Source organism: Rattus norvegicus, chromosome 1, assembly GCF_021556685.1.
Source record: "Rattus norvegicus strain SHRSP/BbbUtx chromosome 1, alternate assembly SHRSP_T2T, whole genome shotgun sequence".
NCBI lineage: Eukaryota > Metazoa > Chordata > Mammalia > Rodentia > Muridae > Rattus > Rattus norvegicus.
Window position 1 is genome coordinate 60,307,429 of NC_141534.1, and position 72,089 is coordinate 60,379,517.

The 72,089-nt window shown below is 43.5% G+C and overlaps 2 long non-coding RNA genes across 3 annotated transcripts; both read right to left on the reverse strand.

Moving 5' to 3' along the window:
- Positions 1–11,916: 11,916 nt before the first annotated feature.
- On the reverse strand, positions 11,917–29,341 carry LOC148007056 (uncharacterized). Its single transcript, XR_015646147.1, has 3 exons — positions 29,238–29,341; positions 27,220–27,342; positions 11,917–16,933 (listed from the first exon to the last, which is right to left on the reverse strand). It is a non-coding gene; the product is annotated as an uncharacterized LOC148007056 (long non-coding RNA).
- Positions 29,342–59,887: 30,546 nt separating this feature from the next.
- Positions 59,888–69,281, reverse strand: LOC148007057 (uncharacterized). 2 transcript variants are annotated; one of them, XR_015646149.1, is made up of 4 exons: positions 69,169–69,245; positions 68,642–68,791; positions 67,123–67,245; positions 59,888–62,556 (listed from the first exon to the last, which is right to left on the reverse strand). It is a non-coding gene; the product is annotated as an uncharacterized LOC148007057 (long non-coding RNA). The 2 variants fall into 2 exon arrangements; XR_015646148.1 differs by lacking the exon at positions 68,642–68,791 and having other exon boundaries at positions 69,169–69,281.
- Positions 69,282–72,089: the final 2,808 nt, after the last annotated feature.

Consider the following 72,089-nt stretch of genomic DNA (forward strand, 5'->3'; position numbering starts at 1 on the left):
GGGGAAGCCCTGGGTCCTGCTAAGACTGAACCCCCAGTGAACTAGATTGTTGGGGGGAGGGTGGCAATGTGGAGAAGATGGGGAGGGGAACACCAATAAAGAAGGGGAGGAGGGAGGGGGATGTTTGCCGGGAAACCGGGAAAGGGAATAACACTCGAAATGTAAATAAGAAATACTCAAGTTAATAAAAAAAAAAAAAAAACAGTGGGGAAAAAAGGCAGCATCAATGCACAGCAGCATTCTTCACACCACACAGTCAGTGCACATCAGCATCCCTCACACCACACAGTCAGTACACAGCAGCATTCCTCACACCACACAGTCAGTGCACAGCCGCATTCCTCACACCACACAGTCAGTGCACAGCCGCATTCCTCACACCACACAGTCAGTGCACAGCAGCATTCCTCACACCACACAGTCAGTGCACAGCCGCATTCCTCACACCACACAGTCAGTGCACAGCAGCATTCCTCACACCATATTCAATGAACTGCAGTGTTCTTCACACCACACAGCATCCACAGCCATGAGCATCTGCACACTTTTTCACAAAGCTCGAGTGCAGAATGCCCTTCACTGATTCCTTTAAAACAAATACTGGCCACATCTGCAACACTGCCTTGGACAACGACTTAACATACATTTCCAGTTTATACCGGCCAGCACCCTATGCAAAAACAAGGTCAGAACAGCACAATGAAATCACACAGCAGGAAATGAGCAAAATCCTACCCACATATACCCTGGAATCTTCACAAGTTAGGAAAATTTCTATTTTATGGTTCCAAACTTGTAAGAAAAATACTCCTGTAAAATGGACAATTGGGTCAGAAAATGCCTATGGACTTGAAATACTCAAAATGATTATTTATAAAGTCTAAAACAGCTACAAATCTAAAGGAATGAGAAACATAACAAGTGACCAGCCCTTACCCACATCAGGACAGAAAACCAGCTTGGTACTAAATAATCCAGCATCTGCCTTCTCTATCTTCCATTTAAACATAATTTATAAATTTTAAAACAAGAAATTAACTTCTTGGAGGAAGCAGTTAACAGCATTTAGTAAGGAAATATTATCCAGAAAGTACTCTACTGGAATTCATACCCTGGAACTGAACAGTCAAATGCACTTACAATAGCATTCTATGGAAAGCTAATGAAATGTTTGAGAAAAATCTTAGGTATGGTATACAATTTCAGGATCATCAATATTCTGCTTAGAGATCATAATATAACAACAAAAGAGTTTTTGGATCACATAGGGAAATATTATACAATGCAGTCATGTGCATGAAGCCTTACCCGGACATTACTGGAAGTAGCAAACATTATGTGTATACTTTTGTACTAACAATAAAAATAACTTACCTTAATAACTGTGAGATAGTATATCATATAATGATGTATCATAAAAAGTGACTTCAAGAAATGAAGAAAAATTTCTAAAGAAGGAATCAAGAAGATGTTATTTTATATGCACACCATCTGTATTTCCACCCAGTAGTTAACATTTTAGTTTACCTTTTTCATTGGTGAGACTGGTCCATTTTCTCCCCTGCAGTAGGGAGTAGGGACAAGGCAGCAGTCATCAAGTATGCAGTGTGTTACTGTTTCATAGGCATACAACCTTTGTTTTATTTACATATAAATATATGGATGTATGTAATAAAATTATGAATAAAATAATAAATTACATTGTACATTAATATATAAATAGAAATTATATATTATAAAAGAGAATTGTCTTATATAGGGTTCTTTAGAGTCACAGAACTTATGGGTAATCTCTGTACAGAGAGACAATTTGTTGATGACTTGCAGTCTGTAGTCCAACTCCCCAACCATGATCAGCAGCAGGTATGAATGGGAGTCCAAGGATCTAGCAGTGGCTCAGTCCCACAAGGCAGACAGGCAGGTGAAAAAGAGAGACTCTTCCTTCTTCCAATGTCCTCATGTAAATCCCCAGCAGAAGGTGCGTCCCAGGTTAAAGGTGCGTACCACAACAGCTGGATCTGGGACTTGCTTTGTCCGAGGTGACCTTGAACTCAGAGACCTCCTTGCCTTAAGCTCCTGAGATTCCTAGCCACTTTGCCTCATGATCTCCATGCCAAGATGCAGTTCAGAAACTTGTATCTCCCAGCCTCAACATCAGGATCAAAGGTGAGCTTTACAATTCTGGGTTGTAGTTCATTCCACTTATAGTCAAGTTCACAACCAGGAATAGCCACTACGAGTATATACGATGTGTCATTATACATGCACAATATATATACATATATATATATATATATATATACATATAAATTTGAAAACACCACAACATTTTATTAGTATATGTTAACCGAGTAAAGTGACAGATGTGGCATTTGTCTGCACATCATGCATGGGTGGGAGAAGAAATTATAAGCCCTTGCATCAAATGAGGAGCTGCAGTTAAGAGCAGCTGACAGAAATTCATTCTTCCTTGGGGGAAGGCCATTGGTACGACTCCCAGTGAACAGCTGTACACACAGTATGCAAGCCTGACCAGGTCTAACAGGGCTTAATGAGATACAAAAAAATGTGTTTATGTGTATTTCTGTACACACACACACACACACACACACACACACACACACACACACACAGAGGGGTAGTTTAGTGGTGCTGACTTTTAACCCAGGATCTGATTCAGGTGGACCTCTGTGAGTTCTAGACTAATCTGATTTACACAGCCAGTCCCAGACTAACCAGGGCTATAGAGTCAAAAGGGGGATTCTGAGAGGAATCTTTTAGAATTTGGAGGAGAGAAGTTAGGGTTGATAAGACCATATTTTACTGTATAGATGTATGGAAATTTAAATAAGTGAGAAAATACATGAAGTAACTGAGAGGAAAAAAGTACACTCAATAATGGCAACTTTTTGAACTGACTTTTGTCCAGTTACTTGGCAAAGCAGAAATAAATATGCCTTTAACTGATTTCATCTATGGCAATGACACTTTCCTTGAGTCAAAACACTTAACATAGATGATTAGAAATGACCTTGAAATCACAGTTACCCTCAGCATCCATGGGCTACATTGAAAATTTATAGTTCTGATTAAGAAGCTGGAAGATATTTCATAACTTTGTATTATCCACTGCGGATTATTTTATAGATCTATAGAATTCCACAACTCAGCTGTTAATTCATTCAATTCTCCTAGTAAACATCCATGATACAGGAATGATGCCCTAATCTCTTTGAACAGGTGCTCTGGTGCAGAGTTTGCCTGAGATAGCCCAACTGCTGCATCCTCTCTTGTCTCCTTCTAGAGAGCTTCATGACTCTGCTGAACAGATTATAAAGTTGGTTATTTGTTTGGATTTTACTTGGAATTTTTGTTTTTAGCCTTTTCCCTGATATCTTTCCATGATATATATTCTATTTTTCTAACTTTGATTTTAGTTCATTTCAAGCACATTATGCTACATGCAATTTTAAAATAACCCAGCACTAAGTCTGGCTAAACAGAGGCATCAGAGTTTCACGCAGCCTCCATGGCTACTTCTATGCACTCGTTACTCTGCATCCTAAGGCTCGATTGCTAAGCCGATTCTGAACCAGTTTAACATAAAATACCTTGACTACTCAAGATGAAATTGCTCTTTGTTTGAACATGTGAAAAGATAGTCTTTTTATGAACCAAATTTAATAATAACCAATCATAAATCTTTGCTCATGCCTTGTGAAGGATGGCATAAGGAATCTTTACCTTTCTTGTTTGGTTCTCTAGAATTTTCTACTTCTTCAGGGTGGCTCCCTCTGCCCTTTCTGATCCAGAGAACTCTGGAAGGAGTCCAGGGCCTAATTACTTTTCCTATAAGCAGAAACATAAGGTCTTTCTCCCAAATTAGCATGTCCTTTAGCCAGTAACCAGAAAGATTTTTAGCTTGACATCTTTCCCAGAAAAATAGTAAAATAACCAGAAAATTCAAAATCACACACATTTTGAAAATTAACTTCTCAACAAAGTAACTAAACCAAACAAGCACAGTAGAAACCTTTCTTTCCGGCCTTTTCTAATCTGCCAGGCCAGGATATTGAACCCACTTTTGAGAGAACAGGAGCATCCTGTGAGACACTGAGACTTTCCTAGAGGATTTTATCCTCATCAAATCTCTGTTGTCTGCTTTGCAGGTTGTAGTTTTTCTGTTAGCTCAGCTTCTCCCTGCACAGCAGGAGCTCCCAGATAATCTGGGCCCATTTTCCCTGAGTTAGCTCTGAACCTCAGGAGGAATTCCCCAGGTGACTGAGGCCAAAATTGTGTCCTCTTCTATCCAATTAAACCTAATTAGCAACAACTAAACCAAACTTTATTAAAAGCAGGCACCCTTTACTTTCCCTCTCTGCCTGGAGCCATTCATTATACTGATTCTTTTTACAGGAGGAGAACTCAGAGCCTGATTTGGGTCTGTCTATCCCTGTGTTTAAGATTCCCATGTGCTGGAGTCCCTTGACTCATCTCTGCTCATTCAGGAATCTAATTCTCTCATCCCTAGGACAAGAATCCTAACTCCCTAGTGTATTGTTGACTACCACACTCGACGTCATCTATTGCATGTAGTTTTAAATTAAACCCATGCTAATTCATTCTATGCTCTGGTATCAGTGGTTAGGTTCACCCTACATGGCTAGTTCTATGCAGCCATCTTGTCTTTGTTCCTGCTGTTAGTTTGCTACTTTAACCAAACAAATTTTAACTGAAGTGCCTGGAGTGCTGTTGCATTTCTCATCCCACCCACACCCTCTGGCTGGCCTGCAGAAGGCTGGGTAAAGTTCCTCTCACAGGACTTGCCTTCGTCATTTGAAATGAAAATACCAGAGGTTTATACTAACCAGATTTACATGGGTAAATCTCCAAACCAAAAACGCCAATGGAAGGAAGAGAAAACTCAATAATATAACGACAAAGTGTGCGATTAGATTGGACAAATACACCTCTGCACTACTCTGTTGCCCATTTATGAAATCTCTAGCTATTTGTGGCTCCTCCAGGCCACAGGGGTCTGCTCCATTTTCAACCTCTTCCTCCTCCATCTACTTCTTGCCCACATCCTCCATCTCTATTTTTCTTTCTCTCCCTTTTCCAATGCATTCTGCTCTACCTTTTCCTTCCATTGTCCAATCAGAGGAAGTAACCTTTATTTGGCTAATTACTATTTCACCTGACATCATCTGAATATGTGATCTATTGCACTACAGGTCCACCCTGTTGGGAAAGCAAAATACAAAGAGCAATCCACAAGACATTTTGCTCATTTTGCGTTAACACATATAGTAATTTCACTACATCTTTTCATCATTTTTATTCTATTCTTATTAAGTTATTTCTAGGGAATATTTGTAGTTTTTAACTACAATGCTTACACATAGTAAGGAGGAGTTACAACACCCTAGACCTGAGCAGAATCTCTGAGGAGGTATACTTCCACTGTCAATACAAAGACTTAAGGACCATGGGACACAGGAGCAACACCAAGGTCCCAATACCACACCATCAGCTCCCTGGCAGCCCCATGACCATCAAACTGCTTCTCAAGAAGCAATGGTGCCAGCCACTCATGACCAAGGCAGAGACAATGATGATGGTCGACCACCTGAACAGCATCTTATTTCCCCAATAAGAGCTAATTGAAGGACAACAGTTTTATGAAAACACCAGAAAATGGGGGTAAGGTAGAGGAGGATAAAGTCAGGCAAATATTTAAGCAAATTAGAGCAACTGTGAGCTAATGCCATGAGCATGGTATAGTACACAGGGAACTCAAACCATATAAGATTATGTTGGACATAAATGGATAAGTTAAAATCGTAGAATTTCTTTCGCCTTAGAACACAAGTTGAACCAGGGCAATGCTGAACTGGCACTGTGGTGCTTTGTCTTTTGGAACTCCTGAACTGTTGCCCAGCAAACTTTATGATAGTCCACAAAATGACATTTGGACCTTAGTTTTACATGGTACTTAAAAAGTTAAGATCTTTACTCTGTATTCATACTAGATTTGAAAAGACTTGTTGTGGCAATTGTATTCTGCCACCTGTTGGGTGTTAGAAGAGATGGATAACCTGCTTAGCCTCTTAATGATACTCAACATGAAATATAGGATGACAGTCACTGATGTGATGATGTACTGCTGGTTAAAGGACGACCGGAAGGCTTTTTAAATCCCTATGAGGACTGCGCTCCATCACACAAGACCCTGTAATTGTGGACAACATGGAACATACTGAGTCCAGAGCCTAAGATATTACAATGTATAATCAACCCATGGGATCATGTTGCTTACTGTCCTGGCAAGTTCTCCAGGTGCAAGGCTGAACAACAGAGGCTCACACATTGAGTTCAGTTATTCCCTACCCTTGATGATAATGATTCATTCCCTTTGGGCTCAAGAGGAGTGGAAGCTACCCCACCCTAAGCACACTGGTCTCATCATCCTCCAATGGCTTTCTGTTTCCCTGCGGCCATAAACTGGTCCATCATTAGGCATAAGAGCACCTGGTGCTGCCCTTCTCTCTTCAGGCCACCCCAGATGACACCCACACTGGAGAAACATGCATCCATGCCTCCAGTGTCGCCTGAATACACTAAATAATCAGCCTCACTGAGAAGAACAATGGCAATAAGAACACAGAAGCCAATCTACTCTCCTGGTATGCCTCAGTAGGGAGAAAGTCTGTCCTCAGCTAGTGCCAGCCCAGAGGCTTTAGGGACAGACCAAGCAAAAGTGGTGTTCCTGACACAATGAGGTCCATTGTCAATGGAGGTCCTGGGACAGTGGATGTGCTTCAACAGTTGAGGTCCTCAGAATATAGAGTAGAAGCTATGGAGGTCCCCGTGCCATATCAATGGTGCTTCGACAACTGTGGAGGTGCTGCAACATTCGAGTTCCTTCAAATTGGAAGACTTGTGACAGTGGAGTGGCTGAGTTTTTGGAGGTACTGCAAGAGTGGAGGTACTGTGACAGTTGAGGTGCTTCATCAGTTGAGGTCCTGTAACAGTGGAGTTCCTAAGACATTTCAGGTTCTTTGACAGTGGAGTAGCAGCTGGGACAGTGGATATGCTGCTACAGTGGAGGTCTTGAAAAACTTCAATTGATGCACGAGTCAGGATCTTTGACCTAGGAGGTGATGGGACAGTACAGGTGTAGGAGAGCCAGTAGAGGTGTGGCGACAACAGAAATGCTATAATAGTGAAAGCCTTGCAGCACTAGAGGTCCTGTGATAGTGGAAGTGCTTCGACAGTAGACGTACTGTGACAGAGGAGGTCCTGCCAATTCTAGTTTCAGAGGAAATAGATGTCCTGAAAAGTGGAGGTCATTCAATAGTGGGCTTCATGTGATAGATGAGGTGCTACCACAGTGAAAGTCCAACATCAGTGGGTGGACACGCTGTGCCAGTTGAGGTAATGGAACTTGGATTTCCTGAGTTATTGGAGGTCCTGTGACTGTGGGGTCCTGGGAGAGTAGAGGTGCTGAGACACTGCTCTGTGACATTGGATGACCTTGTGACAGTTTAGGTGCAGTGACAATGAAAGTCCAGCAACAGTACACATACTGTGACAGTAGATGTCCTGAAAATTGAGGGTCCTGACAATGCAGCCGCTGTTAGTGAGAAGGTCCTATGACACTGGAGGTCCAGTGATAGTGGAGGTACTGGGACAGAAGCCACACTGGAACAGTGGATGTCCTGCTACAGTGCACATCAAAGTGCTTGTAACTATGATGATTTTTGACCACTCTAACTTCATTTCACTACGCAAGTAATTGAGTCTGAGACAAGATAATACCTTGTCATGGTGCTACTTGAATGCCACTAGTTTTACAGTTAAGTCTGAAGGTCTAGGCTGTGACAGAGGAGGTCCTTTGACAGTGATAGCCCTGCAAAATTGGACATCCTACAACACTGGAGCTCCTGCAACAGTGGAGGTCTTGAGACTCTAGATTTACATTGACATTGCAGGTCCTGCGGCAGTGGAATTTCTCTGCGAGCTGAGGTCCTGCAACATAATAGTTGCTGAGAGAATCAATTTTCTGCAACAGTGAAGGTCCTACAATAGTTCAGGTCCTGAAAAGTTGAGACTCTGTGAGAGTAGAAGTACAGGGAAAGTGTATGTCCTGTGCCAGGAGAGGCCCTGCAATTTGGAGGCCCTGAGAATGTGGAGTTGATTTGACAACAGAGTTTCTACCACACTGGTGTTCCTGTGACAGTGTCCAACAAATTCCTTGTATTAGAGAAGAAATAATGCCAGCCAGCAATGACCATGGAAGTGATGATGATGGTTGATCACCCCAACATCATCACGATTCTTCAAGTAATTTAGACCAAAACAATACATCTAATCATGGAGCTGGTTGAAGGGCAACAGCTTTACAAATACACCCAAAAGTATGGCTACCTAGAGCAAGGCAAGGCCAGCAAAATATTGTGTAAATAATAGCTGTGATGAGCTACTGCTATGGGCACACAATATTTCACAGGCACCTAAAGCCAAAGAATATTGTGTTGTACATCAATGGGAAAGTCAAAATGACCAACTTTGGCCTTAGTATCCCATTCCAATCAGGGTAAATGATGAACCCCCACTGCAGTACTTATACTTTTTGTGTTCCTGAACTCTTCTTTGGCAAATTTTATGACGTTCCAAAGAACTAAATTTGACGCTTAGGTGGAGTTTTATATTTCATGGCAGTCAGAAAGTTTCCATTTGACTCTCTCTTCATTCTAGAGTTGAGAATACAGGTTGTAGCAGGTGTGTGTGGTGCCTCTGGTGTGGTGTCAGAAGGACCTACTTAGCCTCCTAATGACAGTCAACCCTAGATATAGGCCAAAAGTCACTGTGGTCATGATGCAACCCTAGTTCAACTAAGGCTAGACGCAGTTCCCAAATCCCTATGAGCAACTGATCCCCCTCAGGCCAGACCCTGTAAGTATAAGAGCAATGGAATATATAGGATTCCAAGTGCCGGAAACTAAGGACACTTCAACTGAACAAAATTATAACCAGACCATGGCATCCTACTTCCTTCTGCAAAGGCAGGAAGTTCACAGGCAAGACAGCACAAAATAGGCTTGGACAGTCAGCACAGTGGAGGTGTGGGGAAAAAGCAGGTGCTAAGACAGTTGATGTCCTGCTACAGTGGCCTCCAAGTCCTTGTGAGGAAGAAGCACTTATGCCATCCAATAATGACCATGGCAATGATGACAATTGTGGTTAACCACTCCAACATCATCTTCAATAATTGAGACGAAAACAAGTAGATACCTTGTCATGGAGCTGTGTGAGGCTCAATGTCTTCATAAATGTATCTGAAAGTATGGCTACATAGTGAAAGACAAGGCATGGGAAATACTTATGCAGATATTAGCAGCCTGGATCTACTGTCAGGGGCACAGAATAAATACAGGACTTCAAAACAAATAAAATGGTGGATAAGAACAATAAAGTCAAAATCATCGACATTGGCCTTAGTACCCAAGACAAACCAGAGCAAATGCTGAACCTGTACTACAGTGCTAACACTTTTGATGCCCCTGAACTCTTCCTGGGTTATACTTATGATGGTCCAAAGAACCACATATGAATGTTAGTCTTACATTTTATGGTAGCTGAAAAAGTTACCTCTGTTTTAATATAAGAGCTGAAAAGACTGGTTGTGGCAGGTGTGCATCTTGACCACTGTGGGGTTTCAAGAGAGCTAGATGTCCTGCTTAGCATTTAATAACAGTCAAACCCAGAAATATCAGTCACAGACATGATAATGCACCCCTGTTTCAAAGAAGATTGGGAGCGTTTCCCAAATCCCTATGAAGAAATGATACCTCTCAGGCCACACCCTGGAATTTTGGATATAGTGCAACATGTTCCATTCAAAACACAAGACAAAGATTCTTTACATCAAAGAAAGTCTAAGCGGTTCATGGCATCCAACTGCTTACTGGAAGGACAGGCTATGCTGATGCCTGGCTTCATACCCAGGCTCAGACAGTGAGTCTAGTAATGGCTCCATTCCCTACCCTTAATGATTATGCTGCTGTCCCTCTAGGACTGGACTGCAGAGAGTGGAAACCAACCCACCATTGACACATTGGTCTTGTCAACCCCATGGCCTCATTTATGCCTTTGTCCATATTCTAGTCATAGAGCTTTCAGAAGAACCACTGGGACTGGCTTTCTTCTCAGGCCACTACAGATGACCTGGACAAAACATACATGTCAGAGTGTCTTCTTCTTTCATTCAACAAGCAGCCTCAGGCCGAACAGAAGCATCAATGAGAACACAGAAGACAACCTATTATCTCTCTGTGCATGAGGAGAGGGCGAGTCTGTCCCCATCAGTGGCTGGCTAAAAGGATTCAAGGGATGGTCCAAGAAATTAGGAATATCCAAATCAAGCAGTGTTCCTGTGCTCAATCAAGCAAGAAAACTCTCCTGGGACAGGACAGTATCTCTCCTGAGAAATGAGGGCTGGAGACAGCATCCAAAAAATAAGCGGCAGGCAGGCAAGGACAGGTACCTTTGTGCTTTGTTCTATCCAGTTTGCTCTGTGTTGCTTAGCTCTGTCTCTGGTATCCATTTCTGCAAAATCGTTTCTGTCTTAACTTTTTAAGTACTGTATGATTCTTCTGCCAATTCTTCTCCCTCTTCTAGATTTCTCCTCTTCCGAACAAGGACTCAATATGACTGATGTGTACCCCAGACTTCAGAGTTGTCCTGTTACCCCATGCCTTTACCAGGACGGTATCACCACCAAAAGGAAACGGTTCCCACAAGGTGAGGTCTAGAGGCCTATGGATTCATGCAATCTTCTAGGGGCAACTGATCCTTGCACATATGGCAATTAATCACAAGCGGTTTGGAACAAATTCTTATTTTGTCAAAAGTAACATCATTCTCCATTAAACTTCAAAATAAATAACCAGCAAAGCCTTGTAATAAGTGATAGTGGAGTTGATAAAACAGTGCAGCACCCGTGACATTGTAGGTCCTACAACAGTGGAGGCACTGAGAGACATTGTAGTTCGTGCAACAGTGGAGGCACTGAGATAGCGAAGGTCCTTTTACATTCAAGATCATGCAACAGTGGAGGTCCTGAAAGAGTGGGCGTCCTGAGACATTGGAGATGGGATTGGTACAGTGGAGGTCCTGAGACAATGCAGGTGTTGCAAGAATGGATGTCCTGCAACAGTGGAGTTCCTTGCACAGTAAAGGTCCTGCAATAGGGGTTGTCATTAGACAGAGGAGGTCCTGCTACAGTGGAATTCCTGTGATAGCTGAAGTTTTGAGACAATGTCAGACCAGGCACAATGGAGATGCTGTGCCAGGAGAGGTTCTACACAAGTCAAGTTGGTGATAGAGTGGATGTTCTAAGACAGTGGAGATCTGGTGACAGTGGAGGTCCTGCACCATTGGAGGTTCTGGAACAATCGAGGTCCTGAGACAGTGCAGTTCCTCGGACATTGGAGTTTACGCACCATTGTAGGTCATGTGAGAGTGGAGGTGCTGGGACAGTAAAGGTGATGGGACAATGGAGGTCCTGTGACTGTTTTGGTGCTGCGATATTGGAGATCCTTCATCAGTTGAGGTCCTGGCACATTTGAGGTCTTGAAATATTGGATGTCCTGCATTATTGGAGGTCCTCAGTCAGTGGAGATGGGCCTGGGACAGCTGAGATCTGGTAAAAATGGGGGTGTTTCCACTCTACAGGTCATGCAACAGTAAATGTCCTGATACAATGCAGTTGTTCCAACACTGTAGGTTCTGCAATAGTTGGTTTGCTAGAACAGTGAAAGTGGAGATCCTGCATCAACAGAGGTCCTTTGACAGGGAATGCCCTGCAACAGTGAACATCCTTCAACATTGGAGGTCCTGCAACAGTGGATGTCATGAGTCAGTGCCATTGAACTGACGGTGGAGGTCCAACAACAGAGGAAATATTGTGCCAGTAGAGGTCCTGCAAAAGTCTGGGTGCTAAAAGAGTGCATGTTCTAAATTGGAGGTCCTGCAACAGTTAAGGTACTGCAACAGTCTAAGTATAGATACTGTGCATATCCTGTGCTAGTAGAGGTCTTGCACATTGGTGTTGCTCACCGTGAAGTTGATAAGACACTGAAGGTCCTGCCACAGTGGAGGTCCTTATAACAGTTGAGGTCCTGCAACAGTGGAAAAGCAGTGTCAATGGATAACCTGTGCCAGTAGAGTTCCTGCAGCTTGGAGGTCCTGAGAAAGTGGAAGGGCTGAGACAATGGAGGTCTTTTGACAATGCAGGTCCTTATAACCGTGATATAGGAGGTATTGCGACAATAGAGGTCCTTGAAACAGTTGAAGTGCTGTGACAGTGGATGTTCAGGGACAGTAGAATTCCTGTGCCAGTAGAGATCTTGCAATTTGGAGGTACTGAGTCTGTGGAGTTTCCTGACAGCCGAAGTACTACCACAGTGGATGTCCTGTGACAAGGGAGTTCTTAGGGTAGTGCAGGTTCTGGGACAGTGGAAGTACTGCTACAATGGTTATCAAAATGCATGGATAGAAGCAGCAAGGATGCCACCCAGACCAGACCATGGCAAATATAATGAAGATATTAATCCACCCCAAATTCATATTGCTTCACCAAGGAATTGAGTCTGAGACATGTCTATACCTTCTCATGGAGCTCTTTGAAGTTCTACAGCTTTACAAATTCATCTGAAAGTCTGTGATAGTGGAGGCTTTAGACAATGTAAGACCAGCCACAATGGAGATCCTGTTCCAGTAGAAGTTCTGCAAAAGTCTAGTTGGTGATAGAGTGGATGTCCTGAGACAGTGGAAGTCTGGTGACAGTGGAGGTCCTGCACCATTAGGGGTTCTGGATCATTCGAGGTCCTGAGACATGCAGGTGCTCAGACAATGGAGTTCCTGCAACAGTGTAGGTCCTGTGAGAGTGGAGGTGCTAGGAAAGTGAAGGTGATGGACAGTGTAGGTCCAGTGTAGGAATATTGTGTTCCTACAACATTGGAGGTCCTACAACAGTTGAGGCTCTCATACCGTGCAGTTCTTCCAACTTTGGAGGTCATGCAACTGAATAGGTCATGGGAAAATTGAGGTTCTGGGACAGTAAGGGTGTTGGGACAATGGAGGTGCTATGTCACCTGAGGTCCTGGGACATTTGAGGTCCTGCAATATTGGAGGTCCTAAGACATTGTAGATGACCTTGGAATAGTTGAAGTCTGGAATAAAGGGAGGCTCTGCACCAGTAAATGTCCTGAGACACTGGAGATCCTGCAGTTTGCCTGGACAGTGAAGGTCCTACAAAAGTGGAGGTCATGTGACAATGGAGGTCATGAATCGATGCATTGGCACTGACTGTAGAGAGCCAGCAGCAGTGGACTGTCTTTGCCAGTAGAGGTCCTGCAAGATTCTAGCTGTTGTGAAAGTGGATATCCTACAACATTGGAGAGCTGGCATTAGTGAATGCCCTGAGACAATGGAGATCCTGCAGGAGTTGGTTTGCTTGGACAGTGAAGGTGCTACAAAAGTGGAAGTCTTGCGTCAGTGGAGGGGCTTGGCAAAAATCGATGTGCTGCCACACTACTGGTCCAGCAACAGTGAATATCATGAGACAGTGCATTTGCAGTGACAGTGGATCTCCAGCAACTGTGGAATTTTTGTGCCAGTAGAGGTCCTGCAAATTCTAGCTGCTGAGGGGGTCTATGTCCTGCAACCTTGTTGGTCCTGCAACAGTTGAGGTACTGCAACAGTGTAAGTCCAGCTACAGTGGATATCCTGTTATAGTAGAGGTCCTTTAAATTGGCCTTGGTGAGACAGTGGACGTCCTGTGATAGTGGAGGTCCTATGACACTGGAGGGGCTGGAACACTGGAGGTCATGCCAAAATTGCAGTTCTTGTAATGGTTGCGGTGTTGTGACAGTGGAAATCTAGCGACAGTGGACATTCTGTAGGACAGTAGAGGTCCTACAATATAAAAGTCCTTGGACAGTGGAGGTACTGACGCACTGGAGGTCCTGTGAGAACGGAGATTCTTATAACAGCTGTGACACTGGAAGTACAGAAAATGTAAATGTCCTCTGATAGGAGAGCTCCAACAAACTGAAGTTGATGAGAGACAGGAGGTCCTCCAACAGCAGTGGTCCTAAGACAGTAGAGATCCTGTAACAGTGGAGAGATTGAGACCCTGGAGGTCCTTTGACAGTGGACTACTTTGTAACAATACACGTGCTATGACAAGGGGGTTGTACAATAGTAGAGGTCTTTGTTATACTTGAGGTACTCCAACAGTGGAAGTTTAGGCACAGTGACTTCCAGTGCCCGTAAAGGTCTTGCAATTTGGAGGGTCTGAGACAGAGGAGTTGCCTGACCACAGACACCCTACCACAATATTGGTCCTTTGACTGTGGAGGTCTTGGGATAGTTCAGGTGCTGGGACAGTGGAAGTTCTGATACAGGGGTTATCAAAGTGCATGCAAAGAAGAAGCAATGGTGCCAGCCAAACATGACCATGGCAAATATAATGAAGTTTTTCATCCACCCCAACATCATCTTGCTTCTCCAATTGAGTCTGAGACAATTCTAATAACTTATCGTGAAACTGGTTGAAATTTTAGAGCTTTACAAATACATCTGAAAATCTTTCCACCGAGAGGAGGAAGGAGCCAAGGAAATATTTAGGCAAATGTTAGCAGGCTTTATCTATGGCTATGGGCACTGTATAAGTTCACAGTGACCTGAAACCAGATTATATTTTGTTAGAGAAGAACGGAAAAGTCAAAAGCATCGACTTTGGCCTTCAACTCAAGACAAACCTGGGCAAATGCTGAACTGGCAGCATGGTGCTTACCCTATTGGTGCACCTGATCTCTTCCTAGGACAACTTTATGATGGTGCAAAAAAAAAAAAACAACAATATATGGATCTTAGGAGTAGGCTTATATTTCACTCTTGTATTTGACTCTGTTGTCATACAACAGTTCAGAAGACAGGTTGTAGCAGGTGTGTACCCTGCTCACTGTGGGGTGTCAGAAGAGGCAGCTTAGCCTCTTAATAAAAGTCAATCCAAACTATGGGCTGACAGTCTCAGAGGTGATGATGTACCCCTGGTCAATAAAACCAGAAGAGGTTCACAAATCCTTATGAAGAAGTGATCCCTCCCATGCCAGATACTCCAAAAGAGGAAGAAACGTAATATATTGAGGTTTGAGGTAAAATATTATAGATTCATTGCATCAAAAAGGTATAAACAGAACATGGCATCCTATTGCTTAATGTAACAGCAAGTTATACACAGGAATTGCTTCACAACACAGGCTCAGCAGCTTTGTCCAGTTACGGTCCCATTCTCTACCCTTGCTGATTTCCCTCTAGGACTAAATAGGAATAGAAGTGAACACAACATAGACACATTGTTCTCCTCATCTTCCAATGGCCTAGTGTATCTCTATGATCATAAGGCTAGTCAAAGAGGAAGCAAAGAGCCATTGGGCATGCCCTTCTTCTTTTCAGGACACTCCCGACAACACCCATAGTGAACAAAGCATACATACACACCAGAAGTGTCCTGTGTCTTCACTCAACAATCATCCACACTTAGAAGAGCTGTAGCAACGAGAAAACAGAGGACAACCTACTTTCCTGCTGTCTCTCAGCAGAGAGCAGGACATTCCCCTGCTGGGGATTTCCCAGAGGCATTAAAGGATGAACCAATTCCAATGGGGAAATTCACTGATGAAGTTGTGTTGCTGCTTTCCTTCAAGAATGAAACATTACAAGGGGGTGGAGGAAGAGTTTTCTCCCAGAAATGAGGCCAAGGGAGATTGTCCAGAGAACACGCAGATGGCAAAACCCATGTGCCTTTGTACTTTGTCCTTCCCAGTTTGCTCTGTGCTCATTCTTCCTCTGGCTCTGTTTTCCAGTTCCCCATAATTCTTACCTTCTTATATCCTCTAAGTATTTTATGATTCTTCCCCCAACCCAAGCCTTCTCCCTCTTCTGGATTTCTTCTCTTCCCAGCAAGGACTCAATATGACTGCTGTGTAGCACACTATAGAGCGTGGTGCAGCTGAATGAATCCATTCACCTGAAGTTTATCACACTCTAAAAACACCAGCTTCCACAAAGTGAGGTGGAGAGTGGTATGAGCTCATGAAGTCTTCCATAGGTTACTGGTCCTAGCACACACGGCATTTATCACAAGAGCTATAGAACAAATTCTTATGCTGTCAAAAGTAGCATCACATTTCATTCAGCCTCAAATCTAATAACCAGCAATGACTTTGAAAAATTGAAATTACAGTTGCTGCAACAGTGCAGATCCTGTGAAGAGGTAGGTCCTGCGACAGTGGAGGCACTGAAATAGCGCCGGTTCTGTGACAGTGAAGGTCCTTTGAAAGTGGAGGCACTGAGATCGTGGTGGTCAATCTACTTACAGGGGAGCTGCTGCACAATTGAAGGTTCTGCTACAGTGGAGGTCCTGCAAAATTGGAATTGCTGATACAGGGGTATTCCTGTCACTGTAGAGATCCTGTGGCAGTGAAGTTGCAGCATCATGGGAGATCTTGCTTCAGTTGATGTCCTGAAACACTTTAGTTGCTACGGGTGGTGCTACGACAGTGGAATTCCTGGGATAGTGGAGGTTATAGGACAGTGGGTGTCCTGAGACAGTTGTAGTGCTCCTACAGTGGAAGTCCTGCAATAGTAGTGTTGCTTGGACAGTCCAGTTCTTGGACAAAGGAGGTCCTGTGACACTTGAGATGCTGAGACTCTTGAGATCCTGAACAGTAGAAGTGCTGTGATAGTTGAAGTGCTGAGACACTTGTGGTCCTGTAACAGTGGAGTTGACACACAGACAGTGGACTTCCTGAGGTAGTGGTGGTGCTTAAACAGTGGATTTCCTGTGACAGAGGAGGTCCTGCAATAGAGGAAGAACAATATATGCTGGCTGATGACCCAGAGCTTCCAGAAAATAGACCACCAACCAATATATATCAGAGGATGGCATTATTTGAAACCAATGGGATGGAAGGCCCTTGGTCCTGTGGAGATGTGATGCTCGAACATAGGAGGAGGCTGGAGTGGTGGGTTTCGAAACGTTGGGTGAGTTTAGGAGCAGCATCATAGTGGCAAAATGGAGGGAGGAGGGAGAAGATGTAGGAGTGGGCATTTGTGGATTGGCACCTAGAATGTTGGACATCATTTGAGATGTTAAAAACAGTGGAAATGATAAGGTTTACATTGTCTGACCCAAACCTAAGGGATACTACAGAAGGAACACAAAAACCTACAGGTGCTCACCAACAATCAGATAAAATTTGGCCTTTGGCGGTCTACTCCAAAGAAACTCTTCCAAGAACACTGTTTTTTGTTTTTTCAAACAAAGTTTAAAACTCTTAAGTGTACTCTCAAATCTGCCCTAATTTGCATAAATCGGTCAAAACTGTTGGCTTTGTAAATACTTCTATCTTGTCCCAATAGTCACATGCTGGTCATCCCAACCACAAGATACTTGTCAAGGTGGGAGTCAATCAACATGGGATCCTTTTTCCAACTCGGCATGCAGACCCTCAGCTCACCTTCGCACACACACACACACACACAAACACACACACACACACACACAGAGAGAGAGAGAGAGAGAAAGAGAGAGAGAGAGACAGACAGACAGACACACAGACACAGCTTCACAAACACATGCACACACACACACACAGACACACACACACACCCATGAGAGAGTGATAGATCGAAAGTGAGGTAGAGAGAGAGAGAGAGAGAGAGAGAGAGAGAGAGAGAGAGAGAGAAAGAAAGAGAGTTCTTATCATCTACTTTCTAATGCATATTGTGTGCTCTTGGAGTTGAGCACAGAGACTTGCACATGTAAACCAGTCCTGTACACCTAGGAACATTTTCTGATCAGTATTTTCTCTTCTTTATGCAGTTCTTAAATTATCTTTAAGAGAGTGTAGGGCATTGACCTACCATGAAATCTTGGACCTAAAGGTACACTTTAATACAAATCTTACATATCACTTACAGATGATTCTAGTAGGAAGTACATTAAGTTCAGAATCATTCAATCAGAAACCCTTAATGTATATACCCCATTCTAACTGCCTTCACTTAACCTCATGTTTGGACCACTGTTCCTAGCTGGAGATTCCTGTTTATCTCCCAGAATAAAAGGAGGCTCCATGCTCAAGTGGAACAGCAGATTCAAGGTGGGACTGTTGGGTGACATTACCGTGAACACCAGGGACTGCCCCACAGAGGCAGGTAGTGGCCCTTTCTTTCCTCCTGGGGAATCATTAGCTACATTGTCCTGAGCAGAGAAGGATCCTCTCATTCTAGCAGATGTTCTGGATGACACAAGGAATGTGAATAGATTATGGAATCACTTTACCACATTTCTTTCTGAGGCAGAGACCCTTGAGAACCTTGGCTCAAGAGTAACAGTTCCAGATAGCAAGGTGAGGTCAGTGTGGGCCCTGTGTTGACCTATGAATAGTTATTTATGTTAATCACCAAATCTTTAAAACTTACAGCATGTGAGAGAAAAGTCTCCCAGGAGTCTCAGCTAAAAGTAATCAGTGAGTTTTTAAGAACAAGAACAAGTAGGAAATTTAAATTCATGTGATTGGTACAAATTAAGCAAGACACTGTCACTAGATCACCTTTGTGCAAGGGCCCTGACGACATACACAACTTAAGATGTGAAGTGCTCAGCTAGCACGCTTCGTGGCATGAACCCAAGACACAGTTTCTTGTGTCTCATCACCTCTGAAGCATGGTCCACAAACAATGGCAACAAACCTTCTCCTCCTCAGAGTTCAAAGTTACCTTTACTGTTAGTGATAGTTTCACAGTTAACTAACCTCTACTGGATAGACAGGTTTGACTAACCTTCTGTGAGCTTCTCCCAACCATGTACAGATGGTACATTCCTCTGCACATGAGGCCTGTTCCTCTCAGGCCTGCTGTTCTCCTTCCCAGATTAGAAACTGGATACCTTTCAAGCCTACATTTTTAAGTCATCTATCAACTTTGGGTACATGATAAGCACAACATGACATTGGGTGCCAAATAACAATTTCCTACCTGACAATGAATATGATCCAGGGGTACCAAACATGGAAACTGGTCAGGTAAGGTCAGGTAACCCCCATGCCATCTCGATGTGGAGATGAAGATTGACACAACTTCCCAAGCAGACTTTCTCAGTTTTCTCAGCCCACACAGCAGTCCTTTGCTGAGCTTCCTTACTCCCAGTGACTGATGAGAGTACATGAGAAGATGCCTGATTTCTGGAAAGCCCTGGGCCCTATGACCCACAGTAGCAGCAGCTTCTGATCACAGGTGATTTCAGGAACTGAAAATGCCTAATGTGCCTGTTTTGATTTGAATATGCTGAGCCCACAGTGTGGGACTATTTGCAGATGAGCCCTCATTGGATAGGTGTAGCCTTGATTGAGGAAGTGTGTCACTGTAGATGTGACCCTTATGTTTCTTGTCCTAGCTGCATGAAAATCAGTTTTCTAGTAGCGGCCTTCAGATGATGATGTAGAACACCCAGCTCCTCCTGTACCATGTCTGCCTAGATGCTGCCATGCTCCCACCTTGATGATAATGAACCAAACTGCTGAACTTGTAAGCCAAACCCAAAGCAGTGTTCTTCTTATAAGATTTGCATTGGTCATGGTGTCTGTTAATAGCAGGAAAACCCTAAGTAAGTCACTTTCTACCACAGATTACGAGGTTAATTGAGTGATGTCATCACCTGAGGAGACATGGCCTCTTATTAAGGTTCTAATCTCCTAAGTAATTGCAGGCTCTCTTCTGGCCTAGGCATTGGCTAAAATATTAATCTTCCCAGTGTCCTTTTCTCTGTAAACTCTACATTTTGCATTTCTATTTGCCCCATTTGCTCTTTTTCATTGAAGTCCTATACCTCAGTATAACAGAGGCCATACTGGGCTCTCTTCAAATTTTCATCGAAGAAATTTGTTTATTACTTTTTAATTTAGCCTCAGGTAGGTTTTTAGGATGTGGGCTGAAGGAAGCCACATTTTAGTAAAAGCATCATACAAACTATCCCAGACCAGTTACAAATATTGTTGCCTTCTGAATCCCCTTGTCCTGGGCTTCCACATTCTGGATAGGTCTTGGCACTCCTGACTCCCAAGCTCCTGCCAGTATACCCCATTAAACTCTTCTTAGAGCACTGGGCCACTTCTAGTTCAAAGTTCTGAATTCTTGCATATTTTCCAAAACAAGTAACAAGCACAAACTGGCATGGTCAGGTATCACAGAGCAAGAGTCTGCTCTATTACATCCCCTTCTGCATTAGTTACCTTTGTATTTCTGTGACAGAAATGCCATGAGCACAGCAAACTATAAAACATGTAGGCGATTAGTGATCCTATTTCACAGACCACCTGTTACCATAGGTTAAGTTCCATGACTACAGGGCACAGTGGAAGGAGCAGGAAGCAGAGGACTCACATCTGGAATCACAAGTACAAAGCAGAGAGTGCACAGGGAGTGGTGCAGAGCACTAAAACCTCAAAGCCCAGCCCCACTGGCATTCTTTCTCCAGCAAGGGCACACCTCCTAAGTTTTCCCAAACAGAGTCAGCAACTGGGAAAGGAGTACTCAACTGCCCGAGACAGTGGAGGATAGCTCATGCAAAATGTCATGGTGATTCAGGAATTTGAATAAGTAACAGAGAGACCCTTCACCCTGGGTCAATGTGTGTTGCTGCAAAGCTGCTCTCCCTCCTCTTGAACATAAGATGTGGATTAAGTAAAAATGTAAACAAGCATCTCCATGGAAAATCAACAGCCCTGTTAATCTGGTCATACTTATAGGATAAGTCCAGAGGTGCTGGATACTGAAATCACAGAAGAAGCCAACACAAACTCAAACCGTTTAGTCTATAGGAATAAAAATACCACAGAAGCCAAAATGGGTAACGATATGGAGCAAACACTCACTCACTCAGCAGATAAAATTACACCTAGCCCTTACTCACAGACCTACTTCATAAACAGTGTACATTCTTCTGGTACCTACTCAACACACAATCCTAAATGCTGCAATCAAACCTAATGGTTCCTTTTTTGTTGAGTATGACTTAAAAACACTGAAGTACTCTGAAGGAGGTTAATGGAATCTTCTCAGGGCCTGGGGAAGTTGGCTAAGGGAGTACAGATTAACAAAGCAACACAACCCAATTTCCCTACCAGCAAGCAGAAACCGGCCTGATGTCAGTTGCCAATTCCTGAGGGTTTAAGAGAAGCCTACAGACTGGAAGGACTGAGGTAGGTGAGATTAAAGTACAGTTACACTGAATGCTCACTTGAGGAATGGGAAGGGTAGAAACTGGAAAGTGCTCGTGTGTGTGTGTGTGTGTGTGTGTGTGTGTGTGAGTGTGTGTGTGTGTGAGTGTGTGTGTGTGTGTGTGTGTGTGTGTGTTCCATGAATGTGTTTCTGTGAGAGTGTGGTTGGGTTGTTGCTGTTGTGTGCTTAATTTGAGACAGAGTGTTACCACAAACTGAAGCTGTCCTAAAACTCACCCTGTACACAAGTGTGATTTGGACAGTAAAGAGACCTCTCTCCTGAAAGGGGGATTAATGATGTGTAGCACAAGCTATGTGTGAATGTAAATTTCAAAATCTGAAGATTTTATAAATCTCCTTTGGCTTGCTTTAACAATGCTGGTGATTATAGCAATACATGGTACACTGAGGACAGAACAGAATATATAGTGTGAGCTTTTGAGATGGTTCAGAGGTGAAAGGAATAGCTGATGATCTGAGTTTATTTCCAGAGGCACTGTTAATAATCAAACACAAATGTAGTCGACTTTTATCCTGTGGAAAAATCAGTCAGGGCATCCAGTCAGAGATTTAAGTATTTTTGGTGTTGTGATGCTACACAATCATAAGACTGATTCCTGTGGAACAGGCTAGTAGAGAAGACAGTAATCAACAGGACACGAGAAACCTACAGAGCAGGAACTAGAGAGAAAGCTCAGGATTTCAGAGCACTGGCTGCCTTTGCAGAGGACCTTCACTTGTTTTTCAACACTTCCAAGTCAGCTCACAGTCATGTGCAACTCAAGATCTAGAATATCTTACCCTCTTCGTGTTTTGTTGTCACTGCATAATACACACAGTGCACATATACTCATGTACACCCTTGTTGGATGACCATAATGCAACCACAGCAGGGACAGACCTCGCCACCCTCAAGCTTGCCAATTTGAAGGAGGGAGCCTTCTTGTTAAAAGCACTGGAGAACAGCAGGCACAAGGACACCTGACTCACACATTCGACCCGAGGTCTTGAGATGGAAGCCACACATAACTCTGGCCTTCTCACTGAAGAGAGGTCATCCTTGGGTAAGGAACTTTCATCTGATACTGTTTTCCTCTTGGATCCCATTACAGAAAAGCATTTGTGTTTGTCCAAGTCTGCACAGGTTCCCAGCACCCTTCCTAGTCATGTCTGACAAATCCATATGGAAACCACTGTGTAACTGGAGTCCTAGTCTATAGCATCTCTCTACTTCATGCTACCCTCCTTTTATAATGCAGATTTCATAGGAAATCATATTCTTTGTGTACTTACAAATCCCATGTTGTTTACATGTGGCTAATGTTTCGTCCTCAGCATGCTTGCCTGGAGACAGGGCTGGATGCCAGTATTCTGTAGACAAGGCAAGATGCAGGTACTCTGGTAGCCATAGGACACCAGCATCACAGCTGTAGTGCAGTGCATGCATGGCATGCATTCACAAAGAAGACTGTAGCCACAAGGGCAGGTACATCCACAGGGTACTAAGGAGAGGGACCTGATTGCTACTGTTGATGCTGCATTTCCTCTTTGTTCTGACGGTTTTAACTGGAATTGCCCCCACACGCAAAACTCCTAAGATATCTGACAGCCACACACAGATGCACATGCAGGTAAAACACAAATGCATGTGAAATAAAAATAAATAATTTTAACTGGAGAGAGAGAGAGGGAGAGAGAGAGAAAGAGAGAGAGAGAGAGAGAGAGAGAGAGAGAGAGAGAGAGAGAGAGAGAGAGAATGGTGTTTATAAAAGAGAAACTTACCCTCAAAACCTATTTACTGTCCTGAAACTTCTTTCTCATGTGCAGAGGAACATAGACATGAAAGTCTTTCTCTCTACACTTCTCAGTGTGTGCTGGGGTACTCTAGATTACCGGTTATTTGGTGAAATGTTGAGGGGTTTAGAAAGATGAACATCATGTTGCAAGTCAGTGGTCTTTAGTCCCTCCTGAGTTCTGTGATTTCAGCTGAGGATCTCTTGCAATAGGTTATGTATCCTGAGTTATAATCATGACCTGTGGAACTTCATTTGCTAAATGGATAAAAGGGCCCCAGTGTAGTCATCTGTTACTTCCCCAACCCATGAGCATGACCCAGGCCCAGTCACAAGTCAGAATTGGGTCCTCAGAGACGCCACTAGGAATGTATGTAGACAAAAGTAAGAAGTCTGGGGAGGATAAGGAGGAAGAGTGTCAGGTTAAAGCCTGTTTCAAATTCAGAATAGCAGAGTATGTATTTCAGTTAACTGCTTTCATAATTCCCTCATCTGTGAAATCTTAGGACTTGTTAGATTAGATCTTTTAGCCAGAGAGCTAACACCACTGAAGCCAAAACTTTATACAGACAGGCTATCAGGAGTGTCACCCATGTTTACTATCTCTGCTTCCAGAAGAGGTGCAGACAAATATTTCCTCACTCATGGTGAGTACACCACAAAGGAAACCAGTGCATGCTCCTTACACCCCTGAGGACTTCCCATGGTAGGGGTCCCCAACACACTGGGATCTGACAGTGAAAGTGTCTGTGATTTGGCTAGGGCACGAGGGACTACTTATATCACTTTTCCAGGGATGGCACTGCAGAGATCAGACAGTAGTTAAACTTGAAAGCTCATCACATTCAACTTCTCCCTGTGCTCCTAACACACCTGGTCCCCACACCCTAAGAACTGGCAGCCCCTTTAAGCTGCTGCTGTACTTTCACACCCTGCCTCCCTGGACTCTGGACTCTTCCTCCTGATGCTCTGCTCCCAACTGCCTTGCACCCAGCATTTTACTCCTTTATTTTTATTTCTTGTTCCCACCTCCTGCATGTGTTCTGAGTGGGTCAGCTATGGGTAGGATCACGAAATATGTGGCTGTACACACACACACACACACACACACACACACACACACACACGTAACAATTTAAGACAAGGCAGACTGTTTATCTGCAGGGGATCCAATGCCTTCAAGAATTGGGACCCTGTAAAAAGAGCACTACACTTCAAACAAAAATACAAGGAAAATAAACAACTGGAGTGTCAGTGGAGGTTGTGTAAGAAGAGTGTCAGAAGAGCCTGTGAGAAGATGAAGGGTATACTGAACACCCAGCCAAACTGGAAACGTCTGCACCTGAACTGTGCAGCATCCACCCTGCAGTGTGGCGTGCTGTGGGGGTGTCTGAGAAACCATATCTCATCACCTGAGTTTGCAGATATTTAGACCAAGTCTTTGGGTGTTGGAGGTGACTACTATATCTATAGATTAATTAAAATTAATATGGATGAGTTCATCATGCATAAACAGTACAACAAAGTTGTCCAGACCCAACTGTTGGATGTATCATTAATGGATTATTCCTTAAATACTTCTGATCACGAGGATGAAAAATTTAGTATTAATCTCTGTTCCACTAGTGGATGACTCACTAAGTGTGCACCACACTGGCGGGGACCAACCATCAAAGGAAAGCTACCTTTCTTTTAATCTTTTGCAACTGCAGTTGCCTATGCAAAGCAAACACTCACATGTGTCTCATCAGTCAATCAGTCTACAGGACAGAGATTACCTATGCCAATCTCAGGGACAGAACAGCATTTTCTGTTTCCAATTCAACTACCTTTTTTTCTTTAACCTGCAGCCAGGATCCAAAAAATTGCCTCAAAACAGCATTTACCTGCCCACACTGAAACACCATTAATGAACAGAGAACAAGAACTGGTAGAAACAGTCTCAGCAAGGAGAAAGTCCACAGTCAGGTTGTGAAGACTCCTTCACATACTGCAGAGCCAAGACAAGTCAGCCTCAGCAAGGCATGGCCGGCTACCCACACACACCCCATGGCTCTGAGCCCATCAGCACCAGACCTGAGAACTACCAGGGATGCAAGCTTGACACTCGAGACTCTTTTATCTTTCAGTCAGTAAGGTGCCGTGGAAAGTACCTGGGAAGGAGGGTTTACAGAGAAAGTCATAGAAACATTTCAGCCTTAAAAATAAAAATCTGATCCCTTCAAAGCCGTGTGTGTGTGTGTGTGTGTGTGTGTGTGTGTGTGTGTGTGTGTGTAGGTGCTCATAAGACGTAGGTAGTCTTGGAAAATCAAGGAGAGGAAGGATTTATTGAGAAGCTGAGATGGTGGTCAGTGAAGGGTGGATGTTGGAAGGAAGCTAGAGCATGGTGGGATTTTATAAGCCAAAGAAGTGAAATTCGTATTTAATTCCCTTTGACAACTGGTCCAGGTGCAGTGTTCCTAGTGGTGGCTCAGTGCTCCAGCTGTGGATTCAGGGAACTCAGAACATCATACTGAAAATAATCTCACAGACTACAGAGTCAAATTCCTGCTGATGCTCCAGTCCCATCAGAGAAGAAATTAAGTCCCTCCTCCTATGGATCCTCTCATTTTTGTCATTCTCTCCTGCAGGAGATTCAGTCCTTCCTCTGAGGGGGCTACTCATACCTGCAGGTGATTTAGACCCTCTTGAAGGGAATTCTGTCTCCAGATTGGGATGCGGACCCTCCTGTTAGAGAATTAACTCTCTAAATCTTCTCACAGAGTATGTGTGACTACATGGAGACAGCATTATCTGCACTTCTAAACTCTGATTGGTAAAGAGAACCTACGATATGAGTTTGAAAACCTCTGAGTTATATACTGAGTAATGAAAACCTACAAGTTATATACTGTTGATTTCTAAATGTATTCAGTTGATTATGAATTATTCTGCAATATTTTGATGAAATTTACTTACTTCCTAGATTTCAAACAAAAATAGAAGCTATAGTTAAAAGTTTAGTGTGTGTTTGGCCAAATTATTTACAAAATATTTTTGGTTTTTATAAAAGTTGGTGTACGACATAAAAATTTTCCCCTATTTTGTTTTGTTTACTGCTAGGATATAAAAATGCTTTATTTCTGCTGACAGAGCTTATATTCATTGGTCTTGTATAACTCACTGTTCAGTGCTAAACTTTAGCAGATTCCTTAGGGTCTCTGCCATTTATAACAGGATTCCATCTACAAGTCTACTGCCTTGTTCTTCCTTTCTGATGAGATGCCTTTTGTTCAGTTTCCCCCCGTAAATGACAGAGCTATACTGTGAGAACAATGATGGACAGCAGTGCCAGAAAGACCTGGGACACATTTACAAAGTCTGGTCCAATTAGAATGGGGCATGGTGAGATAGTTCTGTTATGTTTGCTCTGACCCTATGAGTCTCTCTTCACTACCTTCACTTGGACAAGTTGTAACCCAATTAATATGGTGAAGGATGAAGTCCCTGACACTTAGTAGGTGACAATGCCTTCCATGTGATCCATTCAAGGAAACCTGAAAGGTGGGCTCAATTGTAATGACATTGCTGTCTTTATGAAAGGGACCCTAAAGTCACAGACACTTGAAGGGTGCAGAGAGAGACCACAGGGCACCAAGAGGAACCAGCTACCTACAAACGGAGGAGAACTGGAGCCAACTCTTGGACCCCAGTCCTCCAAACGGAAGCCAACAGAAACCTCTGCTCAGTTCTGCCTGCAGCCCACAAACACTAGAGTGTGCATTCTTGGTGTGCTCCAGAGCCTGAAATTGGCTGCTCTAACCCCAGCTCTGTCGTGGGGTGGATGGAAGTCTTGTCTATCTTGGGGTGGATGGAAGTCTATCTCTCAAGGTGAGGTAAAGTGGTCCTGAGTTAGGTGCCAAGGTCCAGTCCCAGGGGGAAGCTTCCCGATAGCTAAGCTTGAGCTTGAAGCAGGCAGAGCTGTGCTCTCCTTAAGGAATGTAGCACTAGTTGCCAGAATAGAGGTTTCTTCTTTCAATGTACACTTAGGCAAATTTGCAAAGATCCAAAATGCTGGCTGTGGTTCTCACCAGTTTCCTTGGAGTATGCCCACAGAGTTCCTTGTCTGCTCCTGGGAATCCAAGCCTTGTCCTCAAAGGGGCTGCTCATGCACTCATCTGACTTCTTTGGCCAGGAAGCACACCTGATAAAAACTGAATTTTAAGAGGCAGATAAGATCAGAGAAAGGACTAAAAGAGCTCGAAGGGGCTCGAGACCCCATATGAACAACAATGCCAAGCAACCAGAGCTTCCAGGGACTAAGCCACTTCCCAAAGACTATAAATGGACTGACCCTGGGCTCCAACCTCATAGGTAGAAATGAATAGCCTAGTAAGAGCACCAGTGGAAAGGGAAGCCCTTGGTCCTACCAAGACTAAACCCCCCAGTGAATGTGATTGTTGTGGGGAGGGTGGTAATGGTGGAGGATGGGGAGGGGAACACCCATAGATAAGGGGAGTGGGAGGGCTTGGGGGGATGTTGGCTTGGAAACCAGGAAAGGGAATAACAATCGAAATGTAAATAAGAAATACTCAAGTTAATAAAAAAAGACATAGAGACAGGAGGAACTGCATCCTGACCTTTTGTGTAGGAAGTTTGGCTTGGACTGATCAAGTATCAGAAGGACCATGAATTCCCTATGGCCAAATTAGCTGGGGCTAAGTTTATACCACGAGAGCTCCTTGAAATACCTGATCTGCAGTTTGCGCTCCCTTCTACAAGCAACTACTCAATTGAATATAAGTGACTACATCCAGTTTACTTAGTTGGCTGCTAAGTGTAAATCTACTTTTACCTGTATTTATACATACAGTTCATATCCCCATTAAATGGAAAAGCCCCAGTGGTATTAGTTTTAAAGGTGCTCACATAATAAGTTTTTGCCAAGAAATTTTCAGTAATTTATGTATAAATCTATATGGAGAATGCAGTATAGTACAGTCAAATCACAGGCTTTATAATCCTATATTTAAAGTTTGATATGATTACAAATATTAAAGCAGGACTATTTTAAATAGTCTAATATATTTAATTTAGAATTAATCTGTTTTTCCATGCACCAATCAGCCATAATGTAGGTTAGCTTGTTTCCTAAGTCATGTGTTTTAAGAGGCTTATCAGTCTACCAGCTAAATTTGAAACACCTTTGACAGGATTGTATTATTTAGGTACCAGGAATATTAAGAAGATGAAAAGAATAGGAAAGTTAAAATGATTTAGTAAGCATTAAGATTTATGGATGCATAACAGCTTAAATCTTGATGAGATATGTGTAAGAAAACTAGTAGGGGGAGCATAAGTAAAGGAATGATCCTATCAGTGCCTCTAAACCATAAAATGCATTCCTACAGTTATCTGAACTCCATTGACTACGGAAGTCAAGGTAAAACACACACACACACACACAAACAAAAGAGGCAGATCAGATCATCTTTCTGATTATGTTCACAGCATAGACTTCTTTGTTTATTTGTCTGTTTTTGTTTTTTTTAATTTTTTATTAGATACATTTCTTTACTTACACTTCAAATGTCATTCCCCTTCCCGGTTTCCTGTTCATAAATCTTAGGTGGGGCTGCTGTAAGGTTCAGATTCTCTGCTTGGGAGCCATTACCACATATGATGTTTATATTTTTGTTCACTTTTATCAATCTATTTTTCTGCGGTGTGCTCTAAGAGGGCAACGAGTACGGTTACATAATTATTGGTATTAACAGCTGTACTCCCAAATCCTGCTCAGTATGGAGTCTGCTGATGTTCAGCATAAGGAGGTGCCAAGTCAGGGAACCTTCATTTGTTGATGCAGCAAATGAGAGTCCAGAGAAGCCCCAAGCGGGAGATGGAGGAAGGAGCCATAAGGACAGTTGGGAGAAAACGTGTCAACTTCCCTAAGATTCGGAAAAGAAGCAGTTGGTCTCCATCCCGAGGGAACTCAAGCTAAGACTCACAAAATAGTGCTACTAAGCCAACCCAAATTCTCTTATTTTCCCCACATCCCTGAGAGCAGAAAGGAGTGGTTTCAAACTCCATGGGCTCCCCTCATACTCACTGGAATTGGATGGTGAAACTGCCATAACCTCTGTTCTGAAAAATCCCCTCAGGAACTAATGAAGGGCGTGGCTAAGTCCGAGAGAGGAGTGCCGGGTATCGTTCATTGGCCACTCATGCGCGCGCATGAGTCTATGCCCATACACTGAATTTTTCCAGGCTACCTTTCAATATCCTTCGCATTTACAGTGCTTGTAAAATACAAATCAATTTACTGTGGCATTGAATACCAATCTCACCTAGAGGCATCACTTTCCCAGCCCACTGGCGATCCTCCCCCCTGAGACTTGTAATGGAGGAGGCCCTTCCCCTTCCACTCTACCATCTCAGGAGAGTCTACCACACAGACATGTCTTATAGGGTCCTTCCATCAGGCCCCGCAGGTTCTGTGTTCATTTCTCACACTTTAACATTTATCCACACCTGTGGTCTGCTGATGTCTCCTGATCCCCCATCCTGTTCTGTATGTGACTGCCTGGGATCACAGGGCGAGTAGGGGCAGTACTATCTACATACTGTTTAAAACGTTTAGGCAATCTCAAGACTGGCACTTACCTCCCAGCGCTGTGAGTGAACAGGTTGAAAAAAATTCTTATACAAACAAATCACTTGACATTTTAGGAGATGAAAATTTCTTCTGCCAAGTCAATCAACCACCCTATTCTGCTTAATTGTATAATAAATTCATGAGTATAACTGTTTCTGAAATCACTTTATTACCTGGGAATGGGCAAAGGAAGACTCATGTAGGATTTGGCAGAAAATGAAGTGGTACAGAGACCAGGGGCCACAGTAGGCCTGAGCCACAAATCCCACACAGGACAGGGAGCACAAGAAGACATGGTCCTGGGTCAGCACCAAATCTAGTTTCTAAGGGATGTCTCTACAGAATTAAAAAAAATAAATTAAAATATAGAAATACAAACACTAATTCCAACATATAAGTTCTGTTCTTCCAAAAAAGTTCCCCACAAGCTTTTTAAACCCTCAAACATGCTTCCCATTTCTTAAAGTTCCTTTGCTTTATTTATCGGACACTGCTGAGTGTCATAGGCTACAGGTAACGGTACTCAAAGTCATTCCCTGTTCATCTGAACTTTACATCCTTTGACCAGCAACTTCCCAACTCCATCATTACATTTCACCCAAACCCTGAGATTTGGACACTGTCCTGCTCCCCGTGCTAAAGCACAGTAGTCATGAGGGTGAGGGGACACAACATCCCACTGACCCTTCAGCCTGCTGGAACGGATCAGTGTATCCTGTGCCATGATAATGAAACATACCTTCCTTCCATCAGTACTGAGTGGCCACTTACATTTGAAACGTGAATGACCAGAAGACCTTTAAGGCAATGGGCTTATCAGTGAGTAGTTTGGGGAGTCCAGGCCTTAGGAAAACATTTCCCAACAGTAGTGTACGCTATTCAATGTGCTCTTGCAACACTTATTCACATCTGACCTCACTGCCCAGGGATGGCCAAGTCTACTTCACTACAGGTCTCACAAACACACATGCAGTGTTTTCAGATGCTTGCAGGTTCTTGAGTGCATCTGTCTTCCCATGCACTAGGGACAGCAGGTACCTGCTCTTCTTTGGGAGGTATTTTTATGCTATGAAAGGCTGCCCATGTGCTGCAGACACAAGGAGAATGCACTTCCTGGGCAAGACAAGTGTGCAAATCCTTCATCAGCTCTCTGGGACATTCTAATCTCTTACAGAGGAAAAAACAAAGACACGCTTTCAAATAGGAAACTTGATAAACGTAAAAAATACTAATGGTTGTATTTCAACAATTGATCGTACAGCTCTTATTAAAAATAATTTTTGGGTTTCAAATGCTTCCGTTTTATTTAAAATTGTGATTATTTCCCTGATGCACAGATTTCTATGGAACAGAAAGTTCTTCTGAAACCATAATAGAGATTCTGAAAAAGAAAATGTGTTGAAATCATAAAGTCACCTTTCACACAAAATAAGCAAACAGGCCTTTCTCCCATAGCTCAACTGAGGAGTGAGGATGCAAAATTCAGGAATTAAAATTAAATAAATCTGTTATGCTGAGAAAGAGATGCAGACTCAACTGACACAAGTTTTCTTATAGCACTTAAGTCACAGGGGGCACAGCAACACGCTTCTTCCTTTCCTGACAGTGTTTATAAATCTCTTTACTAAATTTACAACTTCTGAGATAGCTGTGCTTGACCGCCACACATGAGCTCCCATTTATCTCGGACGTCTTTGCTCCTGCTTGCAAGAATGCTGTGTAATGCTGTGAGAGCTCTACAGCCTTTGGAACCTCTGAAGTATTAGTTAACTCTAACAGAACTGTCACCTTTGCTTTCCACCAATGATTAGTGTTCTGGTGATTTGAATTGATAAAAATAAAATCCCTAGCATCAAATCTGAAACCTTTCTCTAGAATTTTGGAAATTAAATTATGAATTAGATATTCAATCTCAAACATTTACATTGGATCAGGAGGCTCACATTTTAGACGAATGATGTGTTGTGCGCCTTACATTAACAACTCCTTGCAGCCAACTCATGCAAATTAAAGAACATACACGCAACATTTCACCTGCCCTAAGAGACCTGTCTCCTGCATACAGGGTGCCCAATGACACAGGTATTCCCTAGGCTGAGAGGCCTGTCTCCTGCAGAAAAGAGCAATTCTCAAATTCATCTAGAATGACAAAAAACACAGGATAGGGAAAATATTCTCAACAAAAAAAGAAATTCTGGGAGAATCAGCATTCCAGAGACACAGTAGTGCTCTGAAATTTTCGGCGATCACTGTCTGGTAGGAAAATGGAGGTTTTAGAAAGAACAGAAAGATAATATCTAGGCCTACTGCCCTTGGAATGACAATGGAAAAGGTAGGGTAGAGGAAACACCCTGTCATCTTTAAAGCCCTTCATTCTGCCTTCTGGGTCCAAGAGTGCCAATGCTAACAAGAACGGGTAACTTCACCTTTGTCAGATCTCTAAGAACTAGGCAGGATTTTTCTTGGTAAAGTAAGACAAAATTTCTTGGATGTGGAACATCTCTCAATTGCAACCATTTCAGAAAAAGAAATTAAACATCACTTAGAAGGACATTTGTTCCTTCCTCTTCAGGCCCACCCCACAAATCGACTGCCAAGGTCAGACCTGCTTGAGTACAGGTGACCTCTCTCTTCTCACTTAGTGTTCAATTCATTCTCAAGCTCTGTTACTTTACGAGAAGCTTCCACTTTGTCAGACATATCATGACTTTTTGAGAAGTTGTGTGGACGCTCTTTAAACATCAGGTTTTCATGATCTCCAGAACTGCCAGATAAGTGTGCATCTTGGCTGGACAAGAGGAGAACACAAAAGATTATGCATAAAAATACAACTAACTATCCTAACTAAATTTTCATCTAAATTTTAATGTTTCAGTGAGAGCTGTTCATTTTTGCACATTATTTCAGTTATTTTATGTATTCTGGCTGAAACAAACTATACCTACTCTACGGTCTGAGCAGAACTTTAAAATCCAATCTTTGCTCATCAACTAAATGTCAGTTCAAAGAAAAGGGCAGGATTTGTGGCATAACCCTATAAGCAACCTGGCCAAAAAGGTATGAGTACAACTTAAAATATATCAAAAGAGTAATAAACCAATAAAGAATTCCATGCAGAAAAGGGGCAAAATAAACTCTTGACTGTGACTTTCAAAAATAAATATGTGCAGTACTGATGGCTCAGTGATCAACTGAAGATTACATAAATGCTAGGAAGAACAGGGAGCCAGCTTAGCCATTGAGAGACTCTCTTTCATTGAGCAAGGGAGAGTAATTAGAGGATAATTTCTGTCAACATCAGGGCAAGCCTCCACACGCACCTATATACACAGATGTATATGGTGGTACAACATACCCACACTTATAAGGAAGAAAGAAAATAACAAACCAAGGGTGCTCAATTTCATTAAGCATCATAATTTAAATGTTTTGGCCATGTAAACAAGCTTAACTATGGGGGTAGTTTAAAAGTACACCATTTCCACAAACTTTCCCCCATATAATATTGAGAACCAGAACAACCCTGATTACTGTAATTCAGTGTTACAAGGGCAGAGGACATATAAACTGAATATATATATATATATATATATATATATATATATATATATATGTTTATATATATTTGTTCATACACATTTATACTTACGTAAATATGTAACCATATACAACCAACAGACAATACCAAACAAAATGTAGAGAAACTTGAAGCAATCCCAATAAAATCAGGAACAAGGCAAGCCTGCCCACTCTGCCCCTATCTATACAATATATTATGAGAATTTATAGACAGAGCAATTAGATAACAAAAAGAGAGCAAAGGGATAGAAATTGGGAAGGAGGAAGTTAAGATATCACTATTTGTGGATGAAATGATAGTATAAACATGTGACCAGAAAAAACTGTACCAGAACCCCTCAGCTGATAAACAACTTAAGCAAAGTAGATGGATAGAAAATTCACTCTACCAAATCAGCAGTATTCCCCTACTCAAAGAAATAATGGGCTGAGAAAAATTAGGGAAACAGCACCCTTCACATTAGACAGATATACTATAAAATACGTCAGCGTGACTCTAACCAAGCAAGTGAAAGATCTGTACAACAGGGACAAGTCTCTGATGAAAGAAATTGGAGAAGACCGCAGAAGATGGAAAGATCTCCCATGCTCTTGGATCAGCAGGATAAACATAGTAAAATGGCCATCTTACCAAAGGCAGTCTATAGATTCAATGCAATCCCCACCAAAATTCCAACTCAATTCATCATAGAATTAGAGCAATTCTCAAATTCATCTACAATGACAAAAAACACAGGATAGGGAAAATATTCTCAACCATAAAAGAAATCTGGGAGAATCAGCATGCCTGACTTCAACCTGTACTACAGAGAAATAATTTTAAAAAACGCAGTTATTTATACAGGGACAGGAAGGTAGATCAAGGTAATACAATGTACAACCCAGAAAATAACCCTACACACAGATGGGCAATTAATCTGTGACAAAGAAGCCAAATCCATCCAGCATAACAAAACAGCATTTTCAACCAAAGGTGTTGGTTGAACTGTCGGTGAGCATGAAAAGAGTGCAAATTTCCCTATTCTCCACTCCTTGTACAATGTTCAATTCCAAGTTGATGAAGAAACTCCATACAAAACCAGATACGCTGAATATACCATGGGGAAGAGACTCAAACACATTGGCACAGGGGAAATTTCTTGATTAGAATGCCAATGGCTTATGTTCTAAAATCACCATTCGACAAATGGGACCTCATAAAATTGAAAAGTATCTGTAAGGCAAAGGTCTTAGACATTAGGAGAAAATGGCAATCCCGAGATTGGAAAAAGGTCTCTATTGATCCTACATTTGATAGAGAGCTAATATAAAAAATAGACAAAAATTCAGAAGTTAGTCTCCAAAAATCCAAAAACAATATTTTTCAAATGGTGTACAGAGCTAAACAAAGAATTCTCAACTAAGGAGCCTTGAAAGGATGAGAGGCACTTAAAGAAGTGTTCAACATCCTTCCTCATCAGGGATGTGTAAGTCAAAATGACCCTCACAATCCACAGCACACCAATGACTAAGATCAAAACCACAGGCGACAGGAAATGCTGGCAAAGATGTGGAGAAAGAGCAACACTCCTCTACTGCTGGTAGAACTGCAAGCTGGTAAAATCACTTTAGAAATCAATGCAGTGCTTCCTCGGAAAATTAAAAAGAGTTCTACATGAACAACTAGCTATAACACTACTAGACATAAATCCTCAAAGATGCTCCAACATATAACAAGGCCCCATGCTCCCTTATGTTTATATAAATCTTATTTATAATATCCACACGTTGTAACTAAGCCACATGTACCTCAATGGAAGAATGGATATAGAAATTGAGATGCATTTGCACATTAGAGTATACCAAGTTATTATAAACAATGACTTCACAAAATTTCAGGGAAATGAATAGATCTAGAATCTATCAACTTGAGAGAGGTAACCCAGACACAAAAGAACACACAAGCTGTGTACAAACTGATAAGTTGTTATTACCCCCAAAAGCTCAATATACCACAATAAAGCTCACAAACCATATGGAGCTTAAGAAGAAGGAAGACCAAAGTGTGGATGTTCATTCCCACATAGTACAGGGAACAAAATGATCACAGGAGGTAGAGAAAGGCAGGGACCTGGGAGCAAGAGAGAAGGGGAAGATAAATAAATATGCAGAGTTGTGGGGAGGACAGGATCAGGTGATAGAAAAGACATGAGAGAATTAGAGTTTCAGGAAATTGATTAAAAGTATGTAGCAGTGGGGAATGATGAACAGGGTGTAGCCACTACAAAGTCCCAGATGTTAAGGAAGTGAGAGTCCCCCAGGATGGAAACGGTTGACTTTATCTGAAGTATGCAACAAGGGGGACCTACAACCTGTATAGACACCTCCACTAGATAGACACAGCCCCAAATCGGCGATGGGGCCACAGAATCATCTCAAAATGTTTACCTAGATATGTTCAAGTCCAAAGTAAAGACAGCAATAAAAAAATGGAACAGACACTAAAGGAAAGGCCATACAGAAACTACTCCACCTAGGATTCCATCCCATGAGCAGATACCAAACTGAGACACTGTTACTGATGTCAAGATGTGCTTACTGACAGAAGCCTGCTATTGCTATTCCCTGAGAGGTTGTACCAGCACTTGACCCATACAGCTGCAGATACAGCCAACAATCAGACTGTGCCTGGGGACCCCACTGGAAGAGCTAGGTGAAGGACTGAAGGACCTGAGGGAATTCAGCACCATAAGAAAAACATTATCAGTTTACTGGACACCCAGAGCTCCGAAGAACAAAGCAAAAACTAAAGAATACACATGGAGGGAAACATGGCTCCAGATACATGGCTTTCACTGACATCAATGGGAGAGGAGGCCCCTGGTCCTGTGGAGGTTTGATGTGCCAGCATAGGGGGATGTTAGAGTGGTCAGGTGGGAGTAGGGGAGAGAGTGGAGGAGCTCCCTCATAGACGCCAAGCTGAGGGGCATGGGGAGGATGGAATGGGTGATTGCGGAGGGGCAACAAGGAAGGGGGATATCATTTGAAATTAAATGAATAAATTGATTAATTTAAAAAAAACTCATGATCATCTCAGTAGATTCTGAAAAGGCCTTTGGCAAAACGTGACAGACCATCATGTGAAACTTACAGAGAGAGAAGGATACAGAAGAATACATGAACACAAAGTAATATACAGCAGTCCACTAGCCAACGTCAAACTAAATAGAGAGAAACTTAAAATAATTCCCATAAACTCTGGGGCAGGGCAGGGCTGGCCACCCTCCCCCTAACATTTCAATATAGTTCTTGAAGTTCAGGCTAGAGTAATAAGACAACTAAATGTGAAAAACGAGATATGCATTGGAAGGGAAGAAGATATCGTATTGGCATTTGTGATGATATCATAGTATGTACAAGAGCCCCCAAAAATTCTATCACAGAACTCCTACATTTGATAAATACCTTCAGTAAAGTGGGTGGATACAACATTAACTAAAAAAAATCAGTACCATTCTTTTAAACAAACAATGAAGGGGCTGGCAAATAAATTAGGGAAACATTGCTCTTTACAATAGCAACAAATAATATAAATGTCTTAGTGTAACTCTAAGAAAGTGAAAGATCTGTATGACAAAAATTTTAAATCTCTGAAAATAGCAATTGAAAGATATCAGAAAGTGAATGCAATACCCATTAAAATACCAAAACAAGTCTTTACAGACCTTAACGTGAAATTCTCAACTTCAAGTGAAAGATTTAATAAACCCAGGATAGCTAAAACATTCTTGAACAAGAACAGAATTTCGGGAGGAAGCACCATCTCTCATTTACTGCTGTCCTACAGAGCTATAGCAATAAAACTACAGTATTGGTATAGGAACAGGCAGGCTGATCAATAAAATGAAATCCAAGACCCTGAAATAAACCCACACAAGTATGGATGCTTATTGTCAATAAAGTGGGCAAAAACATATGACAAAAATAAGAAAGAATCTTGAACAGGTGGTGCTGGTCTAATTGGATATAGGCATAGGGAAGAATGCAATGAGCCTTATCTATAAACCTGTGCAAAACACATGTCCAAGTGGATCAAAGACCTCAAAATAAAACCTGACACATCAAATCTGATACAAGAAAAAGTGAGAAATAGGCTTGAGCACATTGGTGCAGGAGACAACTTCCTGAGCAGAACACCAATGGTGCTCAGATATTGAGATCAACAATTAATAAATGAAACTTGATGCAACTGAAAAGCTTCTGTAAGTAAAACAAAACACTTAATAGAAATGTCTGCATACAGGTTGGAAGAGGATCTTCACCAACCCTATAGTGCACAAAAGGCTAATATTAAAATTACATAAATAACAAGTGAAACTACAAGAGACCAAATATCCTAACCTAATAATGTGGTGCAGAGATAAATTCATCAGCAGAACTTTGAAGGGCCAAGAGCCACTTAAAGAACTTGTCACCATCCTTGGTCACCAGGTATATCCAAATCAAAAGCACCCTGGGATTCCAACTTATGTGCATCAGTATGGATAAAATAAAAATCTAAAGTGACATCCAGCACATGCTGATGAGGATGTGGAATAGTGGGAACACTCCTCCATTGCTGCTTGGATTGAAAACTTGTACATCCATTTTTGAAATCATATTGGCAGTTTCTTAGAAAACTGGGAATCAGTTTTCATCTACCCAATGGAATACTCGTCAGCTATTAAGAATAAATACATTATGAATTTTGTAGGCAAATGGATGAACTTGAGAATGTTATCCTGAGTGAGGTAACCCAGAACCACAGAAAAATGTATGTAATTTATAAGTGGACATTAACCATAAAGTGCAGGATAACAGGTTGATAGGCATGAAGGAAGAAGGAGGGCCTGAGTGAGGAGGTGTGAATCTCATAAGAAGGAGAAACAAAATAGTCTAAGAAGGATGATGGAACAGGGTAAGAGAAGAGGCAGGAAAGGAGATGGAAATGCTGGTCAGGTCTAGGGAGAGGGGTTTGGAAGAGGGCTAGGAGTGAGATTACAAATTGTCTGGGCAGGAGTGTCCAGGGATCTCTGGTGACTTGCTGGATGCCTGGTAAGGGAGAGGATGGGGGAGTCTATGGGGGTGACTCTAGCTTAGATTCCTACTGGAGAAGAAGATGGAAATGGCCACCTCCTGTAGCAAGAAAGAACTTCTAGAAGAGGAAGAGGACATCAATGCACTCACAACAGCTTCAACTCAAAATCTGTTTTGCCAATAAGTGTGCAGGGATAAAGATATAGCAGATATTGAGGGAACAACCAAACAATGACTGCCCCAAAGTGAGATCCATCTCATGTGACAGAGACAACCTCTGACAGTACTTATGTTACTCTGATTTACTTGCAGACAGAAAAGTAGCACACCTGTCTCTGGACAGGCTTCACTCAGCAGCTGAAAGCCACAGCCAGTCCTCAGATGGAGCTTGGGAAGTCTTGTGGAAGAGTGGGGGAGAGTGGTGAGCAGACTAGAGGGGTTAAAAACACTACAAGAAGTCCCCTATAGTCAGATACCTTGGAACATGGAGTATGCTAGAGCCTGGGCAACCAACCCCAGGGCCAGGTGTAGCTATCTGCAGTTGGTTTCCATGTGGGTCATTTGACAAGTAGATCCAGGACTGTCTCAGTCTCTCTTGCCTGCCATGGGAACCCTTCCCCATACCTGGGCAGCCTGATTGTAAATCTGTGGGACAGGGGGTGCCTCATACTGTTGGGAGTAGATGCCCCAGGGCGGGGTGGTACCTAGGGAGTCTGCCCTTCTACAAAGAGAAGGGAGAGCATTATGGTGAGAAGGATTTGTAAGGTGGCACTGGGAAAGGAGGAGGGAGAGTGGCTGGGATCAGGATGTAACCTAAATAAAGAATACAGTACTGGAATTAAGAAAGTTAGACTGGAAATTGGAAAGATTGCTCAGTGTTAAGAGAACTGATTGCTCTTCCAGAAGTCCTGAGTTCAAATGCCAGCAACCACATTTTGGCTCACAAATATCTCTGATGAGATTTGATGCACTCTCTGGTATTTCTAAAGACAGCGACATTGTATATATGTATACAGACACACACACACACACACACACACACACACACACACACACACACACATATATATATATATCAAATGAATGAATAAATAAATAAATAAATAAACAAACAAACAAACGTAGGAATTACCTGGTCTTAGATTCAGAGCAGGGAATAAAGTGCAATGAGATTATATTCAAACTCATGTCATGTACTGCCTGGATCTTTCAGATCTGAAGGAACCATCACAAGGAAGAACAAGAGAGGATGGAAAAGGGGTCTGATCCCTGCAGCTCCTCAGTGTCCACTAGCATAGCACTTGCCCTTGGGAGATGATGTCATTCATTCTTCCCGATGTTGCATCAATCAAAATTACATGCTCTGTGGATGAACCTGTAAAAGAGGACAGTTGCTTTTGGGCCAATATGGAGGCTCCTTGCCTCTCAGCAAACTCACTGCTGCCTTTTGAGGTCTCTGGAGGGTGAGCAAAATGAAGACACACAGAGTAGCCTCAGGTTGAGTCAGCCAGGCCCAGGGGGCTCAGTGGTGTCTCTCAGATTCCCAGGCCCTCCCTGAGATTGAACACTCTACACAGTGTAAGAGGATTAGGGGATAACCAGGAAATGCAGTTGCTCAGGTGTCTGGCTCTGTACGAGGGAAATAAATCACAGTGGGAAGCTTCAGGACAGTCAGGTGACCTGAGCCCTCCACAGAGTCTAAGTCCAGACTCACAGACATTCATTCTATCCGCAAGTCTCCTAAACACAGGCATTGACTGATCTGCAGTACAGAGTATTGTACGATACAGTGTCCCTTAGAGATAGGACAAACTTTCCAGTTAGTCCTCTTCTGTGTCACACTGAGACTGGGTCTGTAGCACAGTGGATGCTGATGGGGACAGGCCACAACTGGCATTCTATCCCAGCTCATGCAATAAACAAACAAAGAAATAAACAAACAAACAAACAATCCATCTCACTACTTGCAATCCTCATTGTCATCACAAGGGAGCGCCGCTGTGACCTTCTTCTTACACATAAAAGAGACTTGTATCAGGGAAATGGATGGATGGATGGATGGATGGATGGATGGATGGATGGATGGATGGATGGATAGATGGGTGAATAGATAGATAGATAGATAGATAGATAGATAGATAGATAGATAGATGGATGGATGGATGGATGGATGGATAGATGGGTGAATAGATAGATAGATAGATAGATAGATAGATAGATAGATAGATAGATAGATAGATAGATAGATAGATAGATAGATGGATGGATGGATGGATGGATGGATGGATGGATGGATGGGCGGGCGGGCGGGCGGGCGGGTGGATGGATGGATGGATAGATAGGTGGGTGGGTGGGTGGGTGGGTGGATGGATGGATGGATGGTTGGATAGATGGGTGAATAGATAGATAGATAGATAGATAGATAGATAGATAGATAGATAGATAGATAGATAGATAGATAGATAGATAGATGTGTGGGTGGGTGGGTGGGTGGATGGATGGATGGATAGATAGATAGATAGATAGATAGATAGATAGATAGATAGATAGATAGATAGATAGATAGATAGATAGATAGATAATTTGACTTAATCAGTTTCTTCCAGTCCTATTTTTCTGAGCAAAACATCATGGACGTGGCTGGTGCAATTCCTTGTTGTTCATTTCTGCTTTCTTTGGCTGTTCATTCAAGGCAGCCCTCTTAGAATCTGCTCATCTCAATAAAGGCCCCTCTGTGGAATGTACAGCTTCTCAGTTAGGAGCTAAGGGATTCTTGGAAGGAGCCCCCAAAATCCCCTTTGGGGCAGTTTCCAGTTTTCTCTACTTCAGACAGCAGCTGCATGAAGCAAACATACACCTGTCTGAACATTCCAGCTTGGGTGCACATCACAGTGCACCTGCCCCAGGGTCCCTGTCAGTCGCACATGCCACAGGGCCACTACCATGAGTTCCCCTCCCTAGGGCTCCTGTCCCATTGCATCTCCCCCAGGGTCCCTGCTCCACTGCACCTGCAACAGGTTCACTGCACTGTTGCACCTGGCCCAGAGTTCCCACTCAGTTTTACTGTCCCAAAATCCCTGGCCAACTGCACCAGCCTCAGGGATCCAGTCCCATTGTTCCCACCCTGGAGCAGCTTCCTGAAAGTGCCAACTAACTGTCCCGAGGTGGCCTATTTGAAAATCTAACTCAAAGATCTCGCCAGTCAGAACCCATTTTCTTTGCTGGCACCAAGTAGATATTAGCAGGGCTTCATCACTTTCCCTTTCTCAATCCCTTCTCACAGTTGGCCATGTGGAAGCAAAGAAACTGGCAGCAGAACATGGGATAGTCGCCCAGGGTATCAGCACTCCTAGAATTCTCATGAGATGGACTGCTCTGACATGTGATACAGGGGTGGCAGGTAGGCTTTGACATTGAAGAAGCCCAGGCTGCTGCCTCTGCTCACATGGGTGCCAGCACCTTAGCCTGACTCTAGATGTCCTATACTCTGAGAGGAGGAAGGAGATCTTCCTACATAGAGGCTGTCCTCTGAATCTGTGCTGGCCAAGGTCAAGCCAGAGTGTTTGAACATGCCAGTTCCAGCCCCTGAGGGTTCTCTGCCTGCCTGGTGTTTTGCTGTGCTTTACGTCTGGCAAGGTGAAGATGTGGTCCATACTAGGAATATCTTTGAAGGTAGCTGCCCTGGGTTTCCATGCTAACATATAACTATGGACTGGCATGGACCTAAATACCAACAACAGTGCCAGGAATGTGAATTCCATAAAGAAGAGCAAATGGGCCCTTGATACCATCTTGTGCCGATCTGACAGGAGTCAGTACACACAATTCCCAGTACATCAAACGTCCCGTGGGAAAATCCTCTGTCAAGGGCAGGTGATGCCTCATGAGAGTGAACTGTCAGGGTAGGACAAGACACTTGGGACTACTTCCTGAACTCACCAGTCTCAGATGAATGGGCTTTGAAAAGTTTTCAGAACTCAGAATAGGGGTGTGTAAGCAAGTGCAGGTAATCCTTGGGAAACACATAGTTCCTGAGGAGGTTCTGAGAGCTGTTGGATCCACTCCTGGAGAAGACAGTATTGTTTCAGGGAGTACAAAGCAGAAGCCTGCTGATGCTATTCACAGTATTGCAATGGAGCAGTAACAATTCCTTTAGGAGCAGGATATCCTAGCACTCTCAGATCAAGCAGACAGCCTACAGCCTTTTAGCCTCATAGTTCCAAGAGAATGCCGCTCATGTGTGAAGCTTCTAAAGTCTGGAAGCTGGGGAAGGGAAGATGGACATTGTCTCAGTTAGTGGTTTACGGCTGTAAAGAGACATAACACAACCAATGCAGCTCTTATGAGGACAACATTAATGAACACAGGATAGCAGGTTCAGAGACTCAGTCCAGTATCATCAAGCTGGGAGCATGGCAGCAATCAGGCAGGCATGGTGCCAGAGAGAGTGAGAGTTCAACATCTTTATCTGAAGGCTGCTTGGAGGAGATTGGCTTGCATGTGGATAGGAACAGGTTCTTAAAGCCCATGACCAATGTGACACACCTACTTAACAAGAACATGCCTCCTAATAGTGCCAAGCCCTGAGCTAAGCTTATACAAACCATCACAGACATCTTCAAGGAGGGTGGTACTGTTTTATCAGAGAGAAGTCTCAGCTCCCATTAATATGCTGAGGTCAACCCTAGATAGGGCATAGAGCAATCCACACATCATGGGATTCAACGGGGCGTTTTATGAAAGAGCTTTTCCCCAGGAGCACACCTGTGTGTCAAGGCCTCCCTTCCAGCTAGGCCTTTGGAATCTCCAGTGTCTCTTCCTTTGCAGAAGTAAAACATAATAAAAATTCACACTTCACAGTACAGTGAATAGCAGTAATCGCGAAAGGTGTAAATAGAACCGATTAGTACCAGAGTATGTGGATTGATGTTATATGAAATGTGTGTGGATGCCGTGCAGTATCCTCTTCCATGTACCTACATACTGAGAAACTACCCTGTACAATTTCTCTCTAGACAGAACCATCTGCAATTCACTCACTGAGGGATTTATGCCCTGGAGTGGCAGCTACAGGTAGGACTTGTGCAACCATGTCACGAAGCGCAGAGACAGAGATGCATGGGTTAAATGGAGAGAAGCAGATTGGAATGGTGGAGAGGTTAACCTGCCAACAACTCCAAACCCCCAGCAGGATGACAATTGGGAACAGCGAGCAGTTTCCCAGCCAGCCTCACTCTCCATAGACAGACTTCTTCCAGTCCTTCCATTTTTCCCAAGGAAGAAAAGTTCAAAAAGCAGGGACAGGGAAAGAAAAACTGCTCTACTCCCAGGAGCCAAGAACAAACCCCGTGGCACCTCCCTGTCTGAGCCCATAACCAGCCACAGCCCAGTCCTGGGATCATCTCTAGAGGCACAGGACCCAGGCAGATGAGTCCTTGAATCACAAAGGGCTCCTCTACAGCATTCTATGCGTGTCAGTCCAGAGTCCCTGAGCCTGAGGTGCTCTGCACAGCTATTCAGAGAAGCCTTCTCTTGATCTCTGTACAAAGATCTCTGTGTTGGATGTCAGAGGAGAGTGTCCACCCAGCATGGGTTGGGGCTCTGGCCCTCTAATCTGTTGGTCCATGTTAACTTCTCCACAGAGAAAGCTTATGAGCTTTGCTGATGCATCCAATAGGCGTTTTGGGGATTCAAACTCAAGTCTCTGCCTAGTCCTGCAGCTTTGTCTCAGGTGTTTGATGATAACCTAGAGCCTTTCTGAGGACTTATGAGAACAGTGTCCTCTTGATGGGTCAGTTTAGAAACAGCTTTGTCTTTAAAAAAAGAAAACTATACCATCAGTTTGAGGCTAATCCTTCAGAATTCAAAGAAAACGTGACACCCTGAGTGTAGACATGAGGACTTTAAAGCAGGATGCAGAGTAAACATTCAAAACAGAGAACTATGGACAGCTAAGCATCTTACAGGGTTTTATTTCTAACAGCCTAAAGTCTTTCCATAGCCCATAGAAGCCACAGTCTCAGAGTCCTTCCCAACATGTCATGACAGGTCCTACTGTGACCTCATGAGGAGCGATTGTGAGGCGGCCCAGCAAACAGATATTAAGGTGTTGCCAGGCCTGGAATTCTTTGAGTTCTTTGAGAGGAGGTGTGGAGTGGAGCCCTCTGCGACTTGGTTGTATCTAGTGAGCTGTGTGTGGTTGTATCGGATTTTACTGTACTGTGTATATGTTTATGTATCAGTGTGTGTAAGAGAGTGTGTGTTGACAGATTTGCCTGTGTGTGAGTGTGTGTACACTTTTGCCTGTGTGTTTGTCAGTATATGTAGGAGTGGGTGAGTTTACAGGTTTGTATGTGTGTATGTGTTTGTATGTGTGTACTTCTTCTTGTGCGTGAGTGTGTGTCCCTGTGTGTGTGTGTGTGTGTGTCTGATGTGTGTTTTTCCACGTTTGCTTGTGTGTAAGTATGTGTGTTTTGTGTGAATCTGGGTGTTTGTAAGAGTTTGTGTGAGTATAAGTTTACTTCTGCGTATTTCTGGGTGAGTGCCTCTGTGTGTGCCTGTGGTGTGTGTGTGTGTGTGTGTGTGTGTGTGTGTGTGTGTGTGTGTGTGTGTGTTTGTGTGTGTGTGTGTCTGTGTGCCTGTGTGTGTTTGTGTGTGTCTGTGTGTGCACGTGCCCATCTCCTTTTGCCCCTTTTATCTATATTACCTGCACCTCAGTGCAAGAGAATGTAGAGGCAGGCCAGAAGTCACCCCGGCTGCTGTTCCTGAGGTAGGTCCTCAACCTTATTTTCAAGACAGGCTCTCTCACTGAACTGCAGCTGCCCAAGTATCTGGGCTGGCTGAACAGTCGCTCCCAGGCATTTGGTATGCCAACCCCATAATATCAGTTTAAAGGCCTATGTAGATGACTGGCTGCCTATTTCTTGATTGATTGATTTTTGGATGACTTCAAGAGAAAGAATTAGGTCACATATTGGCAAAGGCACTGGCTGTTTCCTTATTATGGTTTTGATTTTTATTTATTCTTTCTTTCTTTCTTTCTTTCTTTCTTTCTTTCTTCCTTTCTCTCTTTCTTTCTTTCTTCCTTCCTTCCTTCCTTTCTTTCTTTCCTTTTTTCTTTCTTTCTTTCTTTCTTTTTTTTCTTTCTTTCTTTATTATGCATTGCTGGATTCATTTTGTTCGTGGATTTTATGTTTTCACATGGTATATTATTGCTTTGATTATATACATTTCTACAGTCGGATTATTCACTCTATCTCCATTTTCTTTTTTTTTTTTTTTCGGAGCTGGGGACCGAACCCAGGGCCTTGCGCTCGCTAGGCAAGCGCTCTACCGCTGAGCTAAATCCCCAACCCTATATCTCCATTTTCAATGTCCTGCGGTTACCTTCCTGAGAGTACCTTCTAACTTTTCCTAGGTGGCATTTTTCAAAATCTAATTCAAAGATCTTGCCAGTCAGAACCCATTGTCTTTGGTAACACCAAGTAGATATTTGCAGGGCTTCCTCAACTACACTTAATCAATCCCTTCTCTCAGTTGTCCATGTGGAAGCAAAGAAACTAGCAGCAGAACATGGATAATTCATCCAGGATATCAGCACCCCTAGAATTCTCATGAGATGGGCTGCTGTGACTGTGACACAGGGGTGGCAGGGAGGCTTTGACACTGAACAAGCCCATAGTGCTGCCCCTGCTCACATTGTGCCAGCACCTTAGCCTAACTCTAGATGTCCTAAACTCTGAGAGGAGGAAGGAGATCTTCCTACAGAGAAGCTGTTCTCTGAATCTGTGCTAAGGCCAAGGTCAATTCAGAGTGTTTGAACATGCCAGTTCCAGCCCCTGAGGGTTCTCTGCCTGCCTGGTGTTTTGTTGTGCTTTATGTCTGGCACGGTGAAGATGTGGTCCATACTAGGAATATCTTTGTAGACAACTGCCCTGGGTTCCCATGCTAAAATTCAATTAGGGACTGACAGGGACCTAAATACCAACAAGACAGTGCCAGGACCATGAGTTCCAAAATCAAGAGCAAATGGGGTCTTGATGCCATCTAGTACAGATCTGACAAGAGTCAGCACACACAATGCTCCTTCACATCCAATGCCCCTTGGGAAAATCCTGTGTCAAGGGCAGGTGATGCCTCATGAAAATGAACTGTCAGCGTAGGACAAGACACTTGGGACTACTGTCCTGAACTCACCAGTCTCAGATGAATGGGCTTTGAAAAGTTTTCAGAACACAGGATAGGGGTGTGTAAGCAAGTGCAGGTAATCCTTGGGAAACACATAGTTCCTGAGGAGGTTCTGAGAGCTGTTGGATCCACTCCTGGAGAAGGCAGCATTGTGTTCAGGGGGGTAACAAAGCAGGAGCCTGCTGATGCTATTCACACTATTGCATGGGAACAGTAACAATGCCCTTAGGAGCAGGATATCCTAGCACTCTCAGATCAAGCAGACAGCCTAGAGCCTATTAGGCCCATATCCCAAGAGAATGCCACTCATGTGTGAAGCTTCTATAGCCAGGAAGCTGAAGCAGGGAACATCGACATTGTCTCAGTTAGGGGTTTACTGCTGAGAAGAGACACACCATGACCAATGCAGTTCTTATGAGGACAACATTAATGAACACAGGATTTCAGGTTCAGAGACTCAGTCCAGTATCATCAAGCTGGGAGCATGGCAGCATCCAGGCAGTCATGGTGCCAGACTAAGTGAGATGTCTACATGTTCATGTGAAGGCTGCTTAGGGAAGATTGGCTTGCATGTGGATAGGAAAAGGGTCTTAAAGCCCATGACCAATGTGACACACCTACTTTAACAAGACTACGCCTCCTAATATTGCCACTCCCTGAGCTAAGCATATACAAACCATCGTAGCCATCTTGTAGGAGGGTGGTACTGTTCTATCAGAGAGAAGCCTCAGCTCCAGTTAATATATTGAGGTCAAGCCTGGATAGGGCACAGAGCCCTCCATACATCCTGGGACTCAGGGAGGCATCCTATGAAAGAGCTTTTTCCTAGAAGGACACATGGGTGTTAAGGCCTCCCTTCCAGCCATGCCGTAGGGAGTCTCCAATGCTAAACTCTGTCTCTTTGCAGAAGTGAAACAATAAAAATTCACCCTTCACAGTACAGTGAATAGCAAAAATGGTGAAAGGTGTAAATAGAACCAATTAGTACCTGAGCATGAGGATTGGTTTTATATGAAATGTGGGTAGGTGCAGTGCAGTATCCTCCTCCACGTCCATACATGTTCAGTAACTACCCTGTTCGATGCTGCTTTCCACAGAACCATCTGGAATCCATTCACTGAGGGACTCCATCCCTGGACTGGAAGCTACAGGTGGGACTTATGTATCGAGGTCTCCCAGCCCAGGGACAGGGATGCATTGATAAAGTGGAGAGAAGCAGACTGGAATGGTGCAGAGGTTATCCTGCCAACAACCCCAAGCCCCCAGCAGCATGACAATGTACAACAGCAAGCAGTTTCCCAGCCAGCCTCACTCCCCATAGACAGACTTCTTCCAGTCCCTCCTTATGCCAAGGGAAAGAAAAGCAAAAAAAAAAAAAAAAAAAAAAAAAAAAAAAAAAAAAAAAGCAGGAGCAGGGAAAGAAAAATTGCTCTACTCCCAGTAGCCAAGGACCAGTCCCTCCCACCCTCCTATCTGAGCCCATAACCAGCTACAGCCAAGTCCTGGGCTCATATCTAGAGGCACATGGACCCAGGCAGATGAGCCCTTGAATACAATCGGCTCCTCTACAGCATTCTTTGTGTGTCAGTCCTGAGTCTGTGATCTGAGGTGCTCTGCACAGCTATTCAGAGAAGCCTTCTATTGATCTCTGTCAAAGATCTCTCTGTTGGATGTCAGAGGAGAGTGTCCACCCAGTATCAGTCCTGGGACTGTGGTCCTCTAATGTGTTAGCCCATGTGAACCTCCCCACAGAGCCCCACCTGTCCTTGTGCAACTCCTCCTTGATCGCCTTTTATAGGAAGATATTTAGAGTCCCTTGCACGAGGCAGGGAAAATGGCACACAGCTGAGGGTGGTAGACAAAGCTGGGAACACATCAAATATTGAGTTGGTGTGAGGCTCCCTAAGCCATGCTTGGGCAGGTCTGTGCCAGCGATCCCATAAGACACTTTGATTCTCACCATGTACACAGCAGGAACCAATTGCCAGGTCTACCCTCTGCCCAGAGCAAAGGGAGAATCGAACTTGGATTCCAACCCTAGCCCATTCCTTTAATACCTGACCTTGTAACCCTTGCTCCCTTTGGGGCTCAACAGTCCCCCTCAAATGTAGACAACAATGTCTAGATGGTTTTCACAGCTTTTCTTGCCTGAAACTGTGCTGTGTTTGATACTACAAACCAGGAAGTAGGGACTTGAACTTGAGATCACTGACTCAGGCTAGGGAGGACTCCAGAGCACCTGAGCTCAGCTGCAAAGGCAGAAGCTGAACCAGAGTGAGCAGAGGTGGCACATTTTGCTGTTTCTTTCCTTTTCTGCAATCAGGCCTTTCAATGAACACTACAGATGAGGATCTTTCCTCCCAGGCTTAGTGTCTGCAGTCATGAGGGTCCTCTCCAGGGGATTCAAAGCCCCAGAAGAGTCTTCAGAAGAAAAGGGCTACACACTGCACTGCCCCCCAGCACTCTGAAAAACAGAGACAATTTCTGGGCTTGGGCCAGTCAGTGCTCAATAGTTAGCTTCTGGCTGCACTGGCTGCTCACAAATAACACAGCTGCCTGGGTCCTGTGGCCTGGCTGTCACAGACTGTGATTGAGAATTTATTTCAACGGTGTCAGCATAGCCACTCTGTTCCTTCTGGTCCCAGGTTGCACAGAGCTCCTTGTCCTCATACACGCCTGTTCCATCATTGGACCTTAATATTTGAAGTGAGCCCTACACTCAGGATGGACTTGGTTTTCTAAACATCATGCCAACCGCTGTGTGAGAGGAAGTGTCTGCATGTATATCCATACCCCCTTATGTGCCTAGGTGTCCATGTATACCACTACCCCATGTCCTGTCAGAGGCCATCCTCTGGACAGGTCCTCATGCCTGCATGTCAGACCACCTGTCTTCAAGCTCCAACCCCTCCCCACTCCATGGATGCAGAGCTTGTGGGCTTTGCGGATGCATCCAACATTGATGGGGGTTTTGGGGATTCAAACTCAAGTCCTCACCCGTGGGAGGCAAGTGCTCTGCCTATCCCTGCAGCTTTGTCTCAGGTGTTTGATTATAACCTAGAGCCTTTCTGAGGGCTTATGAGAACAGTGTCCTCTTGATGGGTCAGTTTAGAAACACAGCTTTGTCGTTTTTTATTTTTATAACACTGTACCATCAGTTTGAGGCTAATCATTCAGAATTCAAAGAAAAAGTGACACAGCGAGAATAGACATGAGGACTTTAAAGCAGGAGGCACAGCAAACATTCAAAACAGAGAACTAAGGAGAGTAAACATCTTACAGGCTTTGATTTCTAAATGCCTAAAATCTCTCCATAGCCCACAGAAGCCAGAGCCTTGAAGCCCTTCCCAACCATGTCATGACAGGTCCTATTGTGACCTCATGAGGAGTGACTGTGAGGAGGTCCAGCCAACAGACGTTAAGCTGTTGCCAGGCCTGGACCTCTTTGAGTGCTTTGAGAGGAGGTGTGGAGTGGAGCCCTCTGCGACTTGGTTGTATCTAGTGAGCTGTGTGTGGTTGTATCGGATTTTACTGTACTGTGCATATGTGTATGTATCAGTGTGTGTAGGATGATGTGTGTTGACAGATTTGCTTGTGTGTGAGTGTGTGTACACTTTCGCCTGTGTGTTTTTCAGTATATGAAGGAGTGTGAGTTTACAGGTTTGTGTGTATGTGTTTGTATGTGTGTACCTCTTCGTGTGTGTGTGTGTGTGTCCCTGTGTGTGTGTGTGTGTGTGTGTCTGTGATGTGCGTTTTTCCAGGTTTGCTTGTGTGTAAGTATGTGTGTACCTGTTCATATGTGATTGGGTTTTGTGTGAATCTGGGTGTTTGTAAGAGTTTGTCTGTGTGAGTGTAAGTACACTTTTGTGTATTTCTGTGTGTGCCTGTGTGTGCCTGTGTGTGTGCCTGTGTGCCTGTGTGTGTGTGTGTGTGTGTGTGTTGTGTGTGCACACGTCTTCATCCCGTTTTACCTGCAACTCTATGCAAGAGAGTGTAGAGGCCAGAAGTCAGCCCGGGCTCCTGTTCATGAGGTAGGTCATCAACCTCATTTTCAAGACAGGCTCTCTCACTGGCCTACAGCTGCCCAAGTACCTGTGTTGGCCGAGCAGTGGCTCCCAGGATTTTGACATGCCAACCCCATAATATCAGATTAAAGGCCTATGTAGACGGCTGGCTGCTTATTTATGGATTGATTCTTTTTTCTATTTGTTTAAGAGATAGAATTAGGCCATATATTCGCAACACCACTGGCTATTTCCTTATTGTGGTTTTGATTTTTAGTTATGCTTTATTTATTTATTTATTTATTTATTTATTTATTTATTTATTTATTATGGATTTCTGGATTCTGTTTGGTGGTGGGTTTTATGTTCTCACATGGTATATTATTGCTTTGATTATATACATTTCTGCAGTCAGATGATTCACTCTATCTCCATTTTCAATGTCCTGCGGTTTCATCCTTTTACATTATTTCTGTTTCTCTATTTATTGAGTACAAGCAATCATTGGCTTAGACTTGATACAAATTTGCCCTTTGTGACACTTTGACTTTTCGGCCTCGGTTTTAGGTTTACTATTCACTGGTATTTAACTGCCTTATTCCTTGTGGTTGGTTAATTTTGATTTTCAATATTTTGCTCTGGAGAGTTGTGGATTTTTGTGGATCACTAGGTCCTGAAATTCAATGGAGTTTCCCCTTAAGTGTTGGCTTTTTATATTTGTTTGTTTTCTCTTACACTAATTCTTTCTCCTCTCATTTCTTTCATCATACCTTTTTCTTCAAACAACATCCATTCACAGTATTGACAATCTTTGGCCGCCCAATCCTATTGTAATATGACGATTTTTATTTTCATCATTGCATTTAGTATGTGTGTGCTCTTGGCTTTCTCTTTTGGGGTTGGTTATTTGGGTGGCTTTTACTTATGATTCTTCATATTTTCCCCCTTTTCATAATTTTACTCTATTTTTCTAGTCTAGTCTTTTCTTGTTTTTATTTTTTTCTTTTGTTTCCTTTGTTTCTTTTAGGGACCGCATGTGTAATTTTACTTCCTGAATTGCTCCATCTTTTTCATTACCTGATTCCATTGTTTGTTATTTTTAGGTAGCATTAGTACTGATAAAATGCCTACAGAGACTGAGGAGGAGTTACCACCTCCTAGCCCCGATCCCAGTATCTCTGAGGAGTGAACCTTTCATTCCCAATATAAAGTATTGAAGACTATTGGAAAAGGAAGCCATGCAAAGGTCCTCCTGGCCCACCGCCGGCTCACAGGAACCCGAGTGGCGGTCAAAGTTCCCCGAAAGGACAAGCAGTGGTTCTGGCCAGCCATGACAGAAGCAAACATAATGAGAAAGATCAACCACCCCAACATTGTTTCTCTCTTACAAGTCATTGAAAATAAAACGAGAATATACCTCATAATGGAGCTGGTGGAAGGCCAACAACTCTACCAGTACATCAGAGAGTCAGGGCGTAGAGGAGGATGAGGCCCGGCAAATATTTGAACAGATATTGTCAGCAGTGAGCTACTGCCATGGAAAGGGGATTGTTCACCGTGACCTGAAACTGGACAATATAATGATTGATAAAAACAAAAAGGTCAAAGTCATCGACTTTGGGCTTAGCACTGAAACACAACCTGGACAAATGCTAAAACAGCAATGCGGTGCATACTCTTTTGGTTCCCCGGAACTCTTCCTTGGACTTCTGTATGACGGGATGAAGAATGACATGTGGAAAATAGGAGTGGTCTTGTACTATATGGTAGTGGGAAAGCTCCCGTTTGATTCAATGATCTTCCAAGAATTACAAAAACACCTTGTTGCAGGGGTGTATCCTGCCCCCTGTGGGGTTTCAGAAGAACTGTAGAACCTACTTAGTCAATTTCTAACAGTAAATCCAATGTATAGACCAACAGCCAGCGAGGTGATGAAACATGCCTGGTTCAAAGAACACGGGAAGGGGTTCACAGGTCGTTATGAAGAACTGCTTGCCCTCAGGCCAGATCCTGAAATTTTGGCCGCAATGAAATGCGAGGGATTTCAAGACTCTGTAATAAAATACTCTCTAATGAAAAGAAAATATAACGAGGAAATGGCAACTTATTGCTTTCTACAACAGCAGGCTCTCCAGGGTGATGGCTGCAAAGCCCAGGCACAGCAGGTGAGTCCCATTGCAGGCCCATTCCCTAGCCTTGATCCTGCTGCTGCTTTTAGATTAGAACAAAAGAGGAGTGGATGCCTGCCAGTCCTTGGCACCTTGCGGGTGTCATCCTCCCATGGTCAAGTATCTCACTATGGCCAGAAGGTTCATACATAAGGAGGAAGAAGGTCCACTGTGGCTGGTTGTCTCAGGCCACTACCGATGACACCTACACAGGACCACTATGACAAATGTGCCGTGAGTGTCCCATGCATTCAAACAACATGCATCTTCAGTGAGAAGAGTAGCAATAAGGAAATCAAAGAAGATAATCTACTCTCCCACAGAGCCCCATTAGAGGATAAGCCCATCCCCAGCAGGGTCCGGCACAGAGGTTTTAAGGGGGGGACCAGGAATATAGCAAATGCTCTGATAAAGCTGTGTTGCTGCTTGCCAAGGAGAAAGGAACCTCGCCTGGGGCAGAACAGAATCTCCCCCCAGAAATGAGCCACAGGGAGAGTCGAGAGAACAAGCAGCAGGCATAGCCCAGGTACCTTTGTGCTTTGTCCTTTTCAGTTTGCTCTATGCTGGTCCTTCCTCTGTCTCTGGTCTCCATTTTCCCCACAATTCTTACCTTGTATCTTCTCTAAGTTCTTTATGAGGTTTACCCAACACCAAGCCTTCTCCCTCTTCTTGATTTCTCCTCTTCCCAGCAGGGCCCCAATAGGATTGATGAGTTCCCCACTCTACAGAGTTTTCTTGTTGACCCATCCCTTCAGATGGACTCCAGCTCCCCCTTAAGCCAATAGCTCCCACAGGGTGAGGACTAGAGGTTTATGGGCTCATGGACTCCTCCATGGGCTACTGATCTTTTCACATGTGGTCATCAATCACAAGTGCCTCAGAACAGAGTCTTATGTTTTCAAATGTAACATCCCATTTCATTAAGCCTCAAAACTAATTAACAAGGTTTGTCATTGAATAAGTATCAACAACCTAGTTTGCTGGTTATTGTTGATGGTCAGAAGCATGCATAGTTTTTTGCATGCTGATTTTTTCGTTCCTAAGACCTAGTGAGATATATATATATATATATATATATATATATATATATATATATATATGTATATATATATGTGTGTGTGTGTGTGTGTGTGTGTAACATTTCGAAATGATTTCTTTCAAAAATCTTAACAGAAGTAGAAGAGAAGATGTAATAAAATAATAAGGCAATCAAAGCTCCAAATGGTAATCTAAGTATTCTACCTCATAAGATTTTTGCTTAGAATAATTTTTTTCTTTCAAAGTGCAATATTGAAATTGTCATGTCCTGAGTATAAAAAGGAGGTGATTTCAGACACATGGCCAAGGAAAAGACACCAGCACAAGCTACAGCACCAACAGGAGTAACAGCAATAGCACCAACAGCATTAGCAGTAGCAGAAGGAGGAGGAGGAGGAGGAGAAAAATCTGGAGGAGGAGGAGGAAGAATAGGAGGAGGAGAAAGAGGATGGTGATGATGATGATGATGATGATGATGATGATGGTGATGGTGATGATGATGATTTTGCCTCCCTGTTGTGGGAGAATTGCTGAATGACTTCTTATGGAGACAGATACCATGCTGAGCAATGTTTATGAAGTGAATTATCAGAATAATATTAACCATTCATAGAACACATGTCAATACTCCTGAGGGGGATCACCCCTGGAAGATAGTTTGATGGCAGTGCAAGCTGTGTGGAATGCTCTTAATGAGGACAACCTTCTCAAAGAGGATGATGTAATAGGTCTGAAGGAGCGTTTTGTGGGAGTCAGGGTCCCATCTACCTCTGTCAGGGCGCACAGAGCTCCTGGCCTTGCAGCCTGCCAGGGAGGTGACCGGGATTATTGGCTTCCCTGATCCCCACAGGGTCCTGGATTGCTTGGTTCCCCCTCAGTCATGGTCCTCCCTGTGCCTCATGGGGTCCGCAGCTTCTATGGGCTGAATTTAATCAGTGATTCACTGGAGCTGGATCTGAACCCAAACCACAGGGAAGCCCTGGGCACTGAGGACAATAAGAGCAGCAGACAACATCTCCTCCACTGCTTCTGACTCTGCTCCACAAGCCAAGGCAGCTCCCACACAGCAGGCATCCAGCCTAACTCCCAGCAGGGAGAGTGTGAGATGTCTGTGGATGAGCCCACAGGGACTACAGGATTCTGTGGGAAGACATCTGGTAGCTTCTGGTGCAGCTGCAGCAGCCAGGACACATGGAACTGCAGTTGAGGTGAGCTATAGGACCAGGTAGCAAAGAGTCTGATCTGGCCAATGCTGATTTGAATCCCTGGGTGCAGGCAGGAACGGTCAGTCAGGGCTACACTGAAGGCCAGTCAAGGGCATGCAAGGTGTCACTAACACTGTGTGTGACCACATTCTCGAAGTCTTGTCCAGAAAAAAACAAGTGGTCTTGAGCACTGAGGTTCAGTCCCGACTCATGGGGTACAGGATAGCAGATTGACCTGAGTATGAAATCGCATGAATATGCCCTCTGGCTGCTCCCTGGGCTCAGGATAGATGGGCCCTGAGAAGGCACCATTCATGGGTCTGCAGGAGTAGGGGAGAGCTTGGCACTCATGAGGCACTCCTAACCCTTAGTTGAGCCACTCTGGGGAGGAGATGGCATCATTTGTGATATGGACTTATGTGGGACACTATGCTTTGATGTATGGCACAGACAGCTCCCGTCCTCCTTGCTGACAGTTCAGACCCACAGCTGGCCTCATCTCAGACAGTCCCATGAGGAGTGGTGTTTGGTTCCTGCTTCACAGTTAGGGCAGGAAAACACCTAGGATACGATGGGCCACTGCAGTGAGTACAGGCCATGTGCCTGTCTTGTCCTTGCTTACTTGTTTTTTCCTCCTCTTCCCCTTTTTCCTCCTCTTCATCTTCCTCTTCTTCTTCCTCCTCCTCTTCTTCCTCCTATTCCTCTTCCTCTTCCTCCTCCTCCTCCCATTTCTCCTCCTCCTCTTCGTCCACCTAATTTCAAGAGCCACCCAGAGACCTTCACAGGAGTGTAGTTCATGCTAATCAGAATGCAGGGCTGGATATCAAATTCTGGGTAAGGTCTCCATCCAGTCCTGTTTACTCCTCCACACACACTGCCTACCTGAGATTTCCAAATTGAATGTCCTCCTCACGGCTTCTTGGTAGTTGAGCCCAATAGTGGATGTATTGTTGTGAGCCATATCTGCACCTCCTCCTAACATGTTAGAGTAGATGAAGTCTGTCTGTCTGGGAGGGGCAGTACCTCCTCATCTAGGCCTTCTTGTGTGCATCTTGTCCTCGGCCAGAACATGTAGAATTGGGACAACCATTCAGGATGTCAGCTGATGCAATGCCTCACACAGAGGTGCTGGCAGAACTCAGGGTTCTATTCCCTGGACATTGTGACACGAAACAGACTGGGAACAGTGGGAAGAGGAGGGTCTACAAGGCTAGCTCAGGCAAGAACCCATAAAGATCATATTTCATCTTTCGTACAAAATCAGGTGAACTAGCCCTGTACAAGGCACATATTACTTTCCATTAGAAAACCTTTGGGAACAAAATCGCTAGTGTAAAGTGGGGTCTGTGCCAACTGTGGGTGCCTGGCATCGGTCAGGTCTGGTGTCAGGATTGACCCATCCACAGACATACACAGGCACACACACACATCATTTCAGTCAAGTACACACACACACACACACACACACACACTCACACACACAGACACACACAGACAAACAACCACCTGCTATCTTGGGATGTGTCCCAGCTGCCTCAACTTAGTTTCTTCCCACCACATATGTCCCTAAATTATGTGAGCCAAGGGTGGTCACTCTCCTTGCTGGGTTCCCTATTCCTCAAGTTCAGGTGTGGTCACTCTGCTCCTCCTGATCCTTTCATGGTCTAGAGCTTGTCACCTGACCCTGTGGTTCACAAGTGGTCCCAAGGAAGAAAGTAATCCATGTCTCCATGCTTACGTGGTTGCCCATACTGCTGATTCCTGGCAGGAGTCAAGTGTGGATGGGTACTTGACAGCGTCTTGGTACTTAGTTTGTCAGTGTCTCCATCACCACAGCATTCCTGTGAGACCAAAGCACTCCAGACACAGATTGGGATATGCTGAGTGGCACGGCAGAGTATGCCCCTGAAGAGCAGGGAGGCCCAGCATGGCCACAGAACAGCCTTGGATGTGCCTGTCTGCCTTTCCCAACAGAGCATGGCCTGTTGTAACAGGTGCTTGTCATTATCTTGGGGAACACAGCAGTGAGAACCCTGCTGGGGCTTCTGGTCTTCAGAGAGCAGGCAGGGGCCTTGTGCTCACTTGTCCCTCACTAGTCCCCTTGGCCCAAGGATTGTGGTTTTCAGGACTCCCAGAAGCAGCAGAGGACAGCACAAGTCATCCTTAGTGTGTGCAGCAAATACAGGTGCATGGAGGTCAGGACCTGTGCCCTGTGTCCTCAGAGATAAGAATGAGCCAAGAGCATTGGCTGACCCTGAGAAGCCACTTGGGTCTCATAAAGATTCTATTTATGTCCTTCCTCTGGGCCTGTGGAGACATTGTGGGGAACTATGCCAAGTTTCTTTGGATGCCAGGCTGTGCAGAACTGCAGACTGGTCACAATCCATAGGGAATGGACAGGACAATTACAGGCCATGCTCTGCCATGCTTCTGAGAAAAAGTGTGCAATGGGGTCAAGGTGTGGTCATAAGGAGGAGCCCATGCAGATCCCAGAGTCTCCTTCCAATATTCATCTGTGGGCTGGGTAAAGAAAGCCAGCACAAAATCACAGTAACTTTATATGATTGTCTTTCAAAAGAAACATCAAAGATAACAGGTGTAAATCATGAAAATGGCATCTGTGTGTGCGTAGACAGCTGTTTGCATGGAGAGTGTGTACCCACACTCCAAGCACAGACTACAGGCATGGGGAGTGTCTGTCTACACTTGGAGCAGAGCATACATGCTATCAAACACACAATAAAGGCCATCATGCCCAGGCCCTGGGTCTATAAGCCACTGAAAGCCTCTCACTCCTCAGTGGGGTCTGATGTCCAATACCTTAGAGACATCTGCAGACTGTGCTGTCAGAACATGAAGAGCCATGAGAGTCTCCCCCGGGAACTCTGTAGTCTTGCTGGAAATGCAAGAGGAAAGCCCAGCCTCTAGGCCAACGTGTAGCATAGTTCATACAAGTATCACTGACACACAAAGATTTTGAAGACAACATGGCAGGGCCTGGCAGAGCTGTAACTTGGCCAAAGGTGGAGTGGCTGGGACAAAAGAACAATCATGGCTGTGGTAGCTCCCTAAAGCCTGGATTTCTTCCCCCTCTATTATGGGGTCTCTGAGGAAGCAAACTGATGGACTCCCAGAGCATCCTGTTGATTAGCTTGCTGTTCAGATGTGGGATGTGGTCACAGTGCTCTGACAAGGCCACAAGAGCATCCATGGGAGTGAAAACTAGCCTAGGTGTGTCCTACTGTGCCCAGGGATTTGCACTCTGGCTTATGGTATGGAGGCCCAGGGTGCAATGGGGTCAAGGTGTGGCATAAGGAGGAGCCCACGCAGCATAGCATGTGAGTCCTTGAACTCACTGCATTTAGGTCCTTGGGTGAGTCTCATGTGGTCAAACTCTGCATGACTCAGGTGGCTGACATCCACATAGAAGCAGGGGCAGGGGGTTGGGAGAGCATGGGAAGGGGATAACGTTTGAAATGTGCATACATAAATTATCCAAGAAAAATAAAGCTCATAAAAACTTCACTCTGTGCTCTGGGTTTACCTGAGCCATAACGATCTGAAACTGAAACCAAAGCCAACTCATTCATTCTCTCTCCCTCATTATTTCTAAGATGAAGAGCTTCAAAGGATGCATCTATAATTCTTATATTTAATAACTGCTCTTGGTATAATAGGGTGATCTTATATATACATTTTTGACTAGCCTAAAAATGCAAACACGAGCAAGCAATCAGAACAAAACGGAGCCCAGGGACTCACTATACATTTGAGGCTGTTCTGGAATTCACTACACAGGCGAGGGGACCGGAAACTAACCATAATCTGCCTCTTTCTGCATTCTTAGAGCTGGCATTAAATGCACATGCCACCACAAATAGCTTTATATGAACATTTTCACAAGCTTTTACATATATTGTGTCTAGAAAAACATTTTATTTACTTAGTATCTAGGGGGGAAACTGACCTTATTTATTTTCTCAACACCTGAATTGTAATTTGTAAATAACAAAGTAACCTTTTTTAGAGGAATTTTTAAAAAGTACTACAACATTGGAGAGTTGGCATTAGTGAATGCCCTGAGACAATGGAGATCCTGCATGAGTTGGTTTGCTTGGACAGTGAAGGTGCTACAAAAGTGGAAGTCTTGCGTCAGTGGAGGGGCTTGGCAAAAATGGAGGTACTGCCACACTACTGGTCCAGCAACAGTGAATAGCATGAGACAGTGCATTTGCAGTGACAGTGGAGCTCCAGCAACTGTGGAATTTGTGTGCCAGTAGAGGTCCTGCAAATTCTAGCTGCTGAGAGTGTCTATGTCCTGCAACCTTGTTGGTCCTGCAACAGTTGAGGTACTGCAACAGTGTAAGTCCAGCTACAGTGGATAACCTGTTATAGTAGAGGTCCTTTAAATTGGCCTTGGTGAGACAGTGGACGTCCTGGGATAGTGGAGGTCCTATGACACTGGAGGGGCTGGAACACTGGAGGTCATGCCAAAATTTCAGTTCTTGTAATGGTTGTGGTGTTGTGACAGTGGTAATCTAGCGACAGTGGACATTCTGTAGGACAGTAGAGGTCCTACAATATAAAAGTCCTTGGACAGTGGAGGTACTGACACACTGGAGGTCCTGTGAGAATGGAGGTTCTTATAACAGCTGTGACACTGGAAGTACAGCAAATGTAAATGTCCTCTGATAGGAGAGCTCCAACAAACTGAAGTTGCTGAGAGACAGGAGGTCCTCCAACAGCAGTGGTCCTAAGACAGTAGAGATCCTGTAACAGTGGAGAGGCTGAGACCCTTGAGGTCCTTTGACAGTGGACTACTTTGTAACAATAGACGTGCTATGACAAGGGGATTGTACAATAGTAGAGGTCCTTGTTATAGTTGAGGTACTCCAACAGTGGAAGTTTAGGGACAGTGACTTCCAGTGCCCGTAAAGGTCTTGCAATTTGGAGGGTCTGAGACAGAGGAGTTGCCTGACCACAGACGCCCTACCACAATATTGGTCCTTGACTGTGGAGGTCTTGGGATAGTTCAGGTGCTGGGACAGTGGAAGTTCTGCTACAGGGGTTATCAAAGTGCATGCAAAGAAGAAGCAATGGTGCCAGCCAAACATGACCATGGCAATATAATGAAGTTTTTCATCCACCCCAACATCATCTTGCTTCTCCAATTGAGTCTGAGACAATTCTAATAACTTATCGTGAAACTGGTTGAAATTTTACAGCTTTACAAATACATCTGAAAGTCTTTCCACCGAGAGGAGGAAGGAGCCAAGGAAATATTTAGGCAAATATTAGCAGGCTTTATCTATGGCTATGGGCACTGTATAAGTTCACAGTGACCTGAAACCAGATTATATTTTGTTAAAGAAGAACAGAAAAGTCAAAAGCATCGACTTTGGCCTTCAACTCAAGACAAATCTGGGCAAATGCTGAACTGGCAGCATGGTGCTTACCCTATTGGTGCACCTGATCTCTTCCTAGGACAACTTTATGGTGGTGCAAAAAAAAAAAAAAAAACCAACATATGGATCTTAGGAGTAGGCTTATATTTCACTGTTGTATTTGACTCTGTTGACATACAACAGTTCAGAAGACAAGTTGTAGCAGGTGTGTACCCTGCTCACTGTGGGTTGTCAGAAGAGACAGCTTAGCCTATTACTGAAAGTAAATCCAAACTATGGGCTGACAGTCACAGAGGTGATGATGTACCCCTGGTCAATGAAAACTGGAAGAGGTTCACAAATCCTTATGAAGAAGTGATCCCTCTCATGCCAGATTCTCCAAAAGAGGAAGAAACGTAATATATTGAGGTTTGAGGTAAAATATTATAGATTCATTGCATCAAAAAGGTATAAACAGAACATGGCATCCTATTGCTTAATGTAACAAGTTATACACAGGAATTGCTTCACAACACAGGCTCAGCAGCTTTGTCCAGTTACGGTCCCCTTCTCTACCCTTGCTGATTTCCCTCTAGGACTAAATAGGAATAGAAGTGAACACAACATAGACACATTGTTCTCCTCATCTTCCAATGGCCTAGTGTCTCCCTATGATCATAAGGCTAGTCAAAGAGGAAGCAAAGAGCCATTGGGCATGCCTTTCTTCTTTTCAGGACACTCCCGACAACACCCACAGTGAACAAAGCATACATACACACCGGAAGTGTCCTGTGTCTTCACTCGCCAATAAGCCACATTTGGAAGAGCTGTAGCAACGAGAAAACAGAGGACAACCTACTTTCCTGCTGTCCTTCAGCAGAGAGCAGGACATTCCCCATCTGGGGATTTCCCAGAGGCATTAAAGGATGAACCAATTCCAATGGGGAAATTCACTGATGAAGTTGTGTTGCTGCTTTCCTTCAAGAATGAAACCTTACAAGGGGGTGGAGGAAGAGTTTTCTCCCAGAAATGAGGCCAAGGGAGATTTTCCAGAGAACATGCAGATGGCAAAACCCAAGTGCCTTTGTACTTTGTCCTTCCCAGTTTGCTCTGTGCTCATTCTTCCTCTGGCTCTGTTTTCCAGTTCCCCATAATTCTTACCTTCTTATATCTTCTAAGTATTTTATGATACTTCCCCCAACCCAAGCCTTCTCCCTCCTCTGGATTTCTTCTCTTCCCAGCAAGGATTCAATATGTCGGCTGTGTAGCCCACTCTAGAGCGTGGTGCAGCTGAATGCATCCATTCACCTGAAGTTTATCACACTCTAAAAACACCAGCTTCCACAAAGTGAGGTGGAGAGTGGTATGAGCTCATGAAGTCTTCCATAGTTTACTGGTCCAAGCACACACGGCATTTATCACAAGAGCTATAGAACAAATTCTTATGCTTTCAAAAGTAGCATCACATTTCATTCAGCCTCAAATATAAACAGCAATGACTTTGAAAAATTGAAATTACAGTTGCTGCAACAGTGCAGATCCTGTGAAGAGGTAGGTCCTGCGACAGTGGAGGCACTGAAATAGCGCCGGTTCTGTGACAGTGAAGGTCCTTTGAAAATCGATGCACTGAGATCATGGAGGTCAATCTACCTACAGTGGAGCTGCTGCACAATTGAAGGTTCTGCTACAGTGGAGGTCCTGCAAAATTGGAATTGCTGATACAGGGGTATTCCTGTCACTGTAGAGATCCTGTGGCAGTGAAGTTGCAGAATCATGGGAGATCTTGCTTCAGTTGATGTCCTGAAACACTTTAGTTGCTACGGGTGGTGCTACGACAGTGGAATTCCTGGGATAGTGGAGGTTATAGGACAGTGGGTGTCCTGAGACAGTTGTAGTGCTCCTACAGTGGAAGTCCTGTGACAGTGGAGGTCCCGCAATAGTAGTGTTGCTTGGACAGTCCAGTTCTTGGACAAAGGAGGTCCTGTGACACTTGAGATGCTGAGACTCTTGAGCTCCTGAACAGTAGAAGTGCTGTGATAGTTGAAGTGCTGAGACACTTGTGGTCCTGTAACAGTGGAGTTGACACACAGACAGTGGACTTCCTGAGGTAGTGGTGGTGCTTAAACAGTGGATGTCCTGTGACAGAGGAGGTCCTGCAATAGAGGAAGAACAATATATGCTGGCTGATGACCCAGAGCTTCCAGAAAATAGACCACCAACCAATATATATCAGAGGATGGCATTATTTGAAACCAATGGGATGGAAGGCCCTTGGTCCTGTGGAGATGTGATGCTCGAACGTAGGAGGAGGCTAGAGTGGTGGGTATCGAAAAGTTGGGTGAGTTTTGGAGCAGCATCATAGTGGCAAAATGGAGGGAGGAGGGAGAAGATGTAGGAGTGGGCATTTGTGGATTGGCACCTAGAACGTGGGACATCATTTGAGATGTTAAAAACAGTGGAAATAATAAGGCATACATTGTCTGACCCAAACCTAAGGGATACTCCATTAGGAACATAAAAACCCACAGGTGCTCACCAACAATCAGATAAAATTTGGCCTTTGGCGGTCTACTCCAAAGAAACTCTTCCAAGAACACTGTTTAGTTTTTTCAAACAAAGTTTAAAACTCTTAAGTGTACTCTCAAATCTGCCCTAGTTCGCATAAATCGGTCAAAACTGTTGGCTTTGTAAATACTTCTATCTTGTCCCAATGGTCACATGCTGGTCATACCAACAACAAGATACTTGTCAAGGTGGGAGTCAATCAACATGGGATCCTTGTTCCAACTGGGCATGCAGACCTTGAGCTCACCTTCAGTTTGTCACACACACACACACACACACACACACACACACACACACACGCACACACACACACACACACACACATGCACACACTGAGAGAGAGAAAGAGAGAGAGAGACAGACAGACAGACAGACACAGATTCATAAACACATGCACACACACACAGAGAGACACACACACCCATGAGAGAGTGAGAGATCGAAAGTGAGGTAGAGAGAGAGAGAGAGAGAGAGAGAGAGAGAGAGAGAGAGAGAGAGAATGGTGTTTATAAAAGAGAAACTTACCCTCAAAACCTATTTACTGTCCTGAAACTTCTTTCTCATGGGCAGAGGAACATAGACATGAAATTCTTTCTCTCTACACTTCTCAGTGTGTGCTGGGGTACTCTAGAATACCGGTTATTTGGTGAAATGTTGAGGGGTTTAGAAAGATGAACATCATGTTGCAAGTCAGTGGTCTTTAGTCCCTCGTGAGTTCCGTGATTTCAGCTGCAATGGGTTCTGTATCCAGAGTTATAATCATGATCTGTGGAACTTCATTTGCTACATGGATACAGGGGCCCCAGTGTAGTCATCTGTTACTTCCCCAACCCATGAGCATGACCCAGGCCCAGTCACAAGTCAGAATTGTGTCCTCAGAGACGCCACTAGGAATGTATGTAGACAAAAGAAAGAAGTCTGGGGAGGGTAAGGATGAAGAGTGTCAGGTTGAAGCCTGTTTCAAATTCAGAATAGCAGTGTATGTATTTCAGTTAACTGCTTTCATAATTCCCTCATCTGTGAAATCTTAAGACTTGTTAGATTAGATCTTTTAGCCAGAGAGCTAACACCACTGAAGCCAAAACTTTATACAGATAGGCTATCAGGAGTGTCACCCATGTTTACTATCTCTGCTTCCAGAAGAGGTGCAGACAAATATTTCCTCACTCATGGTGAGTACAACACAAAGGAAACCAGTGCATGCTCCTTACACCCCTGAGGACTTCCCAGGGTAGGGGTTCCCAGCACACTGGGATCTGACAGTGAAAGTGTCTGTGATTTGACTAGGGCACTAGGTACTACTTACATCACTTTTCCAGTGATGGCACTGCAGAGATCAGACAGTAGTTAAACTTGAAAGCTCATCACATTCAACATCTTCCTGTGCTCCTAACGCACCTGATCCCCACACCCTAAGAACTGGCAGCCCCTTTAAGATGCTGCTGTACTTTCACACCCTGCCTCCCTGGACTCTGGACTCTTCCTCATGATGCTCTGCTCCTATCTCCCTTGCACCTAGCATTTTACTCCTTTATTTTTATTTCATGTTCCCACCTCCTGCATGTGTTCTGAGTGGGTCAGCTATGGGTAGGATCATGAAATATGTGGCTGTACACACACACACACACACACACACACACACAGACACACACACAGACACACACACAGGTACCAATTTAAGACAAGGCAGACTGTTTATATGCAGGGGATACAATGCCTTCAAGAATTGGGACCCTGAAAAAAGAGCACTACACTTAAAAACAAAAATCCAAGGAAAATAAACAACTGGAGTGTCAGTGGAGGTTGTGTAAGAAGAGTGTCAGAAGAGCCTGTGAGAAGGTGAAGGGTACACTGAACACTCAGCCAAACAGGAAACGTCTGCATCTGAACTGTGCAGCATCCACCCTGCAGTGTGGCATGCTGTGGGGGTGTCTGAGAAACCATATCTCATCACCTGAGTTTGCACGTATTTAGACCAAGTCTTTGGGTGTAGGAGGTGACTACTATATCTATAGATTAATTAAAATTAATATGGATGGATTTATCATGCTTAAAAAGTACAACAAAGTTGTCCAGACCCAACTGATGGATATATCATTAATGGATTATTCCTTAAATACGTCTGATCACGAGGATGAAAAATTTAGGATTAATCTCTGTTCCACTAATGGATGACTCACCAAATGTGCACCACACTGGAGCGGACCAACCATCAAAGGAAAGCTACCGTTCTTTTAATCTTTTGCAACTGCAGTAGACTATGCAAAGCAAACACTCACATGTGTCTCATCAGTCAATCAGTCTACAGGACAGAGATTACCTATGCCAGTCTCAGGGACAGAACAGCATTTTCTGGTTCCAATTCAACTACCCTTTTTTCTTTAACCTGCAGCCAGGCTCTGTGGGAGAAGCTGAGATGGTGGGCAATGAAAGGTGGATGTTGGAAGGAAGCTAGAGCATGGTGGGATTTTATAAGCCAAAGAAGTGAAATTCGTATTTAATTCCCTTAGACAACTGGTCCAGGTGCAGTGTTCCTGATGGTGGCTCGGTGCTCCAGCTGTGGATTCAGGGAACTCAGAACATCATACTGAAAATAATCTCTCAGACTACAGAGTCAAATTCCTGCTGGTGCTCCAGTCTCATCAGAGAAGAAAGTAAGTCCCTCCTCCTATGGATCCTCTCATTTTTGTCATTCTCGCCTGCAGGAGATTCAGTCCTTCCTCTGAGGGGGCTACTCATACCTGCAAGTGATTTAGACCCTCTTGAAGGGAATTCTGTCTCCAGATTGGGATGCGGACCCTCCTGTTAGAGAATTAACTCTCTGAATCTTCTCACAGAGTATATGTGACTACCTGGAGACAGCATTATCTGCACTTCTAAACTCTGATTGGTAAAGAAAACCCACGGTATGAGTTTGAAAACCTGTGAGTTATATACTGAGTAATGAAAACCTATGAGTTCTATACTGTTAATTTCTAAATGTATTCAGTTGATTATGAATTATTCTGCAATATTTTGATGAAATTTACTTACTTCCTAGATTTCAAACAAAAATAGAAGCTATAGTTAAAAGTTTAGTGTGTGTTTGGCCAAATTATTTACAAAATATTTTTGATTTTTATAAAAGTTGGTGTACAACATAGAAATTTTCCCCTATTTTGTTTTGTTTACTGCTAGGATATAGAAATGCTTTATTTCTGCTGACAGAGCTTATATTCATTGGTCTTGTATAACTCACTGTTGAGTGCTCAACTTTAGCAGATTCCTTAGGGTCTCTGCCATTTATAACAGGATTCCATCTACAAGTCGACTGCCTTGTTCTTCCTTTCTGAGGAGATGCCTTTTGTTCAGTTTCCCCCCGTTAATGACAGAGCTATACTGTGAGAACAATGATGGACAGCAGTGCCAGAAAGACCTGGGACACATTTACAAAGTCTGGTCCAATTAGAATGGGGCATGGTGAGATAGTTCTGTCAGGTATGCTCTGACCCTATGAGTCTCTCTTCACTACCTTCACTTGGACAAGTTGTAAAGCAATAAATATGGTGAAGGATGAAGTCCCTGGCACTTAGTAGGTGACACTTAAAGACAATGCCTTCCACGTGATCCATTCAAGGAAACCTGAAAGGTGGTCTCTCTTGTAATGACATTGGTGTCCTTATGAAAGGGACCCTAAAGTCACAGACACTTGAAGAGGCAGAGAGAGACCACAGGGCACCAAGAGGAACCAGCTACCTACAAACGGAGGAGAACTGGAGCCAACTCTTGGACCCCAGTCCTCCAAACGGAAGCCAACAGAAACCTCTGCTTAGTTCTGCCTGCAGCCCGCAAACACTGGAGTGTGCATTCTTGGTGTGCTCCAGAGCCTGAAAGTCGCTGCTCTAACCCCAGCTCTGTCGTGGGGTGGATGGAAGTCTTGTCTATCTTGGGGTGGATGGAAGTCTATCTCTCAAGGTGAGGTAAAGTGGTCCTGAGTTAGGTGCCAAGGTCCAGTCCCAGGGGGAAGCTTCCCGATAGCTAAGCTTGAGCTTGAAGCAGGCAGAGCTGTGCTCTCCCTAAGGAATGTAGCACTAGTTGCCAGAATAGAGGTTTCTTCTTTCAATGTACACTTAGGCAAATTTGCAAAGATCCAAAATGCTGGCTGTGGTTCTCACCAGATTCCTTGGAGTATGCCCACAGAGTTCCTTGTCTGCTCCTGGGAATCCAAGCCTTGTCCTTGAAGGTGCTGCTCATGCACTCATCTGACTTCTTTGGTCAGGAAGCACACCTGCTAAAAACTGAATTTTAAGAGGCAGATAAGATCAGAGAAAGGACTAAAAGAGCTCGAGGGGCTCGAGACCCCATGTGAACAACAATGCCAAGCAACCAGAGCTTCCAGGGACTAAGCCACTTCCCAAAGACTATACATGGACTGACCCTGGGCTCCAACCTCATAGGTAGCAATGAATAGCCTAGTAAGAGCACCAGTGGAAAGGGAAGCCCTTGGTCCTGCCAAGACTGAACCCCCCAGTGAATGTGATTGTTGGGGGGAGGGTGGTAATGGTGGAGGATGGGGAGGGGAACACCCATAGAGAAGGGGAGTGGGAGGGGTTAGGGGGATGTTGGCTCAGAAACCGGTAAAGGGAATAACAATCGAAATGTAAATAAGAAATACTTAAGTTAATAAAAAAAAAAGACATAGAGACAGGAGGAACTGCATCCTGAACTTTTGTGTAGGAAGTTTGGCTTGGACTGATCAAGTATCAGAAGGACCATGAATTCCCTATGGCCAAATTAGCTAGGCCTAAGTTTATACCAAGAGAGCTCCTTGAAATACCTGATCTGCAGTTTGCGCTCCCTTCTACAAGCAACTACTCAGTGAATATAAGTGACTACATCCAGGTTACTTAGTTGGCTGCTAAGTGTAAATCTCCTTTTACCTGTATTTAAACATACGGTTCACATAACCATTAAATGGAAAAGCCCCAGTGGTATTAGTTATAAAGGTGCTCACATAGTAAGTTTTTGCCAAGAAATTTTCAGTAATTCATGTAAAAATCTATATGGAGAATGCAGTATAGTACAGTCAAATCACAGGCTTTATAATCCCATATTTAAAGTTTGATATGATTACAAATATTAAAGCAGGACTATTTTAAATAGTCTAATATATTTAATTTAGAATTAATCTGTTTTGCAATGCACCAATCAGCCATAATGTAGGTTAGCTTGTTTCCTAAGTCATGTGTTTTAAGAGGCGTATCAGTCTACCAGCTAAATTTGAAACACCTTTGACAGGATTGTATTATTTAGGTACCAGGAATATTAATGAAGATGAAAAGAATAGGAAAGTTAAAATGATTTAGTAAGCATTAAGTTTTATGGATGCATAACAGCTTAAATCTTGATGAGATATGTGTGAGAAAACTAGTAGGGGGAGCATAAGTAAAGGAATGATCCTATCAGTGCCTCTAAACCATAAAATGCATTCCTACAGTTATCTGAACTCCATTGACTACGGAAGTCAAGGTAAAACACACACACACACACACACACACACACACACACACACACACACACACACACACACACACACAAAAGAGGCAGATAAGATCATCTTTCTGATTATATTCACAGCATAGACCTCTTTGTTTGTCTTTTTTTGTTTTTTAATAGATACATTTCTTTACTTACACTTCAAATGTCATTCCTCTTCCCGGTTTCCTGTTCATAAATCTTAGGTGGGGCTGCTGTAAGGTTCAGATTCTTTGCTTGGGAGCCATTACCACACATGATGTTTATATTTTTGTTCACTTTTATCAATCTATTTTTCTGCGGTGTTCTCTAAGAGGGCAACGAGTACGGTTACATAATTATTGGTATTAACAGCTGTACTCCCAAATCCTGCTCAGTATGGAGTCTGCTGATGTTCAGCATAAGGAGGTGCCAAGTCAGGGAACCTTCATTTGTTGATGCAGCAAATGAGAGTCCAGAGAAGCCCCAAGCGGGAGATGGAGGAAGGAGCCATAAGGACAGTTGGGAGAAAACATGTCAACTTCCCTAAGATTCGGAAAAGAAGCAGTTGGTCTCCATCCCGAGGGAACTCAAGCTAAGACTCACAAAATAGTGCTACTAAGCCAACCCAAATTCTCTTATTTTCCCCACATCCCTGAGAGCAGAAAGGAGTGGTTTCAAACTCCATGGGCTCCCCTCATACTCACTGGAATTGGATGGTGAAACTGCCATAACCTCTGTTCTGAAAAATCCCCTCAGGAACTAATGAAGGGCGTGGCTAAGTCCGAGAGAGGAGGGGCGGGTATCGTTCATTGGCCACTCATGCGCGCGCATGAGCTCTATGCCCATACACTGGAGTTTTCCAGGCTACCTTTCAGGATCCTTCGCATTTACAGTGCTTGTAAAATACAAATAAATTTACTGTGGCATTGAATACCCATCTCAGCTTTTTAAACCCTCAAACATGCTTCCCCTTTCTTAAAGTTCCTTTGCATTATTTATAGGACACTGCTGAGTGTCATAGGCTACAGGTAACAGTACTCAAAGTCATTCCCTGTTCATCTGAACTTTACATCCTTTGACCAGCAACTTCCCAACTCCATCCTTACATTTCACTCAAACCCTGAGATTTGGACACTGTCCTGCTCCCCGTGCTAAAGCACAGTAGTCATGAGGGTGAGGGGACACAACATCCCACTGACCCTTCAGCCAGCTGGAACGAATCAGTGTATCTTGTGCCATGATAATAAAACATACCTTCCTTCCATCAGTACTGAGTGGCCACTTACATTTGAAACGTGAATGGCCAGAAGACCTTTAAGGCAATGGCTTATCTGTGCGTAGTTTGGGGAGTCCAGGCCTTAGGAAAACATTTCCCAACAGTAGTGTATGCTATTCAATGTGATCTTGCAACACTTATTCACATCTGACCTCACAGTCCAGGGATGGCCAAGTCTACTTCACTACAGGTCTCACAAACACACATGCAGTGTTTTCAGATGCTTGCAGGTTCTTGAGTGCATCTGTCTTCCCATGCACTAGGGACAGCAGGTACCTGCTCTTCTTTGGGAGGTATTTTTATGCTATGAAAGGCTGCCCATGTGCTGCAGACACAAGGAGAATGCACTTCCTGGGCAAGACAAGTGTGCAAATCCTTCATCAGCTCTCTGGAACACTCTATTCTCTTACAGAGGAAAAAAAAAAAGACACGCTTTCAAATAGGAAACTCATAAACGTAAAAAATACTAATGGTTGTATTTCAACAATTGATCGTACAGCTCTTATTAAAAAGAATTTTTGGGTTTCAAATGCTTCCGTTTTATTTAAAATTGTGATTATTTCCCTGATGCACAGATTTCTATGGAACAGAAAGTTCTTCTAAAACCATATTAGAGATTCTGAAAAAGAAAATGTGTTGAAATCATAAAGTCACCTTTCACACAAAATAAGCAAACTGAGGCCTTTCTCCCATAGCTCAACTGAGGAATGAGAATGCAAAATTCAGGAATTAAAATTAAATAAATCTGTTACGCTGAGAAAGAGATGCAGACTCAACTGACACAAGTTTTCTTATAGCACTTAAGTCACAGGGGGCACAGCAACACGCTTCTTCCTTTCCTGACAGTTTTTATAAATCTCTTTACTAAATTTACAACTTCTGAGATAGCTGTGCTTGACCGCCACCCATGAGCTCCCATTTATCTCGGACGTCTTTGTTCCAACCTGCAAGAATGCTGTCTGTGTAATGCTGTGAGAGCTCTACAGCCTTTGGAACCTCTGAAGTATTAGTTAGCTCTCTAACAGGACTGTCACCTTTGCTTTCCACTAATGATTAGTGTTCTGGTGATTTGAATTGATAAAAATAAAATCCCTAGCATCAAATCTGAAACCTTTCTCTAGAATTTTGGAAATTAAATTATGAATTAGATATTCAATCTCAAACATTTACATTGGATCAGGAGGCTCACATTTTAGATGAATGATGTGTTGTGCGCCTTACATAAAAAAACTACTTGTAGCCCACTCATGTAAATTAAAGAACGTACAGGCAACATTTCACCTGCCCCAAGAGACCTGTCTCCTGCATACAGGGTCCCCAATGACACAGGAATGCCCTAGGCTGAGAGGCCTGTCTCCTGCAGACAAGGTCCATTATGACACAGTAGTGCTCTGAAATTTTCGGCTATCACTGTCTGGTAGGAAAATGGAGTTTGGAGAAAGAACAGAAAGATAATATCTAGGCCTACTGCCCTTGGAATGACAATGGAAAAGGTAGGGTAGAGGAAACACCCTGTCATCTTTAAAGCCCTTCATTCTGCCTTCTGGGTCCAAGAGTGCCAAAGCTAACAAGAACGGGTAACTTCACCTTAGTCAGATCACTAAGAACTAGGCAGGATTTTTCTTGGTAAAGTAAGACAAAATTTCTTGGATGTGGAACATCTCTCAATTGCAACCATTTCAGAAAAAGAAATTAAACATCACTTAGAAGGACATTTGTTCCTTCCTCTTCAGGCCCACCCCACAAATTGACTGCCAAGGTCAGACCTGCTTGAGTACAGGTGACCTCTCTCTTCTCACTTAGTGTTCAGTTCATTCTCAAGCTCTGTTACTTTACGAGAAGCTTCCACTTTGTCAGACACATCATGACTTTTTGAGAAGTTGTGTGGACGCTCTTTAAAAATCAGGTTTTCATGGTCTCCAGAACTGCCAGATAAGTGTGCATCTTGGCTGGACAAGAGAAGAACACAAAAGATTATACATAAAATTACAACTAACTAGCCTAACTAAATTTTCATCTAAATTTTAATGTTTCCGTGAGAGCTGTTCATTTTTGCACATTATTTCAGTTATTTTATGTATTCTGGCTGAAACAAACTATACCTACTCTACGGTCTGAGCAGAACTTTAAAATCCAATCTTTGCTCATCAACTAAATGTCATTTCAAAGAAAAGGGCAGGATTTGTGGAATAACCCTATAACCAACCTGGCCAAAAAGGTATGAGTACAACTTAAAATATATCAAAAGAGTAATAAACCAAGAAAGAATTCCATGCAGAAAAGGGGCAAAATAAACTCTTGACTGTGACTTTCAAAAATAAATATGTGCACTACTGATGGCTCAGTGAT